The following is a 72089-nucleotide window of genomic DNA, read 5'->3' as shown; positions in this document are numbered from 1 at the left end:
TTGCCCCTATGGTTTGCCTGGCCCCCTCTTCACCCGTGGACAGGCACTCCAGTGCATGAAGTGGACATTTTCCAGCCCTGAGCTGCCAGAGTTAATTAACCTTCTGCTAAGGCCAGGCCAGTCTTTCTGGGAAACTAGATCCATTGGGCTGTGCATTTCACAAGCCTCTCTTTGCCTGGCGTCTCGTGTATCTGTACAGGAAAAATCCATTTCTTCTTTTATATACTTGTGTTTTGGGATTGGAGGGGGCAGAAGCCTGGGGAAGAGAGAAGGGATCAAGTTCCCTAAGTTTCCCTGATGTCAGCAGCTGCCAGGAACTCACCATGGGAGAAAAACAACCCAAAGCTGCTGGAGATGCTTTGGCTCTTCCTGGGCAGAGGATGCACACATGCAGTTTTCCCCATCTCCCCTGAGAAAGAGCCAAGTCTCTCCTTCCTTGCAGCAGAGCTGTCTTTATATAAGGCAGCTGCCATAGTTTCCTAGGAACTACTTGGCATGACTGGTCATAATGTTGCTCTCCAGTTTAGTCCTCGTCCTCTCTCTTCCAGCACGCTTGCCCCACTTTCAGAGGAAAACACAAGGTTTTCCTTTGGGTTCTATTTAATCTATGTTGTACTACTGGTCAAATGCCTGTAGAATAATGTTCCCAATGCTATTACCCTTTCGGGCTGTGGGGCCCAATTCCCTTCTGTGCCTTGAGGTTTCAGAGGTCCTTGAGATACCGTTCTCCAAACAGCCTGTGGAGACAGAGGTCAAAGATTGACTGGAGTCTCACTGAAACATGCTGGGCTCCAGTGGCTGAGTTCTTGGGGCAAACTGTAGAGATGAGTGTTGAATTCTTCCCTGGCTGACCTTTATCTTAAAACAAAATACCCCTTTTGCACTGTGCCCAGTGCATCTGTGTGTTTTCAGGTTTATACCACCTGTGTCACTGTGCTTCGTCTTGTGATGGGTTAGTGCTGGTGCCAGAGGGAACAAATGCTGGGTTGTTCCGTCTCCCAACACGTACGTGCCTGACTCCCGTTGGTATCATGCTGTATGAGGCTATTTATCTCCTCTGTGGGGCAAAATGCTCCCCTCCAAAAGGCCCTAATCAAGCAGAACGCTGGCCAGACCTGTTCCCGTTAACTGAGCCTGTCTTTCCTTGTAAGAAAAAGAAGTCTAATCGTGCTGTCTTCCAAAAATAATAATTTAAAAGTATAAGCTTGCATGAAAGCACGTTATGCTCTGGAGAAAGAAAGATAGGGACCTTTTTGACTGGTGCTGGATACAGAGAGTTGTTTGCTTAATGTGAAAAAAGCCAGAATTTACCTGTATGGTCCACTCCTGTTTGGATAGAGGTTGCAAATCCCCCTCTCCCATCTAGTACTGAGCTGCAGTAAATCAGGACAAGCTGAGAGGGGTTTTTTTGGGGGGTGTGGGTTGGTGTTGGTTTTGTTTTTGTTTGTTTTTTTTTTTTGAAAGGGCCTTGATTGTCCAGCTATTTTTCTCCCTTGGTGCCGTTTCACGCCACTTCTGACTTTGATTAATAGGTCTCTGAATAAAATGTTAATCTAACTAGGGGTCCTTGGCCCGGCCCCCCCCCGCCCTCCATGCTGTGTTCCAGAAATATCAGAGAAAACACACAGAGGTTTTGTCTCCCTGCAGAGCACTTGTAGCTTTTGATTAATGGGTGGAAGGGCCCAGCTCCAGGTTTGTGGCATCTCTCCCGACTGCAGAAAAATAAGCAAAAAGTCACCAAACATGACACAGAGAAGGAAAGTCCCAGGAGCTGCAATGAGAAGAGAGAAAGGAGAGAGAGCAGCTTATAATTCAAGATGTACCCCACTGTAAGCCTTGGTATTTGTAAGTCTGAGTTCAGACCCCCATCTCCACTTTAACCTTTCTTTATAATGAGCTCAGAGCACGTTGCTGGATTCAGCAGTTTCCAAGCTCTGGGATGTCTTAAGTTCTAATATCTGCATCATGAACTACTCTGCACATTGCCCTGGGCTGACACTTCATGTCCATGTGTTAAGAGTGGCTAAGATGGCTTAATAAAAAAATGAGACCTTACACTTCAAACAGGACATGTGTTTCCCCTCTTCCCCTTCAAACTCTTGCCCATTCTCTGAACCAAACTTCTTTTGGAGCTTCTGAAATGATCAGAAACATGTGTTTCATTCCTGTTTTCTGGCCAGTACTGAACTCAGAAAGGCTGTTCTTGTATTACTTTCATGTGGAAGCCAGACCTGCTGGAAATTTGCTTGCTCCCTCAAGGTGGATGATTTGGTAGAACTACATATATAAGAAGCTACTCGTGCAAGGGCTTCTCTACATGGGGCAGTTAGGCTCGAGTGGGTTGGGAAGTCAAACTGAGCTACTGTGTTAGTCTGAAATAAGAGTATCCACTGAAGGAGCTCATCAGAAAAGCTATTCCCAAGGCAAGCCTTAAGTAATGCTGTGGGATGTGCACAAAGTCTGAAGGAGCGTGAAGACTGACATGTGTACGACCTTACAGATCCCTTCCCTTGCAACCCTTCTGTTGAGCAGTTAGTGCCCTGCTGCATTCCTCCATTTTGTAATGGAGTAACTGGAGCAAAGCTTGAATCACTTAGCTGCTGGTCACAAAGCTGGAAGGTACAGGCTGGGCTGTAAGGCAAGTGGGGTTTCTTGTACGTGTGCTCGGTATTACAACACTCTAACTAGGGAAAGGCTCATACCATTGAGAAAAGAGGAAAAAAAAATCCCTGAATATTTTGAGCCTGGATCTTCTGGTCAGAATATGTAAAGGGCTTTAATTTGTGCAGCTGCAATTCTCCCTTGTGCTAAGGAAAAGTCCTGGCAACTCAGAGACTCAGCTACTGGAGAAATCTTTCAATTAAGAAAAATCAACCCTAATATCAAGAGATTTATGCTTTTTTCACCCGGAAGAAATCTGTGAAGCAGCACGGCCTTTCCTGGCACCAGTGTACGATGGAGACGGTTGCTGTATGGCCTTTCTTCTCCTCTTGGCATGTCCCTGGAGGCCTCATCCGTCCCTGAGGGGCCTGTCATCCAACTCACTCGACAACTGACATGCCTGGAGGATGCAGCCATCCCTGCTGACAACAACTTTGTTTCCCATGTGATGAATGGCTTTGTGGCCCAAGCCTCATCATTGTCCCCTCGCCTGTGGCCTTGCTTCAGTGATTCTTATCTCTGTCCTGGGCATCCACTCCCTGCAGAGAAGGTGAGCAGTTGCCAGTGCTGCACCTTCTCCCTAGGTGCCTCTCCAGGACTGGCGTGGGAGGAAGGACAACGGGCATCCCCTCCAGATTGAGTGAAGCCAAACCGTGCTGTTTACTCGGGCCTGTGTGGCATTTGGCTCTTATCGACTAGGGGAAGGCAGATATGAGGGATTCTTTTCGTTAGTCAAACAGTCAGTTGTATAGGCAGTGTGGAAGCGCTCGTGTAATTACCATTCTTTGGCTCTCACACACCTATCTTGTAAATCACCAATCCATCACAGCCCCCCTCCTCGTATTGTTCTATAATTAACTGGACAAACTACAGGAGCATTGTCGTAGCTCCCCATTTACAGAGGAAGGACAAAGACTTGAAGGAAGATTTCAGTCCCCTTCAGCTTTTTTTCCTCCTCTCTTGAACTCTTTTTTTCTATATCTTCTGATCCATCTCATGACTCTAAAGATGTCTCACCTGCTTCTCTGAATGAGCACTTATTTGTGAACCTACAATCAACACAGGAGTGGCCACAAAAGGACAGAACCAAGGATTTTAACCCTTCTTGTTCTGCTACAGATGTGTGCACACGTGCTCATTCATTCCCTAGTGCAAGGAGCAGCTCAGTTCTGAACAGGCTTTGGACCCTCTGCTAATGAAAATGGGCTGCAGTTGCCTCATCCATTCCTTCCTGATAATATGCTGAGGATTTAGCTCCTAGCAAACAGTCTGCTTATGAGTTAGACACTCCCTGGGGCTGGATTATGAGCTACAAGGGAGATGGAAGACTTCCAAAGGGTGTGGTAGTGCAAAGATTTGGGGAGTTACTGATACTTTGGTGTTATTGACCCAGGAAGGTAGATAATAGATTTCAAAGTTCCATATGGCTCTGAAGGCTATACAAAAGTTTGATGTGGGCTCTGGAGCATGGAGAGAACTGGCAGTGATTTGGGGTAGTAAAGCTGGTTTCTTTTCTGTAGACCAGGGGAGTGAAGCTGCTGGGCTGCTGGGCAGCATGGAGGGTTGGTTGAACTCTGCAGGAGGTGGAGGCAGAACTTTCCCTAAGCCGGGTCATCTTACTTTGAAAGGCTGCTCCCCACAGGCTTTGGAGTGGGCATCCTGCTCCATAGCCTAGTGAGAGAATACAGGGCCATGGGTGGATCAGGACAACTGGGCCAATGTTCTGCTCTTCTTGCTTTATCTTCTTTCCCCCTTTTGCCTACAGGGATTTCACTGCTTCAGAGCAGGGTGTTTCTCTCACTTCAGCTTACAGCACCTGGCATGCTGTGGCCCTGTTTTCAGCTGGAAGCTTTAGACACTGGAGCACTACAAATAACAATGGTTTATAGACCCTCTGTTCTCTTCCTCTGCAAATTTTTAGAAAAGGTCACAGTTCTCACAGCTGCTGCTTTGACAGCAGAATTTAGTCCTTTGTGTTGATAGTGTCATGCAGCCAACTTTGCTGACCCTATGGGCATCCCTTGGAGCAGACTTTGGCTCAGAGTCTGAAGATCTACTTTTCTTCCTTATTTGAGGTGTTGGGTAGGTCTGCTGGATTAAATATATGCCTTTATGTTCTGTTAGGCCAGGTCTTATAATAAAAAACAACATTGCTTATTTAACCTCCATCTCTAAAATCTTCTTTTACAGCTCACAAGAGCTGTAAATTAGACCTGTCCACCCCATGGAAACTCTGGAGAAGCGACCTGAGGCTGACCTCCAAGCCATGGGGCACTTCTTAGTGCTACCTGCACCCCAGTGACCAGGTCACCTGTATTAATATCTGAGCACATTGGATTCCCTCTTGTGAGGCCAGTGAAGCACAGGGTGTCTAAGCTCTGCTTGGAAAACGGCTTTGCCACTTCAGTACATTTGAATGGAAGGGGAAGACCTGTTCGTGTTTATTTTACAGCCCCTTTTATTGTCTTGATTTATAGCCTGAGGCTTTGAGTTAATTGAGGTCTAGTCCAGGAGAGGGCACCTGGGAAGGGGAGGTGCTGCAGTGGCACTAAAGGGAAAACACGCAGGAAAGTGCTTTTATAAAGCACCATTTGTTGCAAGCTCTGGCTGCTCTTGCTCTGTGACAGCAAGCCAAGCTCTTGCCAACAGAACTGGTTGTCCTGGCTCAGGGAACATCCTTAGCTCACTGTGGGTGGCAAGGATCAGGGGGGCAGAGGTTAACCAAGAGAAGGCGCTTTTTCTTGGTGTGCCCTTCATTAAAGCATGCTCCTGCCTGTCTCTTATGGGTGAAACCTAGTCACCTGTACAAGTGCAACTGTCATCGCCTTCTCTAACGGAGACCTGATAGGGTTGTTCCCATAGCCCAAAAGCAGTTGCCTTTCAGTGCACACCTCCTGGGCCTGCAGAGCAGATGCCAAGGCCAGCTCTCGTCTTCAGCACCTAAAGTGTGGGATGCAGTGAATGATGCACATTTACATGCAGAGTGCATGCACTGAAGCAGGCAAGGAAGCAGGGCTCTTACCCAGGTTAGCTGGCTCCAAGACAGGTCTGGGAAATGGCTTCTTCAACCCAGTGCCACCCTAACAAACAAAAAGGAAGTAATATTGCTGTGGGTGGCCAAGGGCTAAGCCTGTTGTAAGCTGGAGGGTGGCAGATTGATCTGGAGGGTCTGGTTCACCCTTTTCTGTGTGGGAAACTGTTGTGGCTGTGGGGTTTTGCACAATCCCTTAGTGCAGGTGCTCTGAGCTTCTCTGACTGCTCCTGAGCTGTTTGGTATGGGGACAGGCTGGAGCTGAAGGGATGCCGGCATCTCTGCTTGTTCTTCTGAGCTCAGGGGGCATGAAATCTGTGTGCTGTCCCCACTGAAGCTGTGCTAAGAAAGCAATGTTTCTATCCTGTAAAAACCCCTGACAGGTCAGGGGCAAAGTTACAGCAACTTCTTTTGCTGGGCTGGCTCTGCCACAAACACATATGCCACTCTTTCCTTTCAGCTATGTGCAGTGTGCATGTATCATAAATAGTCCTCTGCAGCCACTATACCCTTCACATCCCTTCCCTGCTCTGGGAAGCCTTTTTAGTCTGGTTTGTGCCAGGGAGGGCAAAGGGAGTAGATGCTGTCAGATGAACTGGAAGGCTTCCTTCCTTTCCCAAGCTTGCATGGAGCAAGCACCATGTCTTCATTCCTAGCGCCCAGTCACTCCTTGGATGGCTGGTTCAGTAAATTCCAACTGAATGGGATGGAGCAGCCATGTGCTGCAGGTATGGAAATCAAAAGAAGGTGAGCTTTTTGAATGATGAATATTGCCATGTCCTTGCACCCTAATGTTACTAAAAGGGATCACCTAGCCCACCTCTCTCCTTCCACATAATGCTATCCTAAAGCCTGGCAAGGAATGTTGGGTTTCTAGGGAGAGGCAGTATCCTTTTTCAGATGAAGTGATACAGCCAGGAAAAGCAGAAAAGCTTTGGATGCATTAACCCTTCTTAAAATCTGAGCACATTCTCAGTAAGCTTTTCCGTCTGTAGGATGTGTGATCTCATTTCCAGGCCTCAGTGGTATAGTTTGGGGATTACTTTCTTTGTCTTGCACAAGGTTGGTACTGAGCACTGTAGATCAAATCCCCTTTGCTTCAGGAAGCCCTGTCTTGATAGAAGGAACATCTAGCAAATGCCCAATGTCCTTTGGGCCCTAGTTGTATTTGCACTACGGCCCTGTGACAAAGTTGTTCTTTGTCTGTTTTAAACTACGCTGCTTTTCGGAGGAGCCCCTTTAGAAAGAGGCCTTGCTGGAAATGAGAACCAATTTTGTAACTTAGATTTTGTCTGAATGGTGAAAAGAAATGTTGAGCTCAGCCAGGCCAGAGCGAGCAGTGCATATTGATCTTGGCATATTGCTGCACTGGCCCTTTCCCTACCCCAGAGGAAAGGTCCAGAGTTCAAAGGCTGGCACACCTTTAGCAAAGAGCCTCTCTTCCTCTCTCCTCATGCACTTCATCAGCCTCTGGGGGGAAGCTGCCCTGCCAGTCATAGCAGCAGTCCCCACGTGGCTCCTGCTTCTTTACCCAACCTGCAGTGAAAACCTGAGCCCACAGGGAGCTGCAGCAGGGTGCTGCTGGACAAGGCAGCCCAATGTGTCCCTGTGGAGATGAACCTCCCAAAATCTCAGCCTGCTGGTCAGCTCACGGGAGCTCTTTGGCAGGGATTCGTGTTCCTAATTCATCACCAGCAGGAAATAAAAAGAGCAATTTACCCTTCATTTCTCCTGTGCCATAAGCCCTTTTCTTTAAGCCATAAGCCCCTTTATCTTATGCCATCAGAGTGGCCGCAGTATACCTTGTTTTAATCTGTCTCTGGACATCGCTTGAACTTTCAGGACACTTGTTTAGCCCCAGTCAGACAATCCCCTCTTTCACTCTGAACAAACAGAGTGCTCCCGGGCTGTGCTGCTTTTCCCCTGCTCCATTGTAGTTCAGGAATATAGGGGCTGATACACTTCAGTATGTGCTGAGGGGCCTGCTTATTGAAGACAAACCCACAGATGCTGGTGATTTTTTAAATACCTTTGGCTCAGCCCTGCCCTTGCTGACTGAACAGGGGCTAGGAGCGCCAGGGACGCTGAGGTTCAGAATGGCACTCGCAGTCATCCCATGTGCATGATTTTACGGCAGCCATGTCATCCCTTTGCACGTGTGTGGCTGCATCACGTACCCGGTCACACTGGGGAGAGGGAAGGAGTTTCCGACGCCGGGGAAGAGTCTGTATATTGTGTTTGAGCCCTTCCGACACAGGCTGGCAGAGGCCTGGGGTTTTTCTTCCCCTTGCTGCTCCCACCAAGCGAATCCTCCTCCCGCTGGTCGGCAGGGGGCACCAGTAACCTGGAGAGACTCCTTGGGATGCACTTGCTCCGCTACTTCCACTGGCGAGCAGGCGAGGAAAACTCTGTGGCAGATTTCTTTGCCATTTGGGTAGAAATGTCTCCCAGCTGGATCTTCCCTCCGGTTGATCGCTCCAGCCAGCCAGTCTGGGGGAATGGCTCCAGGGGATGTTGCCACAAAAGGATTCTTTGAATCCTATCGCTGGCCCACGGGGCTCGTACACACAGACACGACTGTGCCCTGATCATCTCTGCTGCCAGTGGCTGAAGCAAATGTTGTTGACAGGTCAGTGGCTGGATAAGATCCTTCTGCCTTTCCTTTGCTTCATGCTTCAGGTGGTCTGGAGACGTTTTACCCTGAACAGATCCCCAGATCAGGGTGCAGCTCTTCCACATTTCCCCATGTGAATTGCCATTAGATCAAGAGAAAGGCAATTTAAGAGTTAGCACTGGCCATGTGAGTGCTTCCTACTTAACCTTCACTTGGTTTTTTGAAACTCCATCCCAAATCTGACCATCACAGCTCTGCTAGAACTGTTTACTGCTCTTTTCTACAGACACAGATGAAAAAACACATGCAGTGCTGCAAGGGCAGCTTTGAAGCCAGACATGCTGCGCTGACTGGCGCTAACAGCATTCCTTATAGCTGCCTTGCCCTGGTTTTAAAAGCATGTGGTATCTAAAAAGACATTCCTTTTTCCTTGTTTTTGTTACATCTCAAACTCTTACTTCCCTCATGGCCTGCTGAATTCCTTGTTGTATGGCCTTTTTAATGTAGGATCTGGCTCCACGTTACACATAATTAAGCTGCTTCTGCAAAGACAACCCTATTTCCCTTTTCCCTGGTCCCTCCTTTGCACTAGATCTAAAACATGTGTAATTGAAGGGAAAGTTGATAGAAAACTAAAAAGACATAAATTTTATTTTTTTCTGCAAATTGTTTTCCCAACAAATGAACAGTGGAGAGTAAAGCCAGGTTCCCTTCTCATTTCACACTGCTTGGCAGGCGGTGTGTACACAACCTTGGCATTCCTCAGTGTGCGATCCAAATGAAGCAGTCCAACCTTCGGAGTCCAAACCCGTTCTGACTCTCAGGCTTCAGTTTTTTATAGCATCTCCCTGTCAGAGAGGCATGTGTTTCAGTACACCAGCTGCAGTGAAACTAGTGATGATATTGCATGCCTTCTGATTTATTGACAGAACTACCTCCTAATCTCTGTTTCATGTATGTAAGTTTGGAAGAATGGCACCGATTTTAGCAGACTTATTCCAGGTTCACATGCTGTAACTGAGGTTGGGGTCAAGCTGACTGATGTCTCAGCTTTTGTTCCTTCGTGGTTTTCTGTCCCATTTTAATTCCATCTGTTGTTTTCCTAATTGCAGTTGATTAAGGATGAGCAATGAGTCATACGGGAAAGTCTCACGCATCTGCTCATACATGTCACCTAAATCCCAAACCAAATCTGTCAGGTGCTTGATTTCTTTTTCATTCATTTCTATGTACTGTGGCATTTTCTAGCTTGAACTAGAAAAGCAAGAGAGCCTGGAAGGCTATGACAGAGCCATTCCTTGGAGGTTTCTTTTTCCACATGGAAATATGGGAAAGGATCTCTATTAGACGCTATTTCTTTCCAGTCTTCTGGCGTGTTCTTCCTCAAACAGTACAAGCATAATGTAACTGACTTTGAATTCTGTTGGCTGACTAAAACAAGGAAGATTTGGCTCAGTGTTGGAAATGACAGATAAATTTGTAACTGTATTTAATCGCTATTGATACTGGCATGCTATTTAATTTGTGTAAGGAATCTTTGTACCAGCCAGTACAGAAGTGTTTATCTCAAATTCGTTGATTATATATAAATGCTAGGCATCTCTAGATGTGCTTTTCCAGAATTCAAAGATGCTTCTGTAAACTCCAGAAGACAACAGTACTTCTGGAAATATATAGAGCTGGTGGGTTGGGAGTAGTAAGCTCTGTAATGTGGTCTGCATAAACCTACTGGATGTGGATCAAACCAGGAATGTGTTTGTGGGTGGAGGGACTGGGCACAGAGAACCAATCACAGATGATTTACGTTAAGGTAAGTTTCTCTGGCCATGATTTAATTTCATATAAGTTCCTCAGAACAGCTTTGTTTGATCAAGAGAGCAGGTCTTACATATTCCTATCTTCAGTACGTCACCAGCAAAGTCTGTCTATGTGTCTCTTCAACTCTTATCTTCAACTCTTAGCTTGCTGGTTTTGTTTCTGGAGTCGATTGTCCCAGAATAGTATAGTTCTTCATTACTTCCCTGATTTCTTTCATCTCCTCACAGTTGTCACTGACTAGATCGCCTGTACTGTGGAAAGTTAAATAATAACCTAGCTTTATGCTTTGGATTTGGCCGGTGAAGAGCATGTGAGCTCAGAGCTGATGTTTTCTGTTGGCATCTGCTGTTCATCCACATCTGGCTATTGCTAAAACTCTGACACTGGAAAGTGGTTTCAGTCTTCTGGGCTGGAGTCAATGTTTAGATTGTACTGTTTCTTCTTCATGGAAAATCTTGGTGCTGGAAAATATTTCCAGGAAACTGTATTACTTCTAGTGCAACCTGGAAAGAAACACTAGTATATTACCTTTGTGAAAATTGTGCTTCAGTCCTAAGTGAGAGTTGGATTCTGCTATAGAAAGTGCCTTTTACAAGGTAAATACTTCCTGGGACATCACGCTGTCAAAGCAGATTGTCCTTTGGACACCTGCTGTCGACGAGACTTCATGGATTCATTAATACATGGTTTAACACCCTACATCAGGATCTTGTGAATGAATTTTTTTAATCACAGTTTAACACAAGACCATATAGAAAAGTCAAAGGATGCTTTTGTTTAACCGTCATCTTTTTAAATGCTGAAGGTTGTCTTGATTTTATTACAGTTGTGAAAGCTTTTTGGTTTAGATATTCTAATTTGGTGTGCTCAAGTTAATGCCAAGGGGAGGTAGTGAAAATGCTTTTTTCATATTCTCATGCCATCTTGTTTGCAGAAGTGGCTGTGCCAGGTGTTGGATTTGTTACACAGGAATGAGAGAGAGAGCTAAGATACTACATGTTCTGCAGAAACAAGAAACCAAAAAGGATGAATTTTCATCTCCTTTGCACTTGGTAGTGTTTCTTAGGAGTAATCCCAGTTGTGTGTTTAGTCCAGTCTTAGAGTGGTTATTGCAAAACAGGAGTCAAAACGATGTAAGGATTATGGTTTTTCTCCTGGTTCTGTAACTCCCTGGAGCTGTGATCTGCCAGGTACCACAGTCCCTGGATTTTAGAGAAGTTTTGAATAGAATGCTGTGAATCCTGTGGCTTTCTTGGGTGGCCAAGGGTTGATGGGTTTTGAGGTTGTTCTATGCCCAAGACAGAGAGTTCCATATTCTGCTTTGCCCCATTTAAAATAAGCCATGTTTGTTTAAAATGGTGCTGCTGATATAAGAGAGGTTAGGGAATACAGAACGCTGGTACAAAGATAAACCCTGCAATGAGGGCACTGCTCCAGAGGGACTGTGGGGAGCGAGGGCAGAGAGAGGGAAACAGCCCACACAGCTAATTGAAAGCGCATCTTCCCGTCAGTCATGGGGCTTGCCCATCAATCATTCTGGCACCAACAGGATCTGACATCAGTAGGGAACTGAATAAACTCCTCTCTCTTTAGGGACCTGCTGATGGAAACCCGTAGGGGGGAAGTGAGCAGAGAAGAGCAGGAAGCGTGTGCATGGGGGAGGAACAGCCTCAGCAGTCCCCTGGGATGGTACAAGTCTGTGTCCTTCCTCTTTCTCACACCAGCATGTACAGCTGAAGGGGTTTTTCAGTGAGTCCCCAAAAGGGTGAATTTAAAGCTGGTAACAGACCAAGCTCACCTCAGCTTAAATAAACAAGCTGCAATAACAGTATCCTATGTTGAGTGCCCTGAAAGCTGAGTGATGCTCTGTGCAGCTGAAAAGTAGTTTTCACCCTTGGGTGAAATTAGTATTACTGGACTACAGTAACTGAGAGGTGAATCTGGACCAAAGTGTCAGAGCAAAACACTGGGGAGAGAAAGTGGACTAGAGCAGAGGGTTAGAAGCTGAGACCCTGTTTGCTATCCTGCTGTGAATCCATCTCTACGGTGAATTAGGATGTGATGTGAATTAGGGTATTACAGATTGGACTTGGCTGAAATCAGGGGTTCAGTGCAGATAAAGTGACTTGTATCTCCATTTGCAGCACTATCACCAGTCAGTTGGCTGAAGTGGGTAAGTGTCAGGGTGCGTGCACGTGTGCTTGTATGGAGGGCCGTGGAGCAGCTGGAAACCATTCGGGCACTGACAAGTCCCCTGATGGACCTCTACTGACATGGAGCGGCTTTGGTTTCAGGAAAGCTAAAGGGAACCTGTCACTAATTAGACACACAGCTAATTAACGAGAAGCAAACAAAGAGCAGCAGCTTGTGTTTTGGGAAAGCTCAGCTTTAGTAGCCAAGGACGTCTGCTCCTCCCTTTCAAACCATTTCAAAAACAAACAAAGCGGGGGAGACTTGCATTTCAAAGCAGTGCAAACACTGCCAACCTCAGAAAGCCTTCCAGAAGGGACGCCCAAGAGTGGGATTTAGCAGTGAAAGGAAAAAGGGCTTTCCAGGTGTAATGAGACCTTCCCTGTCCCTAGACCAGGGCCCTCTGAATCCCTAGTGTGCATCTCTTATCCATTAGCTTTTAATTTTTCTTTCTCCAAATAAACACTCCTGTTAGAATTTTGGGTGGGTGGATGGGGAAGAAAGGCAGGTGTGGAAACATGAGCTGCCATTTTGTGCTTTGTTACTTCCCAGGTCTTACAGAGATGTGTGGTATTTCAATTTAAAAACCTTTTTTTGTGCTTTGTTTTTACTGATGTTTTATGCTGCTTTATTATTGCAGGGTCGGCTAGAAGGGTAGGTCAGTAACATAAATAAGTAAAAATCACCTAGACTGTGTAAACAGATGCTCTAGAGTGGATGAGGCTCTGTTTGAGCGCTAATAGCTTTCATAAGAGAAGTGTGCTTTCAGGACAGGAGGAATCCAAAGCTGTAATCCCAGTTATGAGTCCTCCAGTGACCCTGAGACAGCTTGCTTAGGGCCTGATCCTCCAATGAGCCTTGTCAGGGTCCCAAGTCCTGTTCAGAGCAATAATTTTTGACTGCCTCCAAATACAGCAGTGCTTGCAGGATTCATTAACTGAGGTTTGCAAAGTCCTTTGAACATGAAACACAGTAAGAATGCCAAGTTATGTGATATTTGGTGTATTTCCTAGAGCCATGCACGTAATTAAGGGAGAATGTCAGCTTTCAAAAAACCAAGGCAGTTTCTAACCCTTCTTGTCACAGGAAAAAAAAATCCGGAAAACAGGACTCAAGGCTCAGAAATTAGGAGGCAAATTTAAAAGAAAACAACAATCCACCAAGTTATGCTATCTTAACACTAATGTCATGATTTTGGGGACTGAATCATAAAATTGAGTGCTTGGGTTTGACACTATGTGACTATGCTTTAAATATTTATTAAAAGAAAAAGCATTATTAATCTTCTTGTGCATTCAATATAGAAATCATTAAGTCTTTATTATCACTGTCTAATGTGGAAATTTAGTGCAGCATTTGTCCTCAGATTAGCCCGTCAGCATACCTTTGTCTATTTTCCTCCTTCATCTTGGAGGAAAGACTGTATTCCTGGTTAGGGAAAAGGGTGGGAGTTGCAAGTTCAGTCCCAGTGCTATCAATGGCTTCCTGGATGAGCATCCTGTGGTCCTGCTGGGATCAGAGTCCCCAACACCACAGTGGTGGGAGCAGGCATCGACTCTCTACCAGACTGCAGAGTGGAGTGAAGGATACCTCCCTGCTTCCATGGGATGCTGCAGTGTTTAGCTCATGAGTGTTTTTAAATCACTCTAACCTCCTTGACCAGAAGGAGTTATCAGAGCACCTAGCGTTACACCACAGTAGAGATCACCACATGCACTTACACTAGGTATGTTTTTTTCAGTACTCATCTGGTTTTGCTGCTTTATGGCCTGATTTGAAATTGCCTTATACTCTGCTATCAGCATGAGTGTTTATTGCTGTCAAAGGACCTGTTCAAAGAATCAACAAAGCCACAGCAGGATTCCTTCTAATATCATTTTGGCTCAGGTCTCAAATATGTACCAGTAATTAAAAAAAAAAGGGGGGAGGGGGGAGAAGGCAATGGCTTCAGGTTACAACAAGTAAGGAGCATATCAACTTTTCCAGACACAGATTGATTTCGCTGTGTTTCTCCCCATGAATATCCTTAGCTTCTATGAAAAAGCCATTGGAGGTAAATACATGAAGGACTTCATAAAGAAAACATTGTGTGGCACTTCAGTTTCTCTTTCTGGGATGCTACTTAGCTGTTTTATTATTGAGACACTGCAAAAACCCAGCAGGGTACAAAGCAAGATAAGAAGATAATGAGAATTTTCTGTGCAGCCAGCACACACTGACTGAGGGCTGTTTCAGATGGCATCAGGTTTCTTTAGCCTACTCAGAGCTTGAAAATGTGCCCTTGATTTCAGCCCACAGGAACGTGGGCTTGGGCTGCTTTATTGTCTAATGGATCTTTCACTTGATCTACTCATACAAACATGTTGAGCATGTGCTTGGGTCACTTAGAGAAAACTGAACCCCACTCATGTTCTTAGAGTGTAATCCCTTAATATTGATTACTGTGTTGCACAGGGGCAACAGGTAACAAAATCCATGCGGATTCAGACTGGCAGCTGATCGTCCCACACACGCACAGTTCAGCTGGTGAGCTCTTTGCAGTGTTGGGACTGCTTTGCCTAATCGCTTACCACTGATGTATGAAACACATAAATATTTTGGAACAGGAATACCGGATTGCAGCAGTTGTTCATATGAAGTGAACAGATGCAATGGAGGATTTTACTATGGAGTGTGTTCCTCTAGATTTATCTTGTAGGCAGCTCATGTTTATCTTTTGCCAGCTCACGTTAGACCAGAGTAGGGTAACCTTTAAGCCAGCGCGTGAGAAAAGTATTTTGTGAAATAAAGGCAAGCAACTAATTATAAAATATATAGGGGGCGATCTAATTATTTGTAAAAACAGCTTTCCAATGACCAGAACAACTCTCTGACTGGATTTTACATGTGGTTAAGGCCATGTCTTCCATTTCCTGATTTTTTTATTTTTTTTTTTTTTTTGGTTCAATGGAAGCTTTATTCGTCTCTGTGGCTTTTGGGGACTACGCAGTATGAATTTGTAATTGAAGTGATTTGTGAGGGATACATTATATACTTGGGTCTGAAGGGAGTTAGGAATCTCAAGAACTGTTGTAGCCTGAGGCTGATTTCTAAATATAAAGTATCCTGAGATGATCTGTAATGTTTGAATGTCTCCTTGGTTAAGTTTAATGGGAGCTCAAATGCTGAAGGTGTGAAACACAGGAAAATGGACTAATGGGAACACTTACAAACACTTGAGTCAAGATGAGTGACTGGTTAAAGGTATGGTCTAGTACTTGGTGACTGCTGGGCTATAAAGGGGCATCTTGTGGGGGGAAGGAGGGGAGATGCCAACTGGCTTTCTCCTCTGCTTCCGAATATAGCAAGTGCAGATTTTGCACCCAGATGGGTAGAGCTGCACATACAATACTGCTCATGCAATAACCATGCACTAGAGTATGAAGGTGCAATCCAGCATACTTATGGGAAATGTGTCCCTTAAGACCACTGTATCATGTTACTCCCAACAAAAAAAAAAAAAAAAAAAAAAGATATGCTCTCAGGTTCATCTTACATGAAGCATTTGCCAGTTCTCTAGTGTTTGATAATTAAGAGTGTTTCTGTTAAGTCCCACATGCACCCCTTAAATGAGCCTGTGATTTCTAAAAGCTGTGTTCCCAGCAAAAAAACTCAAATTATTCTGGCACTCTCATTTCCTAAATAGACACCCTGAGACTGGATTTTTTTCACAGCATTTTTATTTGGGGTTGTTTTGGCATGAATTTCAAACCTGAATGCATCAGTATCCCCAGGCTATCTTGAGGATCTGATCTAAGAGGCATCTTCACACTTACCCTAAAAGGTTGGAGACGGTATGTGCTCTTAGCTCATTTAAGACCTACAGGTTTGTAATAGACTTGTGCTTACAGGTCACTAAGGATCCCTTACTAGCTAGTGAAAAAATGACCTTGGCTGTAATGCCAAACACTGCTGAGAATCATTATATCCACCATGATATTCATGACTTGCACTTTAAAATTGTGTTTTCCTTTGGGGGACAGTAGTCTCAGGGACAACTGTGTTTGAACATGATGATAAGTGAAGAAATCAAAATGTAACATGCTGAAGGGGTTTGTATATATGGCATTTAAGACTGACATTGCTGGCAGATGATATGCTGTTGCTTAGGGTATAACAGATTTGTTATTACTTATTAGTTCATTATTAGCTTTATCTAGTTCTTCACTCAGTTCTGTTGTATTACACTCAGTATGTAATATTTGGATCTCTATCCAGACTTAAACTTCCCCCCTCTTCTCACTCCCCAATTTGGAGAGATTATGAATTGAGACAAGGTTTTGTTAATTTATTAACCTAGAACTGTTTAAAAACCCATTCGTCGAGATGCTTAGGGAGTAGAGAGGTAAGCCACCAGTCAGTTGGCCATCTCAGCTGCCCCCAACACAAAAAAAGGCATCAGATTTGATCAAATGATTCTTGCATCAGCCCCCCATCTTTTAGCCAACCAATTACTATTAGAAACCAGCATTTACAGAGTAGGGAATGCTCCATTTTCTTAGGGCAAAAACCTTGTTAGTCTGCATTTATAGAGAGAAATTGTGCCACTTTTTGCCATTTCCTGAGCAAAGCAAACACAGGAGAGCATTCCATTAGATTTTCTCTGGCTTGAGACATATTCAAGATAAATGTACACTGGCAGTGTTGCAAAATGGAGGCTTTGCATAGCTCTACGTGTTCACCTTTTCCCTACTTCTTTCAAGCTTCAACAGATGTGATCAGATCAGGAGATTCGGTGTCTAAGTGACATGGTTTACATGAGAGCAGCCCAATCTCGACATTTGCAAACTCTCATTGCTGAAGCTACAGTCGTATTTAGAGCCTGCTTTTTCAAAGTTTGGCTCCCCTGTCCCCAAATATTGTTTTTCATACTGTATTCTAATATCCATAGTTGGGGCCACAGATTACAGGAATTTAAGCTGCCACCTTATAAAATGTTAGAAGAATCCAGTGGGACATTCAGAACGTGAGTGAATTGGAGCCAGCTGGAAACAGAATACAGGAGGTGGATTTTCTCCTGGAGGGGTGCTAATAATTCCTGGTAAAGATCAAAATGAAGGGCAGTTGGGTTGGTTTTGGATGGCACATGGCTTTGCATGAAGAGAATCCCTCTTCAGTAACAGCTTAGCATCAGGAGGTTTTTTGCTTTCTGGTGGTGATCCACTTTCCTGTTCTTTTTGCCACCTGGGGGAGTGTATTTGCAGGTGTGTTCTCTTCCTAGGGCATGCCACCCAGACACAGAGAGAATTGCATGTGATGCCCAAAGACATCAGTTCAAATGCCAGACTCGCTTAGTCTGGGTGAGTCTTAGGGCAAGCAGAGCTCTTGGGGGGATCCCAGGAGTGGTTGGCAGCACAGTGCATGAGTGACCCTCTTTTGTGCTGGGGTAGCCACTCCCCCCAAGGAGTCCAACACCACCTCTGAATTGCACTCCACTGCACCTTTGTGCCACATCAGCTTGCCTATGTGGCAGCAGGACAACCTGGATGCCCTGGACGTGAGGGTTGGAAGAGCCCTGGCATGGTTGTTCCCTGTTCCACTTCCAGTCTTGCTTCTGAGCTCAGGGATCGCAGCCCTGCTCCCAGGTCAGTAGGCCACTGGGACTTTCTTTCCTCACTCTCTTGATAATTAGGAGCCTTTAAAACATCTGTTAGCTGTGATGTCTCTTGCCACCGACTTTTCATCCTGTGACTTGAATCTTTACGAGTTTTGTCCCTAGCTGCTCACGCTACTCTTTTATGCTCATTAGCACTGCTCTGCCCTAGTGCCTACTTTCTGTTTGCTGCCCATGCCTTGAGACAGGGATGCACCAGCCCTAGGAGTTACCAATGGATTAAAGCTGCAGCAGTCACCAAACTCCAAGGCAGAAGACTTTGCCCATTGGTGCAGGGGGTCAAGATCCTCATTCAAAGAGTGACAGCTAAAATTCTTGATTCACTCACGCAGCCAGCTCAGCAGTGTGCTTGGGCATGTGCTTAGCTTTGGCATTGTCCTCAGAGGGCCTTAATCATATGCTGAAACACTTTTCTGAATTGATGCTGAAGGATGGCACAAATGGTTGTACCACATGCACCAGTGCATTAGATGAATGGTTTTATTAGATGAGGAGGGATGGGAAGTCTGTGCATCTTGTGATAACCTTTAATCAGTAGCAGGGTGGGGAAAGGAAGAACACATGAATAATTTTTATATTAGCTTAAGTAAAACCTGTGAATTGATTAGATTCCTTATAACAGAATGATAGCTGAGTTTGCTGCTGTATCTCTGGTGTTTGCCAAGCAATCTCTATGGCAGCAAATACAGCAGAACTGCTGTCAGGTGTGAGCATGCACACAGCCTGGCTAAGGAAATTTCAGGTATGCAGGATTTGCTATGCAAATATTCACCATAAACAATGTCAGGGAGACCAGAACACTGAGGATTCTTCTGTTTTTCTTAAAAAGTTGTAGAAACCCTTTTCTTACAGGGATGAGAAAGACCAAGCACTTGTCTACTGCTGCCCACTGTGCTTTAAACATGCAAAACACCTCAGCTGTAGCTCATTTATCTTCCTGGCCCAGGTTGTGCCTTTTCTGATGAAATAAGTAACTGAAGCTCGCTAAGTAACTTATGAGTAAAGGGAGGAAGAGATTTTTTTTGTCCTCATATGGGGTGCAAAGGCAAGGAAGCAATTCCCCAGTGACTGCATTGCTTTACGTTCAATCATTTTTCTTCCCTATTACCCCAATCCCAATTGTACATGTTTACAGGACAGATTAACTACCTCCTCTTTGCATGCAGGGTGCCTCCAAGAGGCTGCAAACCATCCAGGTACTTTTGCTGTGGTTTATGCGTAGATCTTGAGTATATGATGCAAAAGGAGTCACTTCACTCTGCTTCTTGTTCTTTTCCTGCAGTGAGCCCACTCTGTACCAGTAATACCTCAGGATGGTAAAAACTTCAGGGTCTTTGTCTGATACACTGAAATCCACTTTCCTCTTCCTCCCACTGCCAGTTGGCTCTGAGCTAGCTGTGGCAGACACTACCAAAGAGATCCATTGCAAGTTCTTTTATCCTATGCTATTCCATAATGCCCCTGTATATTGCTAAACAGCCATTATGGTCTTCTCCACAGCAAACCAGTCATTTAAAAAAGAACTTGCCAGAACTCACATTTTTCCTTCTGAAGCATGATGAATGTCAGGCTACCACCTAGTGTTTCCATCCAGAATATCAGGGCACATGGGATGCTAGGGATGTGTTTCTTCTCCCTCGGTATCTTCTGTGTGGCAGATACTGCTCTAAAGAGGATCACAGAAGTAAGCCTCTTTTCTTATACTTCAGCCAGTTTCCCTTGAAGAATTTAAAGCTGCAGCCAGACATGATTCAAAGAAGCTCCTCATTTTGACCAGCCTCCCCATTTTGATCAGCTCATATTTAGATGACCTGTTAGGTTGGTTAATGTTAACGCAAATGCCAAACACTTGTGTGTTTAATTGTGATTTCCTGGTAATTTCTAAACCTTCAAAATACCCAATGATCCTTTGGGTGGGTTGTATTAGCACCTAGAAGCCCCAGAATCTCATTGTCCTGCAGCTAAACAAACGTACCACAACCTACCTGTCAAGTACAGCACGTGCTTCATCAGTGTATAGTATCTAAGTACTTACAGAAATCATCTGTCTGCTCATTACTCTGAGAAGATACTCTGAGAAGTTTTGCTTGCTGTTGTCCCTTTCTAAAGCTCCAGATCCAGAAAAGGATCTAATTTTAAACATGTAAGTTTTTCTACGTTATCAATATCCGTATGAACTTTTGAAGCAGTGTGATGATTATGCGACAAGGAGGATTTCCATTTTTGTTGCAGAAGGCTTTTTGCCAATTTTTTAAAGCCTTAAGAGAAAATTTTTTGCAGGGGCTTGGTGAGAAAATGTTCTTTATTGTTTCAACATGTCTTGGGACAAATAGAAACTGGTCCTGAGGCAAGACACTATTCAGAATTAAATTCATTCTCTTAAATATGTTATTCCAAGATACTGTTGATGTTGATGTGTCTCCCAAAGTGTGCATGGTACTGTTGGCTATGTGTCCCCTCCTTTAATTGGTATTGCCTTACTCAGTTGATTGGAAATGAGAGTAGATGAATTTTACCTTAATTTTATTCCCTTCAGACAGTAGCTCAGAGATAGCATACCCTATATACTTGGTACTTATTCTGCTGAGTATGTTTTGCAAGCTTGGGTTCACTCTGGCCCATACACCAATACATTATTATTTATTGAGTGCAGTGCATTAATGCAAAGTGACATGGCATGGTGGGTGCTTGGTGTTACCAACATGTGGGATGAGGCAGACCTTGCCCTCTGTAGCTTGTAGGCTGAGGATGGGCATCTTTGAAAAAATTTTGGGGCTGCGTCCTCCTGCCCCCACTGTGGTGTGACGACACTACATGCTTTTCCATGCAGAAGGTGGAATTGCCATGTCCAGGTTGGGACACAGATTCACAAAGTCTGTGACTTGGTCATAACCTCAAAGGAAATCTGAAAAGCAGAGCTGAGACGTAAGCTTGGAGCTTGTGCCTTAACCGTGCTGTTTCAGACAGTTTAATAGCTAAGGTGCAGGACAGGATCCTGAGAGATGAGTGACTTGCCAAGAGGTCAGGGGCAGGAGGAGATTACAAGGCTCCCCAGTTGGTTCAGAGTGCCCTGTTCTCTGTGCTACACATCCTCCTGGGAAGACACATTTTTGGTACCTGGAAGCAGCACCTGGGGCTTAGCAACACTTGCCAGTTAATCCTGCCCTGTGTGTGTGCAGCTGGGATTCCTCAAAAGCACAAAGCACTGAGAAACCCAGGGCTCTGCCAGTATATGGGAGAAAAAAACACACAGATACCTGGGAAGGGAGAAGAGGTGTCTGTCTGGAGAAGCAAGAGGAGAGGCTGGGAAGTTTCCAGGAGGCAGTTCCAGGCTTGCTAACACATATTCTCCAGTGTGCCAAATAGCTCTGTAGAAGCCTATGGTTGCAGCAGCGGCTGCTAACAGATGTGGCTTATGGCTCTATTCACCTGCAATGCATAAATGTGGTACGAGGTGCTGCTTTGTAAATTGGATTACAGGATTGGGAAGATTTGTTTGTTGTGTATTGCCAAGTCCCAGCTGTTCCCTCTCATTGCCTATAGCAGGGAAACTGCTCTGTGGGGACACTGCAAGTCAACTATGGGGGTGCTCGCCACCATGAAGTGCCAAATCCCAACCCAGCTGGGGGTGACAGTCTGGCAGGATGAAGTGATCGGGAGGAGACGGTTAGCTGCATGAGCTTGATAAAATGTCCAGAGGGACGCAGCTCTCTGGATGGGCATTTGCAGATTTATGGAGCTAGATAAGCATCGGTGAAGATGAGTAACGATGCCACACAAGGTGATGGAAAACTGCTTCCAGGAATATGAGTTGTAAGAAGAACACTGAAAATAATGTCAGAAATAGTGTCTCTTCCAGCCCTGTAGGTATTTGGCAATAAAAATGTATTGATTAGCTGACATTCTTGCTAACAGATGCTAACAAAGAGAGCCTGTACTAGGCTGATTTTTATACTGAATCATGGCTTGTGCATTGGAAACTACTGGAAAGAAATTCCTAGTGTCTTATATTCATGTGGGCCCTGCTTCTGGTTCTGCAGCTGAGCCTCTCTTACCTGGAAGGGCAAATGGATGTGGTAGTTCCCTCTTCTGCCACTCGGAAATAGTGATCTACTTTGTTCTAGGCAAATCTCTGACTCTGCACTTCCCATTCTTGCTCTTCTATCTTTTGTACCTTTTGTGGGTTACACGTCCCTTGCCTCCTAAAGCCTGTGTGTTAAAGTAGAGCCTTTTCCTGGCACTTCTTCTGTTTGATGTGTTAATGCTCACTTGCACTCAGGGATAATAAACCACAGTGACCTAACGCATGATCACAACATGCAGCAGAACAGAGAGCAAACAGCTCAGGCAGTGAAGGCTGGAGTGAGCACATAACTTCAGGGGCTGATGGAGCAACTGTAAGATCTGTGCAATCATGGTGGGTGAGATGTATGCCTGAGTGCTGCAACTTTTTCTTATCTGTACCCAGTAGCTTAAGTATGACTGAGGTTTTGGTTCACGACTTTTTATCAAAGTATATATGTATCTCAGAACACCCAAGTTATCAGCCCAGAGAGACAGCACAGCAATTGCAGGTGGCTGCCAGCCTGCCAAAGCCCTGTGTGTTGTGCTTTGGCTTAAGTTCACTGCAGACAAGAATCGTGTAGCTTCCCTTTGCTGTGTGCCTCACTCATCTCCATGCATCAGGAGGAACAGGCCTGCTTCTCTGAGCATAGCTGGGGTTTTAGGGAGAGATTAGAGAGGAAAAGTGAAGACAAGAGGATTGCAGCTTCCCTTCTGCCCTGTGGCTCACTGCAGCATGTTAGCTCTGTGTCATGCAGAAGCGACCATGCAGCTCCTTCTATTCAGATTTTGGCTGTATTAATTTCTGGTTGAATACAGATAAAAAGCTCCAGTACAGATGTCCTCTCTTTAGAGGTTCTAGGTCTTCTTTCATAGAAAATGAGAAACTTGCTATTGAGACACAGTTCCCTGTCCAAATTCTAAATTTTGCAGTCAAATTCTGCAGCAGTTCTTCAAATTAAATCCCCACTGAAGTAAATTTTTATTCAATCAAGGGGTGGAGAAATGGTTCACTCTGATTCATGGCAGCAGAACTCCCTAATCCTGGCTGCTCAGCTGATATTAATGTCAGTCTTTCAGTTGCATTCAATAACATTTTGACTTTAATTCCTCTGAGGGATCTGTCTCTTAGATGCTTGAAGTAAAAGCCCAATCCCTGTGTCAGGTGGGCTTCTGCTGTTTTGTGGGCTTGATGAGAAAAGGAGTTCTTTATAGGGAGACAAATCAAAGCTGCTTTCTTGCCAGGTGTAGATGAATTGGATGGCTAGAGAAAAGTGGCTTTTTAATGCAGAGGCGTGTGTTAGCTTAAACAAACAAACAAGAAAAAGAACAACTAAATCTAGGCATGAATTATAGCCTGCTTCAGATTTCAGTGTGTCACGTTTTGAATTGAGCTGGAGTACCTATGGGTTTTTTTAAATTGCATTTGAACAAAAGTAAATACAAAGAGAAAGAAACCAGGACAGCAAAAGCCTGCAGGAAATTCCTCTACTGTAAACAAAGTCACCTTATGATTGATGTGAATGTACAGCCCCTTGTAAACATGTCTGTTTACTTGCAGGAAACCAGAAAGAACCCACATTGGGCACTGCTGATTTTATCTAGCTTTGCTTAAATGCTTTTGGCTTCCAGTAGTCACTCCAGAGGGAGCATAGGAGTGATGGCTGCTCCCTGCAAAAGTTGAGTCTACTGTACTTTAATATCTGTGCCAAATACTGCAGATGGGCAAAGCTGCACAGGAAAGATTGATAATAACATTTTGTGGCTATCCTGAACCTCAGCAGTGAAAGCTTATTAATAGTGGATGTGAAGCATTAATCCTTTGCAAAGGAGCTCTAGTTTTCAGTGCGCCTAATGAGGGAATTTTATTATTAGCACCTCTAAAAAGGTGGTAATAACCCTGATCCTACACCCTGAGGTTCCTGTAGGCTCCCACTAAAAATTCATTGTTCTAACAAAGATTGTCAGTGCAGCTGAAGTTAATGAATTTTGTGTTGAAGGAAAATGCTGTAACTGTTTGTCAGACACGTTGTTTTTGTTTAAAGGTTTGGTCATATCTGAGAGTGAAATCCTGGCCATGTTGAAGTCCTTGGGAAACTGGTCATAGCCTTCAGGGGGCTGCAAGTCATGGCAAGCAAATCTGGGTTTTTTTGTAGTGGATATATCAGAGAAATGATGGGGAGCTATGAATTGTCTCCTGCTGAAGATGTGACATGTGGCTACTACAGAAAAGCCTTGCTTTATAGAGACAAAGCTAATTACTTGGGTGATGATTTGGGTTTGATCTAGAAATCCGCATTGCCAGTTGGTTGTGATCTGTCTCCCAGGAGTGAGTGCATTTCTGTGTTCCTCCCAAAGACCTTGTTCTGTCTTCGCGTGGGCAGAGGTCTCACTGTTTTGCAAAGGGTTTTTTTTCCTCAAATAAGAATTGCAGTTTTGAGATGCTCTGAATGCTGCAAACAATTACCACTAGTAAAATGCATCAAAAGCTGCAGATCTGTTCCCATGGGAAAATGTTACACCTGGGATTGTTCACAAAAATGTACCTCTGGTTTGTAAATTGCCTTGCCATAGACCGTTATATAGAGGGAAAATAGGGAGGGAAATGTTTTTTGCCCTTTGTGCACGTGGATTTGGAATTTGAAAGAAGCTTTTCAAGTATTTTAGGCCAACAATCATTTTGTACCACAAAGGATATAACAGCATATTTGCATCTGTGCCTTTGCATACATAATTTTTCAATGAAAAGTATTTATGTGCGTAGGAGTGTTCACAGGCAGTGTTAGTCACTGAGACATTACTGCGTCGTGCTACCACACAAGAACCAGTGCATGCAAGGGGGCTCCTGTGTTATCGTTTTGTGAGCTGAGTAAAACCCAAAAGATGAATGTGGCAAAGGGGGATTGAGATAACAACAGGGAGAGCCTGAGCCTTGCCTGAGCCACATACTTAAGCACACATTTAATTTAAGCTTAAAAATGGTCCCCCAACTTTGCCTAGTCAACTAGTAAATCACATTTGCCAATTCATGACAGACTTCTACTATATCCTCCCATACTTGTCTGCTTTCCAGCTGAAAAGTCCTATCTCTTTAGTCTTGCCTTACATGGAAGCTATTTTCTCTTCATCCTTATTGCCATTTGCTGTATGCTTCCTCTTGTATCCTTTTAGAGGGAATGAACAGCACAGCGGGCAGTGGTCAAGGCTCACATCCAGGCATAAGGAAGTTTTCTATTCTGTTCTCTGTTCATTTCCTAACAATTTTTAACATTATAGGGGTTTTTTTTGGACAAGTACTGAGCTGATGTCTTCAGTGCACTATCTCCAGGGATTTCTAAATCTCTTTTTGTCAGTGGTAATACCTAACCCAGACATGTCAAAGGGTTTACAGAGTTTGGGTTTCTCCACATGTGCATTACTTTGTAGTTATTGAAATGTAATTCAATCTGGCGCTTCCATACCCTGTCAGTCAGTTTGTTGAGATCTCGCTACACCTCATCACCCTCAGTTTCAGATTTGACAATCTTGAATGATTTGGGAATCAATTGCAAATGTCATTTTCCTAATCACTCCTTTCCTGCATTTTTATGGATGAGTTGCACAGGAGAGATGCCAGGACAGGCCTTTGGAACAATGTCTTAGCAATCCTATTCTGCTGTAAAAAATGAGTTTCCTTTCTTTTAACCAGTTACTAATCTACAAGAGGTTATTCCTTCTCATACCATGACAACATTAAGAATCTTTGGTAAGGGACCTTCTTGAAAGTTTTTCTTTTAAAAAACCCCAACATTTGAACAGTATCAGCTAGATCATCCTTACCCATACACACAGTGAATCCTTCAGAGAGCTCTAAGGGATCAGTGGTACCATTATCACATATTTACCCATGCAATTAAGTCTATTACTTAGCATAGTTTCCACTAATTTCCTCAGTACAAAGACAAGTCTAAGTACTCAGATTCCAGGATCACCCATAACTATGTGTTTTGGTGAAGAGACATTTATGATGCCCAAAAATTTAGTTCTACATCTTGATTAAATATGACGTTTACCCATGCTTTGTGAACACAATCAGTCTGCCCCTACAATTATGTTTTCTGGTTTTGCATTTTTTTTAAAGTCTCTGAACATGTTATAATCAGGGTTGTCATCTTGATGGGACAGTTGAGAAAACAGTCCTAATGGTTCATATGTAGAATTAGTAATGTTTATAGATTGAGTTTAGAGAAGAAGAAAATTAGATTCAAAGTTGCAGCTTTATAAGAAAAGTCCAAAGCCTGAGACATCTGCCAGGCACAGGAGCCACAACAACCATCTCTGGTTCCCTTCAGGGTAATGCCAGGCATGAAATCCTTGCACTGCTGAACTCAATGATGTCACTAAGAGTAATGAGCTGAAAGTAAAAGGGGAATTTGGGCTAATTACAGGGAATATTACGCATGTCACAATTAATATAGACAGATAGATGTATTAGCCAAATAAATAGTTGTCTAGAGGCTGATAGAGATTTCCCTACTTAGAAGAGAACTGAAGTCAAGATCTGTAGGTGCAGGGTAAGTTTGCTTTCTGTGCTGAGAGAGAGCCAGGTCCTCTGAGCAGGAGCACTTTGGTTCTGTGCCAGTGCTGTTTCAGAGGCAGCATTCTCGCTTAATCAGAAGTATGCCATTTTCTGACTACCAGCATTGACGACCAACCTTTTGCTTCTTTACTCATGTGCTTTTTTGGTTTGTTAAGATGGCGAGGACAGAACAAGAGGAGAATTTATGCCAGACTGAGAACAAACATTGCCTCATGTGGGTGGTTTTATACCTTGGAGGCCAATCCCTCAACTTTCTGACTTGTTTGCCCGCTTCTTTATTTCTGATGGGAAAACAACCCAGAAGGATGTAAATCATGATGCAAGTCTCTCCACGCCATGTAGAAGTGAGAAACTGGAGCAAGAGGGGCTGCCACATACATGCAAAGAGAGAGAAAGGGAGAGACAGCAGAATGAATTTCTTCTTAATAAATTTGACACAGAGACTGGGAGCGTGTTTATAAAACCCTAACTGAGAGTAGAGGAGGGTTTGTATCTTTGTTTTTTCAAAGTGCAAAATCAGGGCTGGTTTATTGGACCCATGGGATTGGACAGTGTGTAGAAGGCCACCCATATGGAAACCAGCTGATCACTGTTGAAACTTTCTTCCCAGGCTCTGTCCCTTCTCTGACAGGGTGCTGGGGTTTTATGAGAGGCCGACAGCAAGCCTTTTACAGACCGTAACTCCTTGTCTCAACAAGAATTGCTATAAATTAGCTGGAGAAAGGACCTGAGGGGATTGTCCCAAGGCTTGGGGTCCCAAGTCCAAAGTCAGCAATTTTAACAGAATAATCTGAGTTTTCAAATCAATTGTGTCTGAAAACAACCTTTATGGGAAATGGGTGAGTGGGAGGTAGAAGGAGACGGTGAAAGGGAAGCAGGGAATGAGAGGAGGTTATTTCTGGGTGGTGAAAGTGTAGACTATGTAAGTCTTTTTTCCCCAAAGACTTTTCAGGGTTTAAAAAGGAAATCAGCTAGTCTTTGGTTCCCCAGGTGTCCTTATTTCCTTCAAGCTGAGGCAGCTTCTACATAGAACTTGGACTCATGCTCTGAGCCTGAGTATCCAAAATTTTATAAGCATTCAGAAACTAAGCTTGCATATGAGATTCACAGTGGATCCCATTTTCACAATAACCTAAATCTAATACACCTTGGAGCACTCCATTCCCATCTGAAAGATGTGGCAATAAAACCACCCTTTTCTTATCCAAATAACCAATCTGATACGAGGCTTGTATCCCAGAGTGGTACCACAGTAAACAGTTTCAGGATGGAAAGAGATTATCTTGAATTGTACATTGAACTCAGCTGAGCATTGTGTCTGGTCCTGTCAGCTCTGCATGGAGTGTGAAATTAGTGGGGTGATGCTACAGGAGAGAAAGCAACGAAGTTTCTGCCTTTCAAAACAAGGAAGTTAAGTACAAGCTAAAACTTTAATGAGTACTAACTTTGTTCAGGAAATTAAGTATTTTGATACACTGTAGACAAGTAGTTGCTCTATTCAATGCCCAAGCAGTGTTCCAGGTAAGCAGACTGGATACTTTCTAATGAAAGCTATTTATGCCACAGTTTGTTCTGGAACTTTTGAAAATATCAATGAAATAGAAGGAAAAAAAATTGCCATTAAAAAGCATCAGAGAGCAATTTGATTGGGTTGAACATAAAAATTGCCATAGCAAACTTTTGCAGTGTACTTTCACATTTTATGGTAAACTGGTTGGCTGTTCTTTTGCACAGAAGTCTGATGATCTTCATTTTTGCTTTCCAGAGTGGCTGAGTGACTGAGCCAAGTGGTTGAGGAAGAGGATGGAAGCCACTTGGACTTCTCGTCTTGGAGGCAGGAGGACATCTCTAAGCAAATTGGGAAACTACTACTTGTGACCAGGGATAACTGCAAGAAGCACTTCTAAGCTGGAAGACAGAAGGAGAGGAACACCTAGCATCTTGCCTGGATGTTAATGGCAGTTAACAGCCATGTGCTGTCTGGAAGAGAGCAGATCAGCAAAATGTAATAAGCAAGAAAGCCCTTTCGGATCCCTCTCTACGTGAAGACAGCACCAGGTAGGCTGGAGAGGGGTTTGGCTGGGGACACTGCCAGCATGTGACTTCGAAGATGCTCTGTGAACTGTGGAGTTTTCTCAGATATTTCACATTGTCTTTGTCTGAACTTAGTCTGGTTTATGGAGTGATGAGGTCAGTCTGTTGTAAGCTGTGGCATTTGGATATGTTGATGCTGGGCTTCGGCATGGTATGAATCAGTAGTAACTAGGGCATGTCGTGGTTTTAAGATTCTTCTTTCCCCAGTCATAGCAGTAATGTCCATTCTGCTTTTAGCTGGAACATGTTTCATTTGTGGATCCAAACACTGCTTGAACTGCAATAATTATTACCAGGTTTAAAATCAAGTCTGGCTTACATAGGAATGTTGACAAAGACCCATGCCCCAGCTAGAGCATAAACCAGAAGGGCAATATCTCCAGCTGGTACTATCCTGGTATGACCTTTTGGGTGTTAGTAGGTGTATGTGCCTTTTGTGTGTATTACTGCACAGGACAGTGTGGCTGTGCTCTCTCTTCCACAAGATACAGCTGGGGAAAATGCACGGATAGCAACTCAGTGCAGAATTTTGGATATGCAGAAATTGCGGCAGTTTGAATTTGCAATAAATTTTTTAAGCTATTTGCAGGAACACTTGGAGGCTCTCAAAATGTCAGAGAAAATACACACTTCCAGTGCGTGAAATGTTCTGGCAGAAAGCTTAGCACAAAATTACAGAAAACAAAGCAAAACTTTCACCAACTTCCACCAGCTGGAGCTGTTACTGTAGCTGGCAGTCCGCATTGGTTCAGAAATTGCCTACTGCTGGTTGATCTGTAGCACCGCTGTGGTTGAAAGATACAGTGAAAGGGAGCTCTTCAAGTTCTCAAAATGTATTATGTGTGAAAACATTCAAATATACACATAATTTAAAATAAAACTATTGAGAATCAGTTTTTTTGCTGTGTGTAGGCATGCCAAGAGCTCTGCTTTCTCTTGCAATAGCTAATTCTATAACTTAGTCTGACTGGGGCTGGTCCAACTCCTATTAAAAGCAGTGGAAAACTGCTGGTGGAAGCTGGATTGGGCTCATCTGGTGCTCTGTTGAAATTTGTGGTGATATACCAAAGCAGAACAAAGATAGCAGCCTCAGACTGTAAATTCGTTGGGGCAGGGACTCTCTGTTTGTATGCATTGTATAGTGTTGAAGACATTTGTCGACACTTGAGAAATAATGAATAATGCCAGTGTGAGGAGGAAATCTCTCTACTCAACCCTAGGTGTTTCTGCTGCTAAGTGTTGAAAGAGAAACACAGAGCCCTGAATTTTGAAGACTTGGCAGGTGAGGAGAAGGAAAAATCTTTTAACTTCCCATTTAAATTTAAGCTTAATCTGCATTTGCTGGATCTGGTAGAAATATTTGAGCTTTTAATTTAATGTGTTGGTTTTGGGGAAACTCCTTGGGATGCATGGCATGAAAACACCTTAGATATGTGACAAGGTTTTGATTTAATTTCTACTTTCATCTGTTTTCCATTACAAACCAGACTAATTGCAGTAAGATTCTCTGTGGCAAAAAATACTAAGGGAAGTGTGAATTTGGAAGTTTTCTCACTTCACAGTAACTGTAAAACCAGTCACCAAACAGGTTTTAAAATGATTTAGTATGGGAGGGAGCAAAGCCTGGTTGTCTTCATAGTAGCAGGATTTCACTGGCACTATCAAGTTTTCAAAGCTCTCAAACTCAGTCTATTCATATTTATAGAAATTCTACTTTGCACTTGAATTGCATCTACTCCTATTTTAGAGACTTTTAAAATTCTAGCACAAGCTGACATGCCCCTGTGTTTGAAGTGCCCACATTAACTGTCCATATTTTGCTGTTAAACAGCTGACTGATGGATATGCTTGTGAAAGAAAACTGATTGTTTAAAAGAAAAAAAAAAGAAAAAAGAAGCAGGGGAGGCTTTAAGCAGTGCTTATGGAGGAGGACTGAAGAGTCCCTTGGCGTGGTTTTTCTGCATGCTATGTCCAACAGGGTTTCCCCAGGGTGGTGTTGGCTGGGTTCCCTTGCCTGGGCACTGGTGTGGTGGCTCAGTGTTAGGCAGTGAACATATTTCCTCCTGTTCCCCTCTCTCAAACTGCTTGTGCTATAAACCCGGGCACTGAATGATCCTGATTTTAAAACAATGCTCCTATAATAGCACTATGGGAACAGGATGAAGCAGTGAAAGGCAAGGGTATCTCCACTGCCAAAGACAGTGTGCCATGTGTTTATTGCCTCAGTGATACTTTTCTTTGGATACAGACTTGTCACAATTTTAATTTGATTTTAGATGATGTCCTAATGGGCAGTCCCAGGATTTTGAGCTGCCATAAAATGAAACTGGCATTAAATGTCTCCACTACAAAAAAATAACATTGGGTTTGTATTTGTGGTTTATTTTGCTATTCAGGTTTTTTTTTTAGAGAAATGTTTGAATTGACTTTTGCACTGAGGAAGATAAAGAAACTGAAAAACAAGACACCTCTTAAGAACATGACATTTTGCTGTGATTTATCCTATGATAGATTGGTAAGGGAAGTCTTACAGGACTGAGATAAACTATCATTACCCACAGATTTGGTAGTGTATGTGCATACAAAATTCTCGCTTGGAGTGTAAATGTCACATAATGTGTATGTGTGTTCAGTATGGTGAGCTGGGCTGTGGTCCTGCTCCTTCCTTCAGGCACAGCAGAAGGTAAAACCCCTGGTGACTGTGACGACTGAGACGCAGCTGTGGGACAGCTCAGTTTTCTCTTTTAGAAAGCCTGGGTCTACCTAGTTTAGCTTTCTGTTTTGCAAGATCCATCTACATCGTTTCTAACCATTGATCCCAGCAACATCCGGGACCTACAACACAAAAGAACAGAGCAATAAATTCTGGCTCCATTGTTTCTGTGAGAATTATTGATTCTATACATTTTTTAATGCATGCAAGTCTCTTTTTGGGAATCGCCCTGTGGACACAGGCTCCTGTGCACTTTGTGCTTATCAGCTCATGATATGCTATTGTTCTGTATGTGTTGACATCATTTGTGTAGCTGTTGAGAGACGCAGGAAGGAAACTGAAATACCAAGTGAATTTCAAAGTTGTTATCACCATGTGGAAGAGGGACAGTTGTCATTTGAAAAGTGACAGAATTGGCAGGACTGGATCTTGTGGCTTGGTACTTCTGAAACACCAAGTAAAAAGCAAACAAGCAGTTAAACAGAGATGCGGAGAAATGGGGTGTCACATTTGCTGTGTTCAGGCTGACTTGGCAATCCAGGCTTCCAGGCTTACAATGGATGCAGCTGATTCTTTTAAAAAATCTTTTCTGCATTGTATGTATAGAAACATGCTGCTCTTTCTGCAGTCTCTGTGTTGGTGTGGTTGATTGAGCTTAGTATTTGCATGTTAAAAAAACAATTGCAGATCCTTATGTAGTGGAAAGCTGGGTTAGAACTGTGAAGTGTGAATACATCTGTGGACATTTCCAAGATTTGGGATTCTGTAATTGTGAGGTTTTGGTCTGGGCCTAACTGTAGCTGAACAAAAACCTCCCCACTGTAAACTTCCTTTCACAATAGAATACAAACCCCCAAAAGCACATAAGCCACAAATAACCCTCCTGGGTGACCTAGTGAGTTGTCATTAGGAGGTTATTCTGCACCCTTGGCCCTGGTTCTTGTATGGCTTGGACTTAAGGTCTGCCAGAAAAAAGTATTCTTTCTGGTAGTATTTCCTATATCCTGAAAGATAGAGTCTCTCCTTTTTCTAGATGTTGCACCCCATCTTTCCCCAAAGAGTTCGTCCTCATACAATAGAGAATAATTCTAGTTTGGCAGTGAACTAGATCAGCTGATCGAGTAAGTCCTTTCTGTAGTGAATCTGTGATGCTGCTATACTAGAATATGTAAAAGGAGCCAAGAAACAGTTATGGGAGAGTAAAATTGCAGTGTTTGTTCTGGAGACGGGTAGAAGTAAAAAGACACATACAAAGCGATCTATGTATACATGTATATGATAAAAGCAGAATACTTTTTAGGCACATGACACTTATGATTACATTAAAAATCCTTGTGTTCCCTTTTCTTCCCTTGCTTTTTATGTTGGGTGTTGTTCTTGCTCATGGGATGAAGGATGTAGATGGGGTGTTGGATCTTCAAGCCTTCTCCATTGCTGAGCAGGCTGATCAGCTGCTTTTTCATTTACTTCTAGGACAGCAGATTTTTATTTATTTATTTATTTTCAGTATGAGGTATAGGAGTATCTTTGGGATAGGGAGCTCCTGCGACCTGACTGAGCCAGGTTCTCTGAGAAAGAGATGAAGACTAGAAATGTATAGGAGATAAATGGGGAAGGAAAGGATATTGCCACCTTTGCTTTTTTGTTCTTTGGGGTCCTTTTGTCCTGGTTATAAGGGGTGAGTTGTACATATCAAATTATTATTGGCAGATCTTCATCCTCTCCCCTTCTTCGCCTATCCAGAGCAGGGAAATACCTGGTCCCATCCCAATGCTCTTTGGGCCTCTCTTGTTACTAGTTTTGAAATCCCCTGCTGATTGCAGGACCTGCAGAGATGGGAGCTCTGCTCAATAACATGCTGTCCCTGCTCTGTGCCCTCTTCTGGGGCTCTACTTGTCAGCACAGAGGATGTGGCAAATTTTCTTGTTTCCACCCTCATGGGGAGAACTGCTTGTGGTTAAGATGATTTGCAAGTGTGGTGTTTTGTGGTTATGTTATTGCTTCCTCATATAATCCCACAGGTTCTGGCGCACAGGGTGTTTAATAGCATCCTCAGGTTGACTCCATGATGACTAATTTGCTCAGACCGCACAGACTGTTTATATCCTCTGGTAAGAAGCTGAGTGGTAAGGATTGATTATAAACCTTAGTGCAGGCTCATGAAATACAGCCTTCACTTTATGATAGAGTTGGTGTGTGAGACCAGATATCCTTCAGATGAAAGCAGTAAAAGAGTTTGTCTGTGCCAAGCAGTGGCCTACATAGACACCTCCAGAGTGGGCTAGCAGCTGACCCAACCTGGCTTATGAGATGTGCAGATTGTCAGTTCCCCACTCCTTGATTCTCCAAAGGGACCTTCTATCTAGGATAGTCATCACATTGGCCATTCTCACCATCACCAAGACTGCTCCTCAGATGGCATCCTAGATACTACTTGCAAGAGCAGCCTGAACAAAGCCTCAGACCTTGTCATCCATGCTGTGAGTCCAGCAGCTTCTGCAACTCTCTTCAGACTGGTGCAGTGGGGCTGGCACTAGTGAAATTTAAATGAAAAGCAGAGGAACACATACTGGTACCAGTTGAGCTGTATTTGATGTAGCCCATGTTTGCACTGGTTGACTAGAGAAGTCAACCTGTGTGCACAGGACCTGCCTTGTGAAGTGAGTGGGAGTGATTTCCCCTGCTGGCCTAGGCTGAAAGAGAAATGCAGCCAGGCTTATCGCCCTCTGGCTTCACTCTAACAACCCTTGGTGGCAAAGTGCAGATACAAAGGCCACTTCTGTCTGCAGAGTTTACTGAGCAGCCAAGAGCACATTACCCTTCAGCAGCCCAGCCAGAGTCCTTCCTCTCCCGCTGGCAGATTGATAAGGAGGGACTTTCTTCCTCCACAACTAAGTGCTGCTCTGATTTACTGCAGCTCTTCCTTGAGCACTTCCGGAGGTCAGAGGGCTGCAGACATTAGCCCATAATGGGAGACCCGAGGTCATTTGCAACCAATACCAATGAACCTGGGTGCTGTGCTGGAGTGCTGCTGGGGGTAAATAAACCTGTCCCCTGACTTGCTTTGTAAAACCTCTCACTAATGTGACACAGAGAGGAGGATGGAAGAATAATGGATGGTTCTCATCAGAAGAAATATAGTGCCCAGTGGCTTGTGAAGCGTGCATGTTTATCTGTTATTCTTGCAGGACATTGATCTGCAATGCAGCTGTGTTTCTTGAGGAGGCTCTGGTGGCCACAGTGGAGACTTGGAGGGCTGCATTGCTTGTGCCCAGGCAGCCTTCCCTCAGCCTGTCTTGCTTCAGCCTTGATATTTACCATCTACAATGGAAACTTAGAACGTTCCTAATGAAAAGATTACTTTTTAGTTCAAAGAGGACTAAAAAAATCCTGTACTGCAATAACACTAGTCTGTATCGGAAGACCTGGGATCATTCATAATCAGTACAAACTAACCTGAGTTAGGTTGTGTGTGATAAAATTGCTGATGGTCTTTGCTCCACTAGCATTTGGAAACTGCCCAGCTGCAGTGACTTTTGATAGCAGGAATTAAAATTGTGGGTGTCCTGCAGGCAGAAGTTCTGGTGGAGGTAACTGAAGGACTGAGCACCACGTGCAGGGAAGCGGACCCAGACAGCATGCACTGCTGTATGTGCAAATGAAGGGACTAATCCTAAAGGCAATGAAATTTTCTGCATTTCAGTGCAGTAAATCCCACTAAAATCCATGGCAGGGCTCTCAGAGGCTGGCTCTGGGGGTCAGCAGCTGCACACTGCTATCCCTGAGCGGCACAGCTGAGCAGCTGTGGTCTAGGCTGGCCGCAGGGTTGTGCATCTGAACAGGAGGCCTGAGAGCCAGCCACTCTTGTGCTGCATCCAAGAGCAGAAAGGGGAAAGTGCCTAAGGCAGGGGGGACAAGAGCTCAAATGGTGATGGAGGTATGTTTAAGAATATTGGCTAGGGCTGGAGCGCTGAAAGCCTGTACTTGGTGGTGCAGCTGTCTCTCTTTGTTGATTATGAGATGACCAGTCCCGGTATGACCCATGCTGTCCATGCAGTGGTCTCTTGAGCTGAGCTGCTGCAGTGGTCACAAAGCCTGGAGCAGTCTGAGTCACTCCTAGTGTGAAAACCTCTAGTGCAGTGTCACCATGAGATGGGCAACTGTTATTCCTGGGTGCATCTGTGAAGCAATTCCCAGCAGAGCTACGGAAGTGTCAATCCCATCAGGAGACCTGGGAAATCCCATCTTTATTACTGTGTTCAGTACTGGTTGACCCACACCCAGGAGAGGTAGATTTAGACTGGAGGAGGTACAGAGAAGGCCTTCTATAATGATCAGGAAAATGTGCTTTTTGTCCTATATACAAAATTTGGCTTATTTTGTCTAGCAGAATAAATAAGAGGGGGCTGTGGCTGTGCTCTGCCAGCACACTAGGGAAGCAGATGATGTATTCACACTAAAAGATGATGCTTTGCATTTTAGTTAAAACCTTCTCAAAGACACATAAGTGAGCGGCAGACATTCCCTTCTATGTTTTGTTTACACCTTCCTGGGCACTTCTGTAAAAATCTGGCACATCCATGCCCCCCCATTCTGCAGAAAATTTACAAAATGGAGTTAGGCAGAATGCCTTCCCTTGTGCATCAAGCCTCTGTGTTATGTAATTGGGATAGTGGTCCAAAAATCCCATGAAAATGCATTTGGCTCAATTGGGCAGGATTTTTACATTTGAAAATAGGAGCTCAAAAGATCAGAAACAGTCTTTTTGAAACTTACCTTGAAAACAATGGCCGTGCTTAACACCTCCATCCATCCAATAATCCCACAACAGGACCTGTCATCAAGTGGTACTCAGACCTGCTCGTGTCTACTCCAGCTTCATTACTGGAAATTAGGTCTATTTATACTGCTTTGAATGCTCCACGCAATTCAAGTCCAGAGGAGAAAGACAAGCTCAATAGCTTGAGCAGTGTTTGTTTGCCTGGTCTTATCACTATCAGCAAAGGAAGCAATTTTCATAAACAGCGGGGAGCAGGAAGCCCCTCCCCAGCGTGGCTGTTGATCGCTGCAGTGGCTGTACCTTGAGCACCCCGTGGACCACTCTGCACCTGAAGCCTGCCCTGGTGGCACGGAGGTGATGACAATGGGCCTCTAAGATAAACAAAATAACTGAATAAAAAGTGCTGAAAGCCAGCAGCAGGTGAACTGCTAAGAACAAACCTTGCATGCCCATCACCCCGCCTGCGAGGCAGGCTGAGCTGTGGCAGGGCAAAGCTTATCATTTAGGTTAACACACGGTCCTTTCCCCCCCTCCTGCCCCAAGACCTCCCTTCCCAACTTTCAACAATCATTTGATTACTTGTGTGATACAGCTTGAGAGAGAAAATTATTAGCTGCCCCCCTTCCTCTTTCACAACAAAACAGAGAGGAAGCGGTTCGACCAGGGCTTTGTACAGCAGCCAGGTGCTGTTGGGTGGCTGGTCACGGCTCTCTTCAGGAAGGCAAATATTGGGCTAGAGACAATTACAGCTGTGTTCAGAGGAGACCCACATGGGCGGCAACCTTCACGCCATCACGGGAACCCCGTGCTCCAGCATGCATTTGCATGTCTTGCACTGAACCAGCTCTTGTTGCTGTGTCTTCAGCAGTAATTGGCTCAAGCCTCAAGTAAACATTTGGCTCTGTTGGTTGGAGAGATGGTGCACATATGGAGGTACTGTTTGCAGGGTTTGAAGTGGTGTTTATCTTTTGCTCCAGCCTGGTTAAAGGCAGCTGTGTTAGGAAGTGAGTAGACAATCCAGCTGAGATGGCCTGTGTTCCAAAGACAACTGGTGTCACCAGGACTCTGCACTCCAGCAGTCTCTGAAGCATATTCCTCTCGTGCCACACATTGCCAATTACTTGCTTTACTTCACTTACAATTTCTAGGAAGATAAATAGAATGAGAAAAACTCTGGAAGTTTTCCCTGTGGTAACACACTTCCTAAAGCACCTCTTGTCTAAGAAGCCAATAGCACCGGGCTGCAGAGGCACTGGGCTCCAGGAGAAGGCCTTCCCTGAGGTGGAAGCAGTGATTCTTAGAGATAAGATGACAACAGTTGGCAGGATTTTTGTGTCATGCAGTCTGTGTTCATGGGTGATGGCAGTGTCTGTACTTGCTCTTACCAGGTTTCACTGTCTGCTGTGGAAAGACAATCTCTTGCTCCATTGTGAAGAGTTGTGCAAAAACTGGCTAGCAAATGTTAAAATTATGACAAGTATCAGCCCCTGCCTGTGTCATCTGTAATAGGCACTAGCAGACATACCCAGCACAAAATGCTGACAGGGTAAACAGGCAGGCCAGATAAAGTAGTGCAAAGGGAGCAAAGTAACAAAGAGGTGAAGTAACGTGGTCAAGGTCACACAGCAGGTCAGAGTGGGGCCAGCCTCTGGGTCTTGTGGGTCCCAGGCCAATGCACCGCCCAGTGCAGCAGGCAGCCTTGCACACTCTGTTCTACATCAAATACAGGCACCCTCTGGGAAATAGTTTGCTGTTTTAACAGCTGCAAACTCTGCGCAGGATAGGTTCAGGTTATGTGACGCTTTCTTCCAGCTTCTTAGTAGGAAAATCAAAGTAGCACAATGGAAACTCAGGATCTTTTTGGAACAGCTTAGCATGGTGTTAAATCAGCTTTCTCCTTGAGCAGCACTGTTCACGCAGTCTAGAATATCATGAAAGCCCAGCAGGGCCACTTGATTGCAACCCCTGTAGCTGCAGGAAGAGGAGAGTAAATCTGGGATACACACAGATTTTTAGGACTTCTGTCAATCCAAATGGAGCTTGGGGCTGGCAAGGCAGGGAAACCTTTTTATATTTTGTCCCTGCCAGATACCTGGGTGGTATTGCCCAATGATGAAGGGAATAGAAAGGGACCCATTTATCACCTCTTCTATTTTCTCTTCTTATTTATTTTTCTTTTAAAAACACATTAAAAAAATTAATTCAGTGCTGGGGAAAGGTGACAGATTAACAACCCCAGAGATTTCAGCCCTCTGTTTATCCTCTGAACAGAGAGCTATAAGCACATTCCCGGAGCTGCTCCGGCACTGTGCCCCAGTCCTGACCTCAGGGACCAGCTCCCAAGAGAGCAGCTACCCCATCCCTCCAGCCCTGTGACCCACTGGAGCTGCATCCCCTCAGATGGAGCAAGGACTGCTGCGCAGGATATGAGTCTGTGCCGGGGACTCCAGCAAGTGAGGAGGTGAATGACAATCCACCCTGTAACCCTGCGTTGTGTTGCATGGTCTCACAGCCATGGTGAGACTGCTCAGCAGTATGGTGTGTTTGTGCAGGACAGCTGCACAGCTGCACAGGGATGTTGCTCCAAGTCCTCCAGGCCAGGCAACACACTTTGAGGTCTCGCTCCACTTTTCATTCCATTTTTCAGTCCTCCACCTCCAATGAAGGCAAAAAAGCTAATTCTGTGAGAGCACAGTAGAAAAGGCCTTTGGCATGCCCAGGTGTCTGTGGATGGTGATTTTCACCTCACTGAAGTGCAAAGTAGACAGTGTTTTCATACCAGCAGGTACAGTAAGACAACCTTGAAGCTATGGTGTGATTTTAACAGAGTCTGTGCGTTTGCAGCTTCCGATGGCTTCTGGAGAATTTTCAGATGCTCTATAATCAGATGGTTTTATTTAGGGAATAAACATGCTGCATGGATCCTAGAATTAGGTCACCAACTTTGAAAAGGTAAAATTCATCCCCCATCCCTCTAGCCTTTCTCACTGACATACTTGGTTGGATTTTGTTTAATAATTGTCACTATGGGTCATTTCAGATTCCCACCATAAAGGCCTTGTGTAGTTACCTTTTAATCAGCTCTGGTGTTTGGAATAACCCTTTGCAAACTAGGTATTTCCCTCTGCCATAAAGCAGGAGTGTTTGGGAGAAGGGAAGAGATCATCCTTCACAAACTAGTCAGTGTGGGTGAGGATGGGGGTGGCACTGTGGGGGGTAAGGATTCCTGATGCACACGAGCGATACGTCCTTGCAATTAGTAATGCTGCCACTGCCCTCTCCCCTCATGCAAGAAGTGACATTCCAAGACATGTATTTGGCATTTGAACTACCCTGTCTCCAGAACCCAAGGGACAGGGGCTAGGACAGCTCTGTGGGAGGCCCTGGTGTTGAATCCATTTGGCTGGTGTGCCCAAGGGGCCTTCCATCATCACCTGCCTCTGTCGGAGCGAAGGCATCCGTTGCACCAGGTGGTACTCAGGAATTTTATCCAGTGTGAGTTACTTAGGGAAGAAACCCCTGCTTTGCTGTTTCTGCCTGTGGTATTGGATGATTGACCCCATCCCTGCTTTTTGCTGAAGGGGCAGAAATCTGATAATGGCCATAATTATGTCTGAACATTAAACAAATGCTCTGGATCATCACTGCTCTATCCACTTGTCCATAATTACCAGCAATGGACATGGTGGCTTCAAAGGCCACCCAGTTATCATTTATGTTTACTATAAACACAGCAGCTGTTTTGGGTTACGAGGGTGGTCATTTTGCTGGAATTTGATGAGCCAGAGCCTGAAATCCTCACCTGACACCAGCTTCCTGCCTCCTTTGGGAAGACTATTCAGTATAGGAGTGCTCTATGCCTCCTAAAGTGGGAGGATGGATGGGCTGTACCTCACACACCCCTGGGATTTGCAGTTTCCTCAAGCTCCCTCTGAATCCCAGCGAGCTGGTCCGTGTTTATGGGGCTGTTCCATGTTTGCTAACGCTGTCTCCCCCCAACACCACTGCCGTCAGCTTGAGGATGCCAGGAGTGCAAAATGGTAATGCCAGAGACAGCAAGAAAGCTTAATGTTAACCACGGGTTCTGCCTGGCAAAGCTACAAGCAGGCATAGCTCTGATGAGGATGATGTAACAAGCTACACAGAGTTTTAACTTTATACACTGCACTGCAGAATGGAGAGGTATATGGGGGTGAAGGGGTGATGGGACCGCTGGTTTTGGTTATGGCTATCTGCTCCTATGGGACAGTACAACACCTCCCTGCATGGAGGGACAGCAGGCACAGGACAGAGGTGGGGGGTTCTGGACCATCAGCAGTGGTAACCGAAGGATAAGCCCAGGAGCTGTTGTACTGTGGGAGGTGAGAGGATTCATTTCTCCTTCCATGGGCTCCACAGAGCCTCTCAGTGCACAGCCTATTTATCATGCTATGCACTGGGCCAGGATTTGGGACTCTGCCAAAGTCATCAAAAAGCAAATCCCTCCCTTACAGACCTGTATGGACACATAGAAGTGTGACACCAAAGGGCAGAGAAGGCTGTAGCCTCCAAGATGGAGAAACCTTGTGAAACCTTGGCCTGCCAGATTCAGGGGGAGCATGGACACTTGTTTCTGTGGAAGCAGGGTTCTCTACCTTCCAGTGGAAGCTGTATCCCTTGGGAGGGATCCAGACAAGACCAGGGTGTGTGTAGAAAAGCCAGAAAGGGAAAATACAGAGGCAAATCATATGGGGACAGGCAACAGGGAAGCACCGGAAAAAGATAATTTAATTGCATTAAAGTCAAACCATTGCATCAGTTGGTGAACATTTGCATAAACTATAATTGCCTATGAAAGCAGTTTGGAGCAGAACAGTTGCCTAAATTCCTACATCGAGGACTAGGTCTTTAAACAAGTGGCTAGTCACCAAATGCTCAAAAAAAGAAGGTTTTGGATTTGGCCAAACTTCAGTAAAGTGTAAAAAACTTCTGATAGCTTTTTTGATTCACTTTGCAAAATAGGTGAAAATCTATCTTGCAATCATACAAACTGACGTGTCTTATGATGTGTAGCTCACAAACCTCATGCTGCTGTGTGCAAAGTGGAGCTCTGGATTTCAGAGTGTGCCTGTTGTTGCTCTGGGGTATGCTTCCTTAAAAGGGGACATGCGTTATAGCTTACCCATGCCACTAGAAATGACACTGTCCTGTCGTAACTTAATGCACAGGCCATTCAAAAATATGTTCTGTGTGGCTAGCACGATCTGAAGCAAAAGTCAAACCCTGCCGCAAGGTGTGGAAGAGACAAGAAAGCTCAGACAAATAAAAAGCTTTGGAGATCTTGAGAGCTCATGACAGGCTGATGTTGCCCATGGCTTTGGCATAATCTCTACCAAATCACAGGTTGGCAACTCACGCCTGATGGCAGCAGCAGAGTGTAATTTATGAACCACCTCTTACTGCCTTTTGTGTCAGTGGGATGGAACTTACAGTTGCTCACAGTCATTCAGCCGAGAGATGGGAGTTTTCCAAGTTTTTCTCTTAGCTGAAAGTCTTCCACTGGGCACAGCATTTAAGAAATACCATCAGAGTGGATTTTTAAACTAGTTTTTTGCTGGTGTGCAATCCTTCCTGATTTTTGTTCTTGCTGTTTTTTTACCAGAGGAAACTACAGTTCAGTGATTACAGGATGGACTGTAAACACTGATGGACTGAAAGAGAATGAAATGAAGGCAACATACTTTGTTGCTATGGCAGCACCACTTTATGAGAACTGAGTTATAACATGGGGAAATATCACACTACTGCTGGGGAATAAAACTGTGCCCATGCATCAGCTTTGAGGCCAAACACAGACTCCTCCTTTGGGAAGAGAGGCACAGAGGAGCCACTGCTGTGCAAGGCTTATGCTTTCAATGAGTGGAAATACTGCATTCAGCCTCACCCTACAGCTTTCTTTGAAGTACCTGGGAGCAGTTCAGTGGAAAGGCTAACCACAGCAGCAGGGGGAAGTGGGCTAGAGATGTACAGCAAGTAGGCACCTGCAACTTGACTCCAGGTAATATGGTCTGACTCAGTTATTCATCTTCACTGGAAAAAGATAATTCATCTTATCTCTAGAGGAAAGAGCAAATTGGCTGGTATTTGCAGCAGATAACACATATGGGGGTGACATATTTATAGGGGGAGGAAAGAACAACACAGTCAGTGCCTGTTTATTTATTGTTTCATGAATTACAAAGGCTAAATAGACTAAACACTCCTTCACTCCAGAAAGAAAAGCAGTGCCAGTATGTGTGATTGAGAAATTAGCCCTCCAATAAGGTTCAGACCATTATAATGCTCTCCTCTGAGTCAATAACTAAGATACATCATAGCTTCAAACAGTAATATTCACAGAAAAGCCCTGGAGACGGAGACCTACAAAGCCAGCCTTGTGATAGAAAACCCTTCTCTATCTACTAATAGATACATTAGCTGATGTTGTCATGCTATGGCACGTGTATATGTTCTGTAATGTGTGGCATGTAGATTATCAGCAGTTTGTGCGTTGTCAATATTTGTAAGTGAATGTTTCATGTAAATTGAGAAAGATGTGTTACACAGCCAGAGCGCTGCATTGGGTCTTCTGCACTCTCCAAGGCTTTTTGGCTGTGCACTAAAGCCAGTGACAGTTAATATTTTCATGTTCTCAAGGTGAAGATTTCAGCAAAGTCCCCAGAGGACTAGAGAGGGATAAACAATGCAGTGCTCTCCTGCACAGATACAAGTTCAAGGAGTATAAGGAATAGGGAGCTGAAAGGATTGAGTTGTAAGATAAAATGTTAAAAAAGCAAAAGAAAAAAGTGTCTAGCGATACTGTACTGAGAAATGAACTTACAGTAGGAGGGAAACATCAGACAGAGGAGAACAGGCTGCATAGCATGACACAGGAGGATACATGGGGGGAATTCTCAAGGAGGAAATTTTAGCCCACATAGCAGGACATGTTCAATAAAGCAAGGTACATCAGACTAGAAGGGAGAAAAGCAAAAACTAGCTTGAGTGATATGCTAGAAAATGTATCAGAGGCATATTCTGCCTTGGCAACATGAAAGAATGGTTGCCTGAATATTTGGGTTTTTTCATTTTCAGCCTTTGCAACAGCAAAGAGCCAGATCAGACACACGAAATGTTACGCTTGTTCTGAGGACCTGGCCCACCTCCTCTTTAGCTGTCAGCCCTCCAGCCCTGTCAAATTGCAAAGGACCAGCTGGAGCAGGTGTCAGCAGAGATGTATCAGCACAGAGTTTTGCTGGGGTTTCTCAGAGCAAGTGGCAGGATCTCTTTTATCATGCTGAACCTTCTCCTGTCAGCAAAGCAGCCAGATGAAATTTCCTTCTCTGGAGACACCCTCTCTGTTGCTGTGTAGCCAAAGGATTTCATAGGCTCCTTTACTGTCTTAATTCTTATCAGATTTGCATCATTATTCAGACCTGGAAAAAAACCCATAAAGCTGACTTTAAAACAAAAATCTCTCCACAAAGACCTCACTAAGGACTTCTGACTTTGACGTGTTTGAAAATATTTTGGGATGTTTTGCTTCTGAGCATTTGGAAAGTCTGGACTGAGCTGTTTTGTAGTAACTTTTACAAATCAAATATCTGGCTCTGCTGACATTACTTCAGGTATTAATTCTGAGTCATTTAGTCTAGAGTGTGGTTGAACTTATAAAGAGCAAAGGTGTTTTCTGTATTTCAGCAGATGTGCTTAAAATGCAGAATGATGCCACGGGTCAAGATTTGGGATGCTGTAGGGAAAACCTGGAACTAGAATTTCATTTCAGCCCTCTATAAAAACCAGGCTACTTGGCAATTTTGAACAAAGTTTGAGTTTGATTTTTTGAGTGCTTTAATTTTGGGGCATTTTAGTCTGGATTGTCTTAATTTCCAACCTTTTGAGACTAGGTCAAAGACTGCCCAAGTGTCAAAATGCATTGAACATGAGATTTAAATCCTCGCCCATAAATTTAGTTCTTTCTCTCAGGTGATTTGTAGTTTCAGTATTTACATGGCAACAAAAGTTCACATATGGGAGGCACAATTAATTACAAAAAAGGATTTGGCAATCAGCTTTAGAAAGGGAATGAAGAAGACACAAAAGTTGCAGCAATGGTAGTTCCTAGGTGCTGCTGTTTCCTAGGGGTGGTCTTCTGTGGTTCTCGTCATCGTAAAGCGAAGTAGATGGTTTGGGTTTACACTTCTCTATAGACTTAGTTAAACACTAATGAAAGTCAAGAAAAAGATCACATAAATCGGAACGTAAAGCATCCCTGATGCCCTGCGGTGGTTAGCTAGCAGGACCACTCTGTTTCAAGGCTATAAAAATAATTATGAGAGCAGGAGGACTGAGCTAGTGTTTCACGGATTCAGCCCTGTCATACTCTGGGATGCTGAATTGCACACTTGTGTTACAATCACTGCTAAAATGTGCAACAAAACATATCAGCTCCTTGACAGGACATTAGGCCTGGATGAAGAGAATCTTGAAACGAGGAGCTCCTGTTACAAGACTGGCCAGGCCTGGCATCCATGGAGGAATATATACAATGCAAGTCCAGCTGTACATTGCTTGTTGCTGCCCACACAGTTTTGCTCTAGCACCAACAACACACAGTGTTTGTCTTGCTTGTAGAGCCATTGCAGGGCAGGAACGCCAGAGCTATTTTACCTGTAATGTATCTGGGATGCAGCCATTCAATAGCCTTTAGTTCATGGAGACCCAATGGATTCTGCAAGGACAGGGAGAACTAGGAGGAAGGTTGGGAGCTCCAGTTGACAGCTGCTGCCAGGAGGCAGGAATTGGCTTGTATTCATTTGATTTATTGTCTTCTCTTCCCTAAGTGTAAGTTAGGAAATTCTTGCATTGATTTAAAACAAATAAACTTTCCCTACTGAGTGGGAAATCAGACTAGCTGAACCTCTGTCCAAAGCTGTTACTCCAGGCAAAGGAATTGGTATTTGATATACGGAGGTGTTTATTAAACAATTCTGATTGTAAGAAGGAAATTATCAACAATCTCTATCTGTACAAAAGATATGTTGCACCATGGAAATTGTGAAACATCACATAAAGGAACAGTCCCACAGTCCAGCTACAAACACCTTTGCAACCAAATGCCAGTGCAGTCTTTTGAAATGCCAGGGTTAATAATACATGGATTTCATTTAACTTTTTTATTATAACTTTGAAAAAAAAAATCTTAGATTACGGTAGAAACAATAAGGGTGGGAGAAAGAAAGCAGTTGGGGGAAAAAAAAAGTTTAACTGAAGCACAGGATTGAGGTATGTTTATTGGGCTGTATGAGACATGTCCAGCTGGAATCGGCATCAGCAGTCATATTGACGGGTGCTGTTCAAGTGATGTCTCTATTCATATGGGATTAGACGGCTGTCTGGCTGCTGGCTGAAAAATCATTCTTTTTAGTGCTGTGTCCCTCTAGTTGGTCTTCATTCTTGTCCTGACAACGTGCAGTTGGGATACATTTTATCTTCCCTCTCCCCTTGTACCAGGTTTTGAACAAATAGAATTCTCTCTGGTTGTTAAGCAGTTTTCTCTGGCCCTTTTTTCTCATTTCCTACCAAAGGATGATGGATTTGGTCATTTCTAAGGACCTTCCCAGCTGTTTTGGACATGAAGACAAAAACAAGCTTGGAGAGATTCATCGATATTATGGAAGATTAGCTTGGGGGTTTAAGGATTTCTTTCAAAAAGAAAACCTTTTTTCCAGTTTGACTCTTCCCTGGTGTGCCTGACAAAAACACCCGTGATATGGAATCAGTGCAAGGACCAAGGGAGCTAATCCTCAGCTTCTGTAAACCAGTATTGCCCGGTAAAGTTCAGTGCAAGCTACTCAGGTTTACACCTGCTGGCAACCCCCCCCAACAGAGGCTGTCTATCTGTCTGGGGCATGGTAACGTGTACAACATGGCATTCCCTCTCTGATTTTTTTATCAAGAGCCAACAACCACAGCAGCAGCAGTCTCTTTTCTTTGAGTCAGGGGTCCAAGTGTGGCAGTTAATTGGTGGCATTTGTTTTTCCTCTGTCCCCCCCCTCCCATGCTCCTTGCAGAGCCAGGCAAACTCTCCCAGCAGCACTCAGTCTATGGTTGGAGGGCATAGCTGTCATTCCATTAGGCTTGGCTAGGCCTGCGTTAAAGCGTGTCATACAAATTGAGGGGATCCAGCATATTGACAGACAGATATTTAGCATGTAATTGCACTGAAAGTGCAGCACAAAAGCTCTGGGAGGTAGGAGAGTGGAGGATTTGGATTGCATGAGATCTAGTTGGAGTGAGTTTTGGACTTTTTTTCCAAGGCGCATTTGAGCTCCATAACAACAGGTGTGATGGTAAGGCAGAAATACATCATCCCACAGCCACTGGGGCACTGTGTTAGTCCTCCTTCAGCCTGCCTCGTCACCCTGAAGAAATCCTGTTTGAGGCAGTATCTGTTACAGGGCAAGCAAAACCATCCCATGGGCTGGTGCACAGCTCCTGCACGCTTATACACAGATTCATTTCTCAAAGGAAGCTGAGCTACACGTTTCTGGCTCTGTCAAAACATGGCCTCCTGCCCCTTAGCCTCACCCATGCAGCAATGAATCCCAGATGGTTCACGTACCACAGGTTTGATATCATGAAGATGGAACATAAATTTAACATATATTTGGCAGTATAGAGAAAGGATCATTTTAATTGCTGGACTTTAACATTGGTCGTTAAGGACCAATTCCATTTCTGCTGAAACTCCAGCTCCTGCCTCCAAATGCAATCAGGTTGTTCATGGCTTCATGCTCTTGGGGCCAGTCTGCACCCATCTGCCCTAATATGGCTTCTAGGAGCCAAGGCCTCAGGGAAAGTCATTGGGTCTCAGAGTCCAAAATTAATCAGTGACTTTTACAAAGACAGCTCATGCTCCCAAGTCATGTTATTTCTAAAAATTTTGCACTGAGTGGCTGTCAGCCAGTAGCATAGCTGGGACATGGGTCCCAGGTCTTCTGCTGGCCCAGGTACTGCTCTCACCTGCACCTGCCATTCCCCTCCTACAGGTGTTCTGAAGGATGGAGCATAGGTGTCTGCAGACACTATGAATTATCTCAGGCTATAGCAAAGCTATAGTCACAGAGTAAAAGTCACAAAGTGACTTCAGAAAAAGCATCTGAACTGGAACATACTCAAATAATCCCTCAAACACCCAGGGGTCTGAGAGGGGGAGAGCTGTTCAAACATATTTGTTGGGCATGGTCATATGATGTGATTGAAAAGAGAAGGAATCACTGGCTGTTAAGTCTTTCTAGTAGGACAGGTTGCAGATTAAACACCTTATGTCAACTACTGGGGAAATAACTGGTTGCTGGCTCTGCACTGGAGTCAGGACCAGTGGTGGGAAAACTCACAGTGTTTTGGGGCTGCTTCTTTGGACTGTACCTCTGCTTATATGTTCAGGTGAACTTTATCCAACTATCCCTCAGCTGGAGTTTGTTAAAGGTAAACTTACAAGAGAAAGCTTTTAAAACAGGCTACTGAGATCTGATTCTGTTTTGAGCATTCCTGATGTTTAGAAGTTTAAAATCCATGGGTTTGAACCTGGTCAGAAGGCAGGAGAGAGGTGCGAAAGTGGTGGAAAGACATTAGTTAACATTTAAATTAACTTTTAGTAAATTAACACTGTAAATGGACATTTAACAGAGTCCTCAGCTGACACTCAGAAGATCCAGGTTCTGTGGTTTCAAAGTTCTGCTACAGACCTTGTAGGGTGTTTGGCTGCTCTTCTTTCCTTTGTCTTTTGCTGAAGATAAAGTATCCCTAATTTCAGTTACACGGTGTTCACTAACACTTTGGAGACTTCAGGGACAATGACCAGGCCATGGAAATCCTAACTGAATTTATTAATTTGCATGAAGAGGTTCCTTTCCTTAACTCCTGCCAGCAGCTTAGCAGAGGCTGCGTTCCCCAGTGGTCAGACCCCAGGACTGGGTCTGGAGGTGTGTGTTAGGTGTTGTACACACATGTAAGAGGGGAGTGTTCCTGTCACTGTGCAGCCTACGTGGATGATATAATATTGTAAGGAGCTGGGTGGAATGTAGCAACAAGCAGTGTGATTGATCATTGATGATAAGCTCTTGTCATGTTCACTTGATTTAGATTGTTTTAAGTGTATCATTTACCGATGTACCATTTACTGTCTCTGTGAGAGAGAATAGATTCCACAGCCAAGGTTTTTTGTAAAATATGATGTTGTTTAGTGCCTCCATTTTTGAATTCCCAAATGGAGAAAGTTTAAAGGGATCTAATTTCTACAGGTACCAAGTTGTGCAAAATAGGAAGACATATTTGAGGGTCTGGGTCCACAGATCTCTTCCTTGTTGAAGCATAGCTTTTCTAAAAATTGTGGAAGAACGGCAAGTGAATCAAGAAGTGCAGATAGTGCATGTCCATATGGGCACATCCCAAGGAATATGGAAGGTGTAAGCAATGATGGGATGTACCTGGGTCTCACCTTATTCCAGGTGAGTTTGCAGCAACTCCATTGACTGGGATGGCAGGACTCAGTTTATTCCAGTTTAACTGAGGTCAGAGGGGGACTGGAGAATTTCTGTGATGCTCCGAGACCATCCAGAAGAAAAAAGTGCAAAGCAAGTGTAACATGTACATTACTAATCAGAGGCTGTTGCTCTGCTGTTTGCAGCCACACCTTCTCTATGCTTCCTCTTTGCACAGCCCAGGTCGTGGTTGCTGTCAGGGAACATGATAAAGGAATAAAGCTGCAAGTGGGATCACGTTTCCCTTTGCTCCTTGTGTGTATGTGTGTGTGTCTTTGTTTTTTCTGCACTGTAGCTCAGGGGGGCTCGTAAATCTTGGAGACGACTGTGGTTTTTTTCTCTCCCCCTGTATGACTGATGGTGCGAATTTATGTGTGGTATTTCTCTCCCCCAGCCTTGCTCTGTTAAAATGAGACAGGATGCCAGTAAATTTGCAGTGGGAGCTGTGTAGGGTTGTGGGTCCGTCACCCCCTCCTCTTTGCAGCCTCAGGGCTGGCTGTTCCTAAAAGATAATGATTTTGGGGTTTCAGCTGGGGGTGGGATGCTGTTTGCATCATTTTATTTTGCTGGATGAGCATGCATTGACCCTCTGCTTCAGCACCAGGTGGTGTTGAAGAGAAAGGTGCTGTCAGGGAAAAGATACTCTCCTAGGTTAGTATCCAGCATGGGGAAGGGGAAAATCTTGAGGTATGAGTTAGAACAAGGTATCCCATAGAAGAGACCCTGCTGGAGTGCTCTTCCTGCTGGATTTCACCTTCACTCTAATGATGCGCTAAGACGTGTCAAAGGACAGAGTCCACTACATCCTGTCTCATCTAACTGCAGCGACTGAGCTAAGAAAAAGAGTTTCAGTGTTTCAAAAGCCTATTGTGTTACAGGAGGGAGCAGGAGGTTTAAAAACTCTTCTAAAGTTATGTCATAAAAGTATTTGTGTCTGCTTCTAATTCCTGAAATATTCCTGAGAGGGGCCCTGCCGGTGCCCCTTTCCCCAACGTGGAGGGACGCCCTGCACCCAGGCAGTGTTTCCTGCCTTTCCTCTGGCTGACTTCAGCTCATTCAAGCCCACAGAGCTCAAGCTGTGACTGGGAAATCCAGCCTGAAGTCTGAATGCCACCTTGAATTTGAACTCTGATAGGAGTATTTCTTTTGAAAAATAAGTTGTTGTTTTCAAAGCATATTCCAGGTTCATTCCAGTGATAATTGCTTTAGCAGCAGGAGAGAGACCTGTTTTCATTCCTGGATAGGTTTGGACAGGAATTTTAAATGAAGGTGAGATTTTTTTGGAAAAGTATCTTTTTTTCCTGAAACAGAAGGATGCCCAGGTTCAGAGTGGAGTTTCCAGTCAAGACAGGTAGGTCTGAGCTGCACTGAACAGCTCAGCGGTTACAGGCCTTGTACAGAAATGGGAGGAACATATTCAAATCTCTGTTCTCCATCAGGGACTTGAACCTCTGCTACCCTCCCCTCCACAACATGCCCAGATGACTGGTCTGTGGCAGTTTTGCTGTCTGTCTTTTCATAAGCTCCCTATGTGACTGGTGAATCTCAGGACATGGAAGGGCCTGGCTATTCCCAGCTTGCAGTTTCATCTATACTTTACCTACCCATGAAACATTTCTGCCTACTTCTTCCCAGAGGATACCTCCTGTTGTTTGTAAGCGCTCCAAGGTCCCCTGACAAAAGGAGTCAGGTGAAATTAATAGTTTTCTGCGGGGGTTGCTGCATAGCCCAAACCCTGTGAGGTTGCAGCTCACACAGGTGGTGGAATTTGTGTCCTCCTGTTGCTGAAGCAAATGCCCATCTCCTGCTGTGGGAGGAGAGTTAGAGGGGTCAGTCCTGTGAGGAGCCAGTGGGGCCACATCCAGCAAAGGGCAAAGGGAATGTAGCTGACATGCAACAAACAGTGGTATTGGCAAATTCTGAAGATCTGTCAGACCATCACTTACTCAAGTTTTAACTGAAAGGGCATTAAAAGTTCCCCTTACAATGGTGACTGGAGCTTGCTGCACTCTCTGTTGTAGTATCTGAGCAAATAATATCAGATACTTATTCCTCCCATGAACCATTTAATGCCAGTAATGCAATACTTTTTTCCACACGTGGCCTGGCTGTTTTATGCCTCTTCAGCTGCCCGGCATTAGTCTCCTCCCATGCAAAGAGAGTCATCTGCACTCTCCCCCATACAGAGGAGCTCCTGCTCCAACCTGAGCTTTAGGGAACCATCAGTATTAAGATTCACAGACATGCCTCTGATTTGTATTTAATAACAAGAAAATTAAATACATTCCATTAGACTATTTAAACAGTGTTTAGATTAAAAGATTTGGATAGTTATGGGAATTATTTATAACTCTCATACATCTGCACCTATCTGTGGCCTAGCCACTAAACCTGGAAATGTGTTTTTAACAATCAATTTGTCTTTTGTTAATATGCAATAAATATTCTATTAAAACTAAGCTAGGCATTGTAGAGCCTTAGCTTACAGGTTACTCAGTTTCATGCTTAGTGCTTTCCCATCTATAAAGATGCATTGCTAAAGACAAAAGAATTCAGGGACCAGACTCACAGATGAGGTTTAATTTTTATTGTGTAGTTTTCCCCACAGACCATGGTTTTTTACATCTTTATCAGCTTGAGTTGGCTTTCCCCTGCTCTCTGAGTGCAAGAAACAATACAAAATGAGGAGGGTTAGAAATGTTTACTATAAGGCTTTTGGCACTGCAGAGATGTAGGGACAGAATGGCCTAACACACCACCTCCCAAAAGCTCTTTCAGTGTTATAGAAGAATGATCCCTCAGCCACCAGAGCTTTGTGTCCCCATGACTGCAAGGTGTCACCTAAACCCTGTGGTAGTTGTTGCTGGGATTATAACAACAGGGGCTGGTGGCAGAGACCCCAGAGGAAACAGTTAACCCCACCACAAGGTTGTGTTGTGGTGCCAACCAGGGTTTATCAAGCCAGGAAATCTTAGCCTGCCCTTTCTGTAGGCTCACATGTCTGCTGTCACTAAAAACTCTTCAGGGTCCCTTCACAGTCTTGTTCCTCACTTTCTGTTGACTGAGGAAGCTATATATGTTTATAAACCCCGCATATCCCTGCTCCTACTTTGAACCAGAGAAGACTGTCATAGAATCATAGAATCAGCCTGTGGCATGTGCCTGCTTCTGTGCATCAGAGCAGCTAAGGTTCAGGTACTTGACTGTCCTGCTGATGGACTGCCTGATACCGACTTCCCTGGCATCCCGAAAGCCTGACATCAGAGCCAGGTGGTTTCCCAAGGCACCATACAGTTGCTGAAAAGCAACAGTGCCACCAGGCATCCCAGTGTCAGGTTCTGCATTGGTCCCCATCCATGGCCCTGCTCTCTGAAGGGAGATGCCTGGCCAGAGGAGCAAAGCACTTCTCTGGGAGACCAGCCTCCTGCCTGTCCTCTGCCCCATTTGCCCCAGACGGTGTATCTAGGCCTGGAGTGCAGGCTGAACCTAAGTGTTCAGCACAGTCCTCCAGCCCTGTGTAGTGCATAAAGCATTTTCACATCAGTGCTTTCTAGGTTCCTGGAGGAGTTTGGCCATCACAGCTTGGCAACTTAGCCTTTCCCTCCTGGGGGGCTCTGAGTTGAGAGGCAGAATGATCATTTATGGTCTCATCTCCACCTGAAGGCACAACCATGTCACATGGCCCAGTTTAATCAGTTTAAAAATGTCTTAAAACCAATCTGGTTTTAGCTAAGCTTATTAAATGCACTCAGTGAACTTCATCTGCAGCACAGCAGAGTTGTTCTGAGTTCTGCAGCATTGAAGAGAGCATGTACGGTGTCCCCCTGGGAGCAGGAACACAACCAAACTTTTGTGCTGCTGCCTAAAGCTCCAGGTAGACTGTCAGGGCTGGGCTTCACCTGGGACAGCAAGGAGCTGGGTATACTGGATGGGACAGGGGAAACAAGTGAGTGCCTGTGAAGTTTGGGCTGGGGCACTGGTAGCCGTCAGGATTTATAAGGAGGTCAGCTAACACTGCACTGGTTTGTTTCATTTTTGTCTTTCTGATTTGGAAATAACAGGGGTTCAGGGCCAAAATCTAGGACTTCTGTCCTGCGGGGTGGTGCCTTGTTCCTTCTATTAAGATACACATCAAAACTGATTAAACAAACATTATGTTTTATATTAAAACACTAGCGTGAATCAGAAATATGGGCAATAGCATCCCACAGCTGTGTCTCTGTGTGAGCCCAGTGTGTTGTGTCTGTAAAGTCCACAGGTCAGATTCGTGTCTTGGCTCTGCCCTGGGTCTGTTATCAGACTGTGGTCTGTCCCTTAACCCTCTGGCTGACATTTTAAAAGGCACTTAATGGCCAACTGCAACTAAACATCCAGGGAGAAGTGACTCCCCAGGGCAGCTTTCAGCTCCAGGGCCTTAGCTGCTGCCTTGAATGTGTGCGGATAACACTGCTCTCCAGCCCGGCCAGACTGAGTGAATGCATCTGAGCTCTGTTATCCTTCCAGAGCGTGAGGCTCACCTACCCTGAGCAGTATTTTGTTGCTGGAAGGACTATCCAGACACTCATAAATCTTTGGCGTAACTCTGAAGCGGCTTTGCTGACAAATTGGCACCCACGTCCCCCCCTCTCCCCGCAATGTGACTCTCGCACTCAGGGCTGCTAAGAGCTATTTCAGGCCCCGGAACAAATGAAATATTTGTCTCCCCTTTGCCCTGGCAGTTGCCTCCATACCACCCCTTCCCCCTGAGCTGAGTGCTTTAGCACAGAAACCCTAAGCCAGTGGTGGCAGCTGCAAAGGACGGGAGCAGGCTGGATGAATGCCACTCTCCAGCCCCTTAACGTTGCTGAGCCCTGGCCAGGCACCCTTCCTCCCCACATCCCCCCACTGCTTCTCAGACCACCTACTGCTGCTTCAGCCCTGGCTAAGAAGCTGGTCCCAGATTTCCTCTCTCCTTGCCATCATTCCCCATTAACAAACCATTCCTTTTTTATGGCACATGATCCAGAAATGTCCTGACTGTTCTTTGGGTCTCTTCCCATCCATGTTCACCAAGACCTGGGGCACCCAGGGACTATCCTGTGACAGAAGAGGGGGTACATTGGTAAAGGGGACCTAAAGAGCTATTAAGTGTGAGGTGTATGTGTAATAGATGCACAGAGAAAGAAGACATTGTATATGGTCATTGTGCTCCATGCTATTGCGAAACACCAACTGCTGTGTAGCACACAGAATAAAGACAACAGAGTCTGACTTTCTTTGAAGCCTTTGCTTTAGCTATTTTTTTTCCTTCTGCTGTGCCAAAATGCTCTTAGACACACATCTACCTCAAAAACAACAATCTCCCCTTCCATTAGCTCAGTTAAATCTTTTCTGCAAGCTTTTCATTTTGAAAAGACAAGGAAAACCAGAGAAAGAGAATGAGCCCAGGACAATCAGACATGTGGTTCTTGTGACAAAAAAGTAAATTGAATTTTAGTCAAGAAATGTGAGAGATTTAGAACAATACAGTTAGTACTTAATGGAATAGCTGCCTGACAAGCAGGTAAGACCAGGGTAATCCTCCATCAGTATGTAAAGCAGACACAGAACAAGAGCAAAGAAAATAAAGAGTAGGCTCTTTGCTTGACAATTTAAATCCTAAGGGTAAAATAGCTATATAGAGCAGAATCAAACACACAGCAGTAGCCATGAATGAGTGTACAATAACTTCTGCCATGGGACGTAGGTATAACCTATCTAACGCCGGTCAGTGCCAATGTGGATGTGGCCATAAAGTAGACTTCTCTTGCTAGTGCACCTGTGTATGTCTTCTTACTGTGTGGCATCAGCTAAAGCTTTGGCAGACCTGGGGCAAATGAAGTTTGCAGAAAAGAGCAGGGGCAGGCAGCCTTGCAAGAAGCTAGTAGCGTTAGTTATTGTATTCACAATTTCTTCCTTTCTTCCGGAAGCAAGTGATGATTTGGAAAAACTGAGGAGGATGCAGCCCTCCATACTGCTCCATGTGCTGGAAACCTCTGGTACAAAAAGCCTCTGAAGTTTCATTTTCAGAAGTCACATGGGAAGAACATATTTGTTCTCACAAGAAGCTGTGTTTCAGGTGAGACAGCAGTATTAGTACAGCCCTATGCAAAAAACACTAGCTCCTGTAAAGCCAAAGAGTATTAAAGAATTTCTTGCTCAAAGAATTCATGATACAGCTAGGCCAGCACAAGTTTATTTAGCAAAGTATATTTGCTTCTGCAAAAGAAACACTGCATGTCTGCAATGCTTCTGAAGGCCAGGTTCTCAAAAGGGGAACCTCAGGCTAACTCACAGACTATCACGTAATTGTCTCAGGTAGGATGCTTTTCTGTACTGGCTAGTCATTTTAAGCCTCAGATACAGCTGGCTGCCTTTGTCTTCCAAGCGCCTGTGTGTACAATAAGAATTACCTGTTATGTTATGACAGACAAGTGATTAACATGAGAAAGACAAGTTGGATCTGGTGCTGAGCTTCCTGCATATCTCCCTTGCATGCCCTCACAGACATTTCCTCTGAAGCAAAAGGAACTGTCTGTGCTCCTGGTTGCTCAGAGGAAAACATTTGTGATGGAGCTGGACTCTTCCTGTGTTGCTACAACTCTCTTGCTGAAGGACTGAGATGTCCATGAGGGCCACTGTAATACAAACAGGGACAGTCCATTGATCAGCTGCTGCCTCTACTCTGTGTGGAGCGTTTGCAACTAGAAAAAAGAGCTTGGATTTGTGCATCATGCAAATTATGTGCTTTGGTACTGTACCTTCTTCCATAGAGCTCCCATTCCTGAAGACCTTGCAGTATGCCATCTGGCAGTAGTTCTCAGTTCAGGCCAAAATGAAAACCCAAGATGGCTACAATCCTATGAGTGAAGGTGCTCTCTGTCTCTAGCCCTGCAATGAAATGTAATTGAAAATACTTTTTTCCTATGAATGAAATATAATTTGTGAGTAAGAAGATCATTTAAGTACATGCTTGTCTTTTTTATATGAGCAATTAGGCTTCTTTATTGGGTAAAGATGCTTTCCTTAACTGGGCATTAAATTGGCTTTCTTGTGGCCTTTTCAGTGATTTTTCCATTCAGATTATTTCTACAAAGACATCTGCTTTGATGCGTCCTCCAATTTTCAAATTCTTCCTGTAGATCGACTGGTACATGCTATCTTTTATGACTTATTCAATTTTTTTTCTTTTTGTAATGATGGCACTTTATACCTTTTGTCCAAGAATCTCCAGTAGTTTTCAATTAATTATTTAACAAGCCAAAAATCAGCCCCAATGTACCTGATATCATGTGTCGTCTCTTTTTTAAGAGGCTAGGAAGCAAAGGAAAATAAATTAAAAAATCAGGTACCAAGCAAAACAGTCTTGAGGGTAAGACCAGAGGGCTAACATCTCACACCTCCCAGGCACTCACTGCCCCTTGCAGCATTGTCCAAACCCCTGCAGAGTCACAGCTGTGGTGGCACCTGCACAGCTTGCCAGCCCTCAGTCCCTGCGCAGCCTGCATCTCTCCTCCCTGGGACCTGTGGGATGCAGTGATGGAGTTGCCATTTACCATTAAAAACAAACAACAGGCTGTGGGAATAGGAGCAGCTTCCTTTTCCCTCCAGCCTTGTCAGGCCATTTTGGTGCCGGCTGCGCTGAGTGGTTGCGCTGCGAGGAAGCCCGGAGCGGGCCAGGGCTCCCAGGCGCAGCGCTGGCAGCCGGGGAGGATCAGGAAGTCAGGCAGGGGCAAGGTCACCTCTTGACCTCCCATTCGGCAAAGAATGCAACTTGCTGTCAGGCACTAGGGAAGACTTTTTTTTCTTTCTTCAGCTTAAGATCCCCATGGTTTCTGATGGGAAGAAGCATAATTTTTATTTTTTCTCAAGTGTTTTTTAAAAGGGTAGATGCCAATGAAATTGTGTAATCACCAGAGAGATTTGGAGAGCGGCTGTTCGCTCAATGGGTATGCAAGGGCAAAATGCTATGATTAGTATTCATTATGCCATATGAAGCACTGAAGCTTATTACTGATCTCAGCATAACGTGACCGTAATCTTTCAAAATAAAATGTTGCAATGAAGAGGGAAATCTCTAAAACATTTCTAAGTACCACTAATCTCTCAAAAAGAAAAATTGTGCTCTAGTTCTTCCTTGAAATGATGTGATTCTATTGCCATGTGGGTTTTGTATCCATATAAGCTAGAGCAAAATCAGGTCCCAGTGGATGAGTCTTGGTTCAACTCCTGCAGTTGGTTTGTGTCACCTTGTCTCGCCCTTTGGGTTGTCAAACCTGGCTGGTGTAAGGGGAAAGGAGGGAGCATCTCAGCTCTCTCTGATCATATTTCTAATATTATTGCAAATCTGTCCATTGCAAATCTATCTTAATAGGCATGCTAAACTATCACCACACTTTTTTCAGAGATGGGGTAACTGGGGCTGAGATGTTTGTCATGACCTATCTGGGATCACACAACTACTCAGGGATACAGTCCAGGCCCTCGTCATTCTCCTCCTGTCTTCCCAGCTGGAGCCAGTTTTGCTGCTATTGTAGGACAAAAACAGGGCTGTGTGCTTTAGAAATTGCTGTTTGCTTTTCCTTAGTGAACCCATTGCCAGTCTTGGCTGGAGGAAAGCTCTGCGGTGAAGCCATTCTTCCCTGGTGTCCCTCTATATCCCACTTCATTGTTACTGTCAAGAAGCTGTGACATAAGTAAAAGGATCTATTTCTAACTACTTTTTCAGCAGAAAAACCTTCCCTCCGGGTCAGTATCTGATACTGTGTCACAGCTACAGAACAGCACAGTCAGGCTTGTCCCTCCAAGCACTTTGGAAATGTCAGCCCATCCGAAAGTTGTTCTTTTGCAGAATTATACATGGCCAAGAAGCAAACAACCTGATTTGAATGGAAACCTGCTGAAGAGCAAAGAGAAAGACAGAATGAAAGTCACAGTTTGTGAGCTGGATGCATAGCAGAGCTAACCTGGAAAGTATCTTACTAATAGTCATCAGCTCCCTGAAAAGAAAGCTGTCTGACTGTTTTGGTATTGTCTATTTTCCTATGAGAAAGTAAAAACCTAAATATGAGGGCTCAAAAGTATATTCTTCCTAATGCTGGTGTAAACCTAGAGCATATTGAACAGGCTTATAGATTTGCTCTGGACTAAATCCAGTGTAACTTTGAACAAGCATTGGCCCTGGTCTAATTTAATTAGAATTTAGAGGCAGAAGAGACCTGCTTTGTAACTGCAGACCAAGGTCTTCAGCTCTGGCAAGAAATCCAACAATAGCTATGGACATGTAACAGCTCCCTTGCTCTAGTGAAGAAAGATCTCCATTTCTATGTTTTAACAGTGTGAGTGATGAAGTCACCTCTGTTACAGTTGTGAATACCACTCACAATTAAAAAAGTGTCCTATTTCTCATATTAATTAATCTAACTTGGGGCTTAAATATCGTGAATTTCAGGATGCCTTCTCCTGCAAGAGTGAAAAGCTAATCCAACTTGCTGCCAGTGTTTTCTGGAATTTTTTCCAATGCTGGTATTATATTTTCTTCCAGGCTATTAAAAAAGAATAGTGAAAAGAACAAAAGCACAAGAATATGTCTAGGATGCTTCCAAACACTCCCCAAATCCCTCCCTCTTAAAAATTCTTCTTGTATCCTGCCTTTGAAGTGGTTTCAGGCTATTTAATGCATCCTGCACAGATTTTTGTTAGCATTATTTTCACTCACAATATGATGAAGAACTCACTGTAATGCTTTGTAGAAACAGAGGTGCCAATAAGGGGTACATTGCTAGAGCAATCTGTTGCCCTGCTATTGTCAGCTCCATGCCAGAAAGTGTGTGACATCTGCTTAGGGGTGAGAGTCTCCCTTTACCTGGCACTGCCTGATACCAGTGCTCATGCCATTCCTAGCTCAGCTGCAGAAGCTTAAAGGGGCATGTCAGCAATTGTGATTGATTGATTTAGATTTGCTACCTCCAGGAAAGGGGAGTGGTTCCACATTAAATATTGAGGTAGCCTAAAATCAGAATAGATTTAATTTGCATCAAAAAAGGTCAGCTGCTTGATCACAAAGTTGGAAGCACAGTTACAAAAGAAAAGCTTAACTAAGAAAATTAATTCTTAAAACATACCTGAACCCTAGCAGTGGCACAGTGAGTCTTTGTGTAGCTATCGCAGGTGAAGAGCCAAAATCAGTGGAGCTCCACCTCAAGGGTACTGCACCCTAGAGCAGACCAAGGTTTCAGACTCTCTCATGCTCTTCTCATACCAATGGATTATGAGTAGTGTTGTGTCTAAATGACCCTTTGTAGCAGCCATCGCCACCCACAGCCATTCCTTTTTACTGGTCAATTTAATGACAAATTGCTAAACTAGCAGCTTTGGTGAGTGCTGCTTATTTGTGAGAATGTACAGGAAACTTTGCTCACATTTGTTTGGCATTCAGAAATAACTTTGCTCAGCCTAAACTTGTCCTTGTTTTGGTATCTAGGAGATTAATTCTGTATTCTCCCAAGACAGCATGATGGAATATGAACCATCTCACAATATTTTTCACTTTAGTTTTATTAAAGCTTTAAAGCAGGTAGGAGCAGCTGCAGACATCTCTTTGGTAAAGTTTTGGGAGAAGGCTGAGAGGAGGTTTTCCAGGGTGACTAGTGTTGGTGGGAGACCTGCTGGCTGTAAGGATATCTGTAATGCTGTGGGGATTGCGTTGTGCAAGTTAAAGATAATGTAGGACACTTAGGCGCAAATCTTCAAACACATGTAGGAATTCACACCTCCACTCAGCTGGTACATGAACATACATCTGCTCTGAAACAATATATTGTACAAAGCAGAGCAGCTCCCACAAAAGATACGACATCCCCATGTCTGGTGAGAATCATGGGTCTTTTAAGAGGTAGGATGGGGAGGGAAAGAGGTCTCACACTCACATTCGGCTTTTACTGCCTGCACTACTAACAGCTGGGGAGAGCTCAGGGTCCCAAGCAGGAGAAGGGACCTGAATCTTTCTCTTTGATGACTAAGCCCTGTCTATTACATCTTCATTTCATGGGTGCTTACCCAGGCTGTAAGTGCACTGGGGCTTTACGGCTGGTGGAAGTGTCTGGGGACCAGCTCAATGTCCCAGTGCTGCTGTAGCACATCCCCTCTGGCTTCTCACATGTCCAGGCTCTGTCCTCTCTTTTGCCTGCAGCAGCCATGGCTATGTTTTTGTGCTATTTTGTGATATCCTAAATGTCAAATTGCTTTTAATAAAGATAGATCTGAAACTAAACAGCCTACCAGCACCCTTCACCTTGCTCTGGGCATTCACTAAGAACAGGACAGTCCTTGCACCCAGGGAGATAGGCCCAGAAGATCTGCCCATCTTTAAACAAGATTTTACAACAGAGATGGCTGAGTCAGGAATTCTGTCCCTCATGGAAAGAGAGAGCTCCTTTATATGCAACCTCTTGAAGTCCTCAGTTACCCTTTGAATGTCTCAATTTCTGTCTCTGGACTAGTGAGGATGATGGGAATGGTTGGGCTGGGTGGATCTGCAGCTTTGATCCTCTGCTGGAGATTAGGAAGCGTTGTCCCTCCACCAGGCTGGGTGAGACACGCAGGTAGGCACAGCCCTGAACTTTGGGAAAGTTCATACCTGAACTTTGCATCCATAGCCAAACTGTCCTGTCCAGACATGCTCCGGGAGAGAGTTTGGTCAGCACCCGTAGGGCTTGGGTGGGGGTGGGGGTGAGGAGCTCTTGAATAAAATGATGATGATTAATTATTATTTCATAATGAGGGATTATCACAGGCTTTGCAGCTAAATAACACAGCACTTAGCATTTCTGTGCTGTGGCACTGTGCACGTTCAAAACGCTGTACAAACACAACTAAATTACTAAAATGAAGAGATTATTTAATAGCCCGTGTCTTTGCATTTCTCAAGGAAGGGTGGGGAGTGTTTAGAAACTTGCTCTCGACATTACCATGCAGTTACATTCCAAGATTGTGGCTCATATTGCCAGGCCTGCGATGTGCTTGTTTGGCTTTTATATTTGGGAGACTGTAGTTATGAAAATAAAACTAACAGGCTTACCATGTACAAGTGCTTCACAGTCTTTTCCCTAAAGCCCTGCCGTGGATGACTGGGTGGAGAACTCACAGGATGAGCTCTTTGGCCCAAGCAACATAAGATGTCAGCCTGGCTTTAAAGTCCCTCCAAACATATTTTGAACCAGCACACCCCGCTCACTCTGTCCTGCAGAAACACCCTGTGCTGCCAAGTGGTATCAGATTATCTCCAGTGATAATGTCTGGATCCCAACTCGGTGTCCCACTGTCTCTTCTGCAGCAGAGTTCTCCACAACTCACAGGGTGTTCATTTTTACAGACTACACTATTCATTATTCCTGGTTTTGTCCCATATTGCATTGTATTCCTGGTCTTCTTAGAGGGAAGAGTATCATGGCTTTTTTGTTGTTTTTTTTTTTAACCACAACCCTGCTTGTTATAGCAGCATCATCTTCCTTTTTTAAATATGAAAACCTTAATGAGGAAGAAGAGGTTTAGGATATTCCATGAAATAGCTATATGGACTATCAGTAGGCCCCATGCTAGCAATGTACATTTGTGCAGACACCCTTTTTCTCAGCCATGCTGGTCTACAAAGCTATTAATGGAAAAGAGAGTTCCAAATCTGCAGCTCATTTGTTTCTAAGTCTATGAGCAGCCAGGAAAGTTTATTCCATCTCAGTGTTTGTTTTTCCTGTCTTTGAAGTGTTTGAGTCAACTCATACAACCAGTATTTATCCCCCAGCTTATGGGGAAAACTTATGGAGTCAGAGCATATTGAAATTTCATTTATGAAGTTTCTTCCACATCAACTGATTGGGGATGAGTTAATGCCAGCAGAGAGAGCAGGAAAGCAGACAACAAGCTCTCCAAAGACATTTGCAAGGCCAGGTACATGGTCAGGAAGAGACAAGGCACAAGTGTCCTGGGCTCACTCAGAACAGAGTTTTGTAAGAGGAAGCTATTCATGGATAAAGAGTCCATTACTAACATGTCACCCCTTTGCTCCCTTCCTCCCAAACATCGCGTCATCAAAAATCTAGCAGACGCTAAAACCTTCAGGCCATCACAGAGCTAACACATTACCTTCTTCAGCTCCTTCTCTTGTAGCAATTCACCCTGTTACATGATGAGCCATCCTCCATGGATGCTTTCAGAGGGCTTGGTTTACTCCTCAGTACTTCCTTTCAATAGACACTGAGCATAAATAAGATTTTAGGGTCTGCCAGAGAGACCAAACTGTGATAACTGCAGACCAGATGAGTAGGAGAACATACTGCAGGGATACCTAAAGTGGTTAGATGTAAACCAGCTTGGATTTGAATGTGATGTAGTTGCATCAGCCTGATAAATCTCAGGGTTTACTAGCTTGTGTGCAGTGCTTAGCCCACCCAAATAGCATATCATGGCATTGGAGGTGCTGGTCTGTGCTGAACCTGAACTTACAGCTTGTGTCTCTGTGGTCTCCAGCATCTGTACCACACTCCATTTCACAGGGTAAACGCACCAGAGGATCCCAGCCACAGCTTAGATGTGTGTTATTTCTCTGCAAATCTCCAATGCCTTGAATTATCTTTTGTTAACTGTATTGCTACATTAATTACTTTGGCTTGTGTGGGGAGTGAAGTTCATCTTTATGCAGCCCCTGCAGTGACTGCTCACGCCATGATGCATCTGGCTGAGCTTGCACCTTTTCCATGTTACATCAGTTTGTGATCAGATTTTGTGTGACACTAGCATAGCTAATGTATTGACACAACAGTTGAGATATTAACCTAAAAGCATTGCCGTCATTTCCTGTTTAATCCTGACAGTAAGAGCTCATCAAAAAATGATTATTTCAATGCCACTTTTCAGGGGATTTGGTTAGCAATTACAAGTGTTTCTTTTCAGCAAAAGGTGCAGTTAAGTTCCAGAAATGCTGCAATCCAGCAGAAGTGTAGAATCATGGTATTTTTTCCTATGGGGGAATGTATTTTCAAACTAATTTTAAAAGATCTTCTGAACTTGGCTGATAAGTAAAATTATTAATTGCTCTCTCGTGAGCCTAATTGCTGTTGTAGGAGTGCACTGGGGCACAATTCCTGTTGCCTGTTGGAGCAGGAATAAGCTGATAGGTGCTGACACAAAGGCTGGATGGTTGTCTGAGTTCCTGTGAGGTGTTAGAAGTCCCATACGTGCTTAATTCGATGGGGTTTCATACATTAATTCCATCTGCTCTTGGGCTTTTTGGAGGATTTGGCTCTGTTCAAGCTCCAAGGCTGCTGGGGAAAGAAAGGTAAGGTTACACCTTAGCTCTGGGTGCTGATTGCCACAGCCCCAAATTGTTTCAGCTACTGTGAGCCATTAGTACTTTGCAAAGCTGGGAAAAACAGTAGAGTATTGAGTTTCCTTCTCTTTTCTAGACTGAACCATGCCGACTCCTTCAACATTTATTTAGTGAATGTTTCCTTCTAAACCTCTCCAATCTGTGCAGTTAGTCCATGTCACACTCAAGCCCAGCATCCAAAAACTGGGCATGCCTGGCAAGCAGGGAGGAAAGGTGGTCTCACTGACCCTTCACCTCTTCATACAGCCCAACCCTCTCTGCAGTAGCAGGAAACTCATGTCTAAGACCCACTTGTGTTCCCCAACCCCAGCATGGCTAGAGAACACCTCTGTGCCGGACACTGTTCCTGCACGGGTGGATGCTCCCTGTTCTTGGTGGTCCCAGGGGAAAATGTCCCTAAGCCTGATCTGGATTTGCTGTGGCAGCACTACTCTGTGGAGGGCCATATACCTGCTGGGTGAGATCAGGCGTCAGGCTGATGCCTCCACCCATCCATACTGTGAATTTGGGCAAGTCCCTTGTGCCTCAGTTTCCCCACCTACAAAGTCTTTGTGTATGTGTCAGTGCCTTTGAGAGTCTAAGAAGAAAAATCACTTTAAAACTACTCATTATTTATTAAATGCAAGTCAGAAGGTACTGTGTAAGGTTTACGTAGCCATAGGAAAAAACAAGGCATCTTGTTTCCAGGACAGAAATGTACCATTCCTAATTCTAAGAGAAAATTTTAACCCTCTCTGTAAATAGCATAGAGAATTCTCTATAGACAAGGTGAGCTTCGGTTTCAGAGTTGGAGATTACCAGTGTATCAATATCTTTAGGAAAATCTGGTTCTCGCTCTTGTGTAGACTTGATAATCTACAAAAAGTAAGAGCAAAATATGAGAAACATAAATGTGGTCCTGTGGCTGGTGATAATTATTATTTTGTTTTGATTTATCGTTCACAGGAATTTTTTTATGAGAGCCTCACAGGCATAATTCTTTCTCGTGCATAGTTTATGTTTTGCCAAAACGACAAGAGGACAGGATATTTAGCAGAATATGTCTGATGGGTGGGTGGAGAACAGAGAGGATTTGGACTTGTGCCAAACATTGGGAAGGCAAAAGAATGAGAAGAACCCAGCTTATTGCAATAGTGTATTGCTCTTTATCTTGGAAAGGGGTATTTGCCTGAAGTGGCACTCCTAAGTCATCATGGGATGTTATTACAGGTATCGGTCTGTACTCCAGCTCAGCCACAGCTTCAGAGGGCTCTTCATCCATTTGCATAATTGCAAAACCCCCAGTGATTAAAGTGTATGTAGCAGGCCAAAAAATCAAAAGTTTAAAAATGTAATGTTCCTTTTGCCATCTGAGCCTTTAGGATAAGTTTGTTTTCCATTTTTAGGTATTTCCCAGTAACCATGAAGAGAAGCAAGGTGCTCTGCTGTTCACGGTCTTCGATCCAGCAGCTGAGCCTTGGGATAGAAATGAGCAAATAATGTGATAGCTGCAAAAAAGTCACAAGGGTTGCTACCCAGCAGTTGGGCGTAACAGAAAGTTGCCAGATGTTATAAAAAAAGCACAGAAGTCACTATGGAGATTTTCAAAGGGCCACTGCTAGCTGCCCAAGTGTTTTGGAAGGGCTGTTTCTTATTTTGGATATTTAAATAGAAGTTTTAAATTTTGGGAGTGCTTTTGAAAATTCTCCACTTGCATTTTAGCAGAGTGCAGTGCCAGTTGTCAAGAGCAGGAACTTGTCAATAAGTTGTTCCAAAGCCAGGTGAAGACTCAGCTTTCCAACTACTGCATTGTGGCTACAACGTCTCACCTTGAAAAGGTTTTAATCCTGTGTAAGAGGTGCATAGGCAGTTATGGGATTTATGTATGCAAGAGAATTGTGAGGCCTGCCCGTACTTGCAAAATTAGAAGAAAAAACATATGTTCAGCTCACCTGCTCCCTGATACCACAGTGACCTCAAATCACTGGAAAATGAACATGTTCATTAGAACTGATCCACCCATTCTCCTAAAGCGAAATCAGTTTGTGAGAGGGTTTAGGGAAAAATCAAGCAAATTAGAAAAAAACAAGGAAAAAAAGCATCGACTAAGTGTTTTTATTCCCTTTCTGGTTATGTTATTATCCTTATAGTTTTAGTATAAAGAATTTTTACACCTGATTTCTATATGTAGTCCTGAAAATGAAGCTGAAAGAGAGCAAAGAAAGCATAGCTCATATTTTGTGAAGTTTTATCAGCAATTGCCATAGTAAGCTCCTGTCACTTGTATGCCAGCAAATCCTTCCCAGGGTTTCCATCTCAAAGCCTGAAGTTGGTGCATTTAGGGAGGCTGCAAGATGGGTTTCCCTCCCAGAGAGCCACCAGGAGCTTCACAGAGAGTGTGCATTGCCCAGAAACATAAGTGTGATCAGCTTGCTGCCAGGAGCAGGCGTGCTGAACACATCACCTCTGCACGCAAATGCCGCCTCCAGGCACGGCCCGTTGCATGTTTAACTTCTGGAGGGATTTTTGCTCCGACTGTCAGCTAAAGGCCACAGCCTCAGAGGTGCTGAGCACCTCAGCGCCCGATGCCTCAATGAGACGTGAAGGTGTTCAGCGTCCTCCAGACTGAGCCCTGGGGCCAGCTTTTCAGAGGTTTGTAATGCTGAGCACCTGGGGGTACTGCACATTTCTGAGAATGTGGCTGTTCAAGGGATATTAATAAAATACTCTGCAGGAAATTAATTTCAAGGCTGTTAGTAGCTTCTGTAGAATTTCCTCTATTGCTCCCATTGGAGACCAAGGCCAGAGTCTCCAGAGCTCTTGTATACTTGACCCCAAAGTGAGTTTTTGCCTTCACAAGAATAGTTTTGGAGTGGTAACTGTGTCCTGGGATGGCCTTAGGGTTACCCTCGGGCTCTGAAAAGGGATCAGCATGGAACAGCAAGGAGGGGATTCTGGCACTGTGTTACACCGGTGAGACTGATGCTAGGACCTGCTGGTTGGCCCATATTTGGGTCACCTTTAAAGGGTCCACACCTTTAAAAATGGTGCTGGGGTGAAGGGCAGGGTACAAGGAAGATTAAAAAAAAATTTCCAAGCTGAGCGGTGTGAAGTATTCAAACAGCTCACTCCATCTGTCTTACCAAAATGAAGTCTGAGAGATGACTTGGTTACAGGCGATGAACGATTTTTCAGAAGGAAAATACCAGGTACTAAAGGCTGTTTAATCTAGAGTGGAAAGGCAGAACAAGAATTAATGGCTGAAAGCTGAAGCCAAATAAATATAAAATTAGGCACATTTTTTTTCTTTTCAGCAGTGAGAATAATTAATCATCAGAACAAGGTTATGTGTACAGTTTTGTGTTTCTTGTTTTTTCAAATCAAGAGGAGGTGCTTTTCTGGAATACAAGCAGTGAGTGGCCAAACGGTATTAAACACTGTGTAGAAATACCTAGGTAAAATGCTGGGGTAGGGAAAGGTTCTGTTTGGAGCCTCTGATTCTCTCAGCTGGTTCTCTCTGACTCTATAAAATTGCCATCTTCTGAAATATCTCAGTGCTCCACAGCTGTATTTCAAACACGGTGCATGGATTTAAGGTGGAAAGAAATGCTGCTCAGCACCACGTAAGAGCTCAGAGCACTGAAATGAAAGCGGGCATGGCTCTGCCTCACAGAGACGGGAAGGTACTTGCACAGCTGTACAGCCTCAGAAATTCCTGGTGATTCTGCAGAGGTCAGTCCTTCACTCAAAAATGTGTTTCTGATTACATTCTGCCCCCTTGCAGATAACAATGCAGTCAGTGACAAATCTAGGGGAAGAGAGGCTTTCGGAGCAGCTACCATGCCTTTGGCTTCCACTGGGCTGACACAGCTCATCTGGTTTAACTTCGGCATGGCAGCCAGGTGCCAATCAAGCCTGTCGCAGCTTCCCTTGGAGAGTACAGTTTTCCTCAAAAACAGTATGGCTGCTCCACCGGTGAAAGGATCTGCTCTTCTCTCAGTAATATGACAATTACTTACAGTGACTGATGTCTAAGTCAGACAGATAGGAGAACTCTTTTGCAAATAAGCAATACTTTTGCTCTGCAGCCAAATCACGTACTGTACTGAGCAGTACAAAACAAAATGGCTCTATCTCAGAGCTCTCCATCTGATATTTTATAAAGCACTCCTGGGCTCTCTTAAATGGGGCAGAAAAGCTTGGCAAAGACACTTATGAAATGCAGCTGGACCCGGTGAGTCTTTTACCCTCTTTTCTGGGAGAAAACTCCTGTCCTGGACAGCTGTGGATGGAGGAATGGATGATCCAGCAATTAAGACCCTGGCTGAGGAACTGCATGACCTGGATTCAATAGGTCAGATCTTCTGTCTGGCCCGGGGCTGGCTGCTGTGATTTGTTATGCCCCTGTTTTCCTGTTGAAAAATGGGGATGGCAGGATTAATTTGTCTGGCAGAGGTACAGAGGGATAGGTGATCCAGGGTGCTGGGCTATAAAATAGAAAAACTGAAGAGTTCTCAGAAAAACAAAGCTGCAGCCTCTGCTCCAGAAGGCTTTTGAGAGTCCAAAATCCAGCTGACACAGGGAAACAGCCCCGTGACAAGGGAGGCTGGAAGGTCCCAGGTGGGGATCTCTGCAGAGCCCTGCCAGCAAGCCCACTTGCTCCTTGCTAGTGTGCTTGGGTGATAATACCAAGACGACAGGTGGGCAAGGCTCAGATGCCAGGTTTGTACCTTAGCCACTGGCCTCACAGAGTCAGTAGGTCTAAGACAGACGCAGTGCCCTAGGGTTTCTCCATGGCTTGTGGCTGCAGGACAGTTTGGCAAGCAGAGTGGCTGCCAAGATCCAGAGCCGCGCTCCCTTCCTGCCTATGTTTCAAAATGTTTTGGTTTTGCACTCAGTCCAAAACTTAATATCCAAATCCTCCATGGAGGAGCATTAGCATTCCTGCACTGCTCTTCTAGATCCTGATCAGCTCTCAGATATATCATTTCCACTTTATAGCATTCATTCTCTTTGTTTTTTCATTCACAACCAATTTTATCTGGAGTTTAACTCAGAAAGTTGCCAGTTAGTTCTAATTACAGGTGACTCTGAGCCAAAACCTCAGATATTATCATGTGTGAGCGGGTGGGAAAGTCAGCAGGGAGAGCAGCAGACAGGCTTCCTGGCCTCAGCATCTCACTCAGGGCAGGCACAGGGCTGGGAGTCAGGGGCTGGAGTCTAACCCTTGCTCCCCACTGCCCTGTAAAAGATGTTCCAGAGCCAATCTCCCCACTTGATTTTGGGCCATGGTATGATCACTACATTTTCAAGCCTGTAGCTTGCACCCCAGGAAGAAAGTTTTCTGAAAGCAAGCCCAGAGATAACCCAATATCAGGTGCAGAGAGAAATTAAAGGCAGGAAGGTAAGGGAGAGGCTGCTGCAGAAGAGGCAGAGGGCGTCTTACAGAAAGAGTAAACTGGATCTGCAGGACACATGGGATCAGGTCACACAAGTTTCCACATCGATCAGCCTGAATTCCCTATGGGTATTCTCTGTCCATTCCCAGCTGTCTCATTTCCTGGTGGATTTTAGTTGGAGTTTTTAAATCTTTTTTTTTATCTGCAGTACTCTGCTTGAAGATCCTTCCCCTTCTTTGGTCAGGGATGCTGACAAATTTCACTGAGCCATCAGTTCCCCAGTCTTTTCCCTGCAAGAAGACAAAAGGTGGTTGAAAGCACCAGGGTGGCTGATGCTGTTTTATTTTCAGCCTTCTTTAGGGAAAAAAAAAGAACATGGAGAAGTGCATGGAGCGTGTCTGCGGTGGTGACTAATGACTATTAGACCCTTATTGCTGTCAGGTGAACTAGTAGCCGAGCCTCAGACATGTGGTCATTGTCAAGAGGAATTTTTGACTCCTCTCTTAGGAGTACCTCCTCCTCCCCTCCCCAGCCATTAATTACTTCCACCATCCTTCCAAACTGCCAAGGAGTGAGGAGCAGCAGAGCTGGAGATGAAAGGAAGCAGCGGCTGCCCTGGTTTCCAGGTCTTTCAAATAACCAGTCTGTAATAACTTCCACAGCCGAGGGAAATGGGCGAGCTGTGGGAGGAAGGTCAACGCTGAAGGGAGGAAGGCTCTCGCGTAGCAATGATGTAGTGGCTCCTAATGGAAGAAACCTGTGGAATTAATCAAGCATTGCGCCTCATTTGTTAATGACAGCATGCCTGAAACGTGCACCAGCCTCTCTTGGTGGGTAGCTGGGACCCTGGAAGAGCAGCCGGGCTGTCAGCATGGGGACTGGGGTCTCAGTGTGATGGACAAGCCCAGTGGCAGTGGACGCTGAGAGTGACAGGGCGCTGAGACAGGACATGGCTGTCTGTGTGCCTCATCTCTCCAAGGCGGCTGCGAGGGAGCTCGGAGCGAGGCTGGTGCTGACCTCCCATGCTTGGCTTCCAGGCTGTCATGCATGAAGTCGGTCACGCTCAGTTTCCCCCAGATTAGCGCAGGGTATTGAGATGACATTGTTCTGGCTTGCTCACTGCGGAAAGCAGCAGCTCTGTGGAACCAGTTAAGGCAGTTTGGGCCCAGCTTCCATCTCCTCACCCCACACACACGCTCCAGAGTTTGGCCTTGATTTCATGGGCCAGAGATGAGCAAGAATCAAAGTGGAATAATTATTGCTAGTGCACAGGACAAGTCCCCAGGCTGCCTCCACAGGCTGAGCACGCAGACTCAGCAAGCAAGGTGTGCTAGGAGAGCAGTTCTCCTCGCATCCTGGCGAGGGGTGCTGGCAGGCAGAACCCACCACAGCTTCTTGATTTATGGGAGAAATTGCTAACATGGTTTTGGGGAGCACTTGATGTTTGCACCCCCCCCAAACACTGTTTCTACTTTGCACATGGGTATGCACATCTTGGGGGTAGCAAAGTCACCCAGAGCTCCTGAAGGTTCCTGACCGTTGGTGTCCCTGTAGCAAACCAGCACAGGGGATGTGTCCAGGCTACCTGCACCCTCACGCCCTGCCTTACTGCTCCCAGCTGTGCTCTCACCTCTGTCAGTGAATAACTGCCTAAAGTGTTGCTGAGGTTGCTGGGGGACTGCTCTGCTCCTGAGGAAGGCGGGCAGAGAAACAGACTGGACTTGGCATCCTGACCTGCCAGGCCTGCTGTGCTGCGCTGCACTCTGTGCTCCCTGGACAGAGATGAAGCTTTGGCCCTCTGTGTGTCTGATATAGTTAACATATTAGGCCTATGGGAATCCATAGAGAATTGCAGATATGAATGGATAGCAAGTAATGAGTCTTCTCAGATATTATAGTCTTTCAATGTATATAAAAAATAGCGTACAGTCTTATTATAGGAAACACATGTGTCCTCTCTCCATAGGCTGGGCAGATTTCTGTTTGAAGAAATGACAGTCTGACCAAAATGCCAAGCCCCATATAGTATCACGTTACACCCAGGAGAGGGGCTGCATTTTCTGAACCTAAGGCTCTTTTTAAGCTCCAGTCCCCTTCAAAGGAGTGCAGCTGCACACTGCCTGATGGGGAAGGGCCTTCAAAATATCTGTGAGGTCACTGTCTGAGCTTGTATTAGTCATTTACTGCCCCATCAATACCTCGCCTTCTCCACTGGTAAAATTGCAATAATACCTATTGACCTTTCAGAAGATTTTCAAGATCGACTGCAGAAAATACTACAGGGTAAAACAATGTAAGGAAATGTAAAAGGGTAGATTTTCTTGTGCTTGTCAATAGTTCTGATTCCTTTTTAGGTAACTACATTAATTGTTGCAGTGGATTATGAGATTTGAAAAGTCAAATGATTGGAAATGATTCCTCTGAAAGATTGGTGCATGTGGGGACTCTTTCAGAAGCTGTAGTCAGAAGTGCCTTAAAACTCACTTATCTGTGGCACAAACATCGCTATGTAATGCTAGCACACTTGAAAAGCTGAAAATGAGATTCGGTGGCTTGGGTTTGTATTTCCCAGCCCCAAGAAATACCAAGAAGTAGATAAACATACCGTCTGAGGAAGATGGGAGGTGCTGAGCTCTGAGCCCCATGAAAACTTGGCCATTAAAAGCCAGCCAAATGCCTTGCAGTGTTCCTGTCACTGCAATAACGCTGGGCAGGGCTGGCCGGTCATGGCTGTGGGCCATGTGCCAGTGATGGGGCATCTTCAGTCACACACTGCCCCAAAATGGCAGCTTGCAGGCTCAGAGCTTGGGCATTTGCAGGTGCACCAGGATACCTCCAGACTCATCCCTGGGCTGATGCTGCAGCGTGAGTTGGACAGCCCAGAAATATGGCTTCATCAACTCAGAAAAACTTCTTTGGGAAGAGGTGAAGGTACCACATACCTTTTAGTGGGATGACCTCAAGCTATGCTTACGCTTTAGGCAGATAACATGGAAATGTGAACAACTGCAGATTCCCCTTTGTGCACAGTGTGCTCTGACTGACAAGCTTGACACCCCGGGATTCTTTCATAATTGGCTCGTGTGCGTATGTGCATCTCAGAGTGAGCCCTCATGCTTTTTTTCATTTTCAGCCCAGTGATAAATTAAAGTCTTTAGTCCCATTAAAGTATTAAATTTTAGCTAAGTCCTTAATTAAGCCCTCCTTGCTTTAATTAAGGCATTAAGATTTAATTAAAAGTTAACACATTGGCAAAATCTCCCTTCTCTTCTGCCTTAACTCCACTGGAGCAGGTTGTGGCCCCAAATGTCAACTGATGCTATAAAATTAGGGGAACCTTTCTGAATGTTTTCCCCGGTGTGTGTGAGCAGGCTGAAGTGCACGCCAGCACTTGTGAACAGAGCCCTGCGACTGACTGGTGCATCCAGCATAGCTTTTCACAGCACATGGGGACGAGAGCAATGCATTCAGCCTCTCCTCCCAGCTCCTTTCCTCTGGTCAGTGAGGCAGAGCCCATCCAAGCCCCCACTCTGGGCAGCATTCCCCAAGACA

This window comes from Buteo buteo, chromosome 11 (assembly GCF_964188355.1).
Source record: "Buteo buteo chromosome 11, bButBut1.hap1.1, whole genome shotgun sequence".
Taxonomy (NCBI): domain Eukaryota; kingdom Metazoa; phylum Chordata; class Aves; order Accipitriformes; family Accipitridae; genus Buteo; species Buteo buteo.
This window is presented reverse-complemented; position numbering follows the sequence as displayed.